The sequence below is a fragment of the Phragmites australis genome, chromosome 7 (genome assembly GCF_958298935.1).
Source record: "Phragmites australis chromosome 7, lpPhrAust1.1, whole genome shotgun sequence".
Lineage (NCBI taxonomy): Eukaryota > Viridiplantae > Streptophyta > Magnoliopsida > Poales > Poaceae > Phragmites > Phragmites australis.
In genome coordinates this window covers 14,865,252-14,937,340 of record NC_084927.1, presented here as the reverse complement: position 1 = coordinate 14,937,340, position 72,089 = coordinate 14,865,252, and the positions used below count along the sequence as shown (strand labels likewise).

Below are 72,089 nucleotides of genomic sequence, written 5' to 3'. Positions count from 1 at the left end.
GCCAGAGCACAGAGGCTCAACTTATGTGAATCGATCACTCTCTCTTGCTCTCTCTCACACTCACTCCCTCACACTCCACCTTAGAGAGAGAATGAGAGCTCCACCTCGACATCCACAATGACAGGATCGATGATGGGAAGCTCCCCAAATTTCTGAAGGACTTCCCTAAGCTCCTCCCCTCTTCTCCCTCTCCGGAGGCACGCTCATCCAACCTTAAGCCTGCACGCCACCCTGGAGCCTGATCTCCAAACCGGAGCTTCTCCAGAGTGGAGTGATCCGCTAGGAAGTTGCCGTACACTAAGGTGAGGCATCCCCTGTCGTTTCCCCGTTGTTTCGGAGCCCGATTCAACCCTCATGTCGTTTAGAACCAAGTTCAACATACCTAGATCCAATCCATGGGGTAGTTTGAGTTTATCTCAGTGAATGTTATCCAAATCACTTTAGAAGCACTCCACTAGTCCCATAGAGCATTCTGGTACCCTTCGTCATCGAAAGTTTCATCGAAGTCCTCGCTAGCGACCCTCCAAAGATGTTGCCGACAAGGTCTAGCGACTTGATCACCGATAGGGCCGATCTAACCACCAGTTAGGGCCGAAGAATCCGAGTTGAAAACCCTATACAGGAGTAGGACCGCCACTAGGACCGGTCTGACCGACAACATGCCTACATGTAGCATCTAGACCCCTAGGTAAGTGGTAACTATTTCGGTGATTAATGACAACCATATCATTGTGACTAATGCGTATGTTTTGAAGGAAATCAAATTCTATAATTCACAATGTTTGAATGGTTTTTCTTGGTCTCTCATGTAATTCTATTGGTCTATCAAAGGATTTTTTAATCAAGATTAAGGATCTTTTAGTTCTAAATGTCACAAGGTGATGAAGAACACTTAGAGTAGTTATAGGTCTCCTTTTTATCTTTTGACCGTACTAAGGGAGGCTAAGTGTTATAGTTTGACCTAGTTGAGTCTAGACAGATTGGATGCACACTTGCGAAAATCTAGCACTAGATAGCTCAAAGAAATCTATGGGTGAGAAGTTAGAACTCAAAGTCGATTGAATTGGACGAGTTCTAGGAAGATTTTTCTCATCGGATTGTCCGGTGTGAGAAGGATTATGCTCACCAGACCATTTTTCTTCTCTGTGAAGATTCAAAATGAACTCATCGGATTATTCGGTGATGAAAGGAATTTTGCACCGGAGCATTTAACAGAAGAGTCATTTTTCAGAGAAATTTGAAGTTATATGCACTGGATTGACCGGTGATCTGAAGGGCTCATACACTGAACTATTTAACAAAAGGATCGTTTTTCTGTAGAAAATCAGAGTTGAAGTGACCGGATTGTTCGGTGACTTAAAGGAGTCATCACCGGACTATTTAACAGAAGCTTGGTATTTTCGGAGGAAATTGAGTATAACTCACTAGACTATCTGGTGATGCTATATGGAAGAACACCGAAGCATTTTGCAACGGCTACTGACAACTATCAAATCTGCATGTGAAAAAAGTTAACAGAGGCGTGTGCACCGGATCATCCGGTGTTCATAGAAAAAGTGAGTGGTTGGACAACGACTAGATTTGGACCTCTAGCCTATATATACCTCCTCACTTGGTTTCATTCGTCGCTCTTGCAACCTAGAAGCATTCATACATATTGCGTATCATCTAGAGGCAAGCGAGATCACTTGATGTGATTTGCAAGTTCTTAATTGATGATTAAGGACTCCATTAGTGCTTTAAGAGTAGTGAGTGTGCATCTAGCTGTTGTTTTATGCTTGATTGGGATCAAGTGAACCAGTTAGCTTATTACTCTTGGTGGTTGGCAACACCTAGCCATCGTGGAGATTAGAGGTGTTCTCGGTGAGCTCTTGGAGGTCTTGTGGGAGCCTCGGTAAGCTCGGGTACTTGGTTTGATGCCCACCAATCCGGAGATGGAGAAGTGACAATCACTAGTGAGCACTTGAGTATTGGTGACTCAAGGGGGAGTGACATCCTTGTGTAGATGCTCTAACGAGAATTAATGGAGAGTGCCAACTCTTCGATACCTCGGGAAAAACTCGGCATCCTCTTTCCCTACTCTTGTTACATTCCGTATTTTGCTTCTAGCATTCCCTTCATGCAAGTTTCAATTCCGCACTTTACTTATGTTCTATATGCTTGCATGTTTGTGCTTATCTTTCTAGCTTGCTAGGTCTTCTAGTTGCTTTTATACATTCTAGGCTAAGGTTGCTCCTTGTTCTAGAAATTGGTAGTTAGTTTAGTTTTTTTATTAATGCCCTATTCACCCCTTCTCTAGGGTCATTAGATCCTTTCAATTGGTATTAGAGAGCTTCGTGCTCTTGATAGGCTTTAAATCCTAGAGTAATGGCCCCGGGGAATGGAAGTAGCGTGCCAAGGTTCGATGGAAAGAACTTCGCCTATTGAAAAGTTTGCATGGTGAGCTATCTTGAGGTATTTCTCCCAAAGTTTGGTTAGCCGCTTCCATTGGGTTTGATCACCCTTTCACCGACCAATAAGTTAGATGGAATGCTAAGGCTAAGAATGCTATATTTGAGGGAATTAATAAAGAGGTTTTCTCTAGAATTCGTAGCAAGGAATATGCTAATGAGATTTGGACCACTCTTTGTGAAATTCATGAGGGTTCTAGAAAAATTCGTGAGGAAAGATATCATGTGCTTATGAATGCTCTCAATCAATTCAATATGCTTCCAAATGAATTATGCAATGATATGTATTCTCGCATGAATGTGCTTGTAGAAGAAATTAACTCTCTTGAACTAACTCAATTGTCTCAAGGAAACGTTATTCGCAGGATCTTCATGGTGCTTCCAAAGCCGCAATACAATATTGTCATCTCTCTTCTTCATGAAAGGGACATCAATGACATGACCATCACCGACGCTGTTGGGAAAATATATGCTCATGAAATGTTCTTATTTGGAATCATGAGTCTTCATCCAAGCAAAATCTTGCTCTCAAGGCAAAGATGATTGATAAGAAGAAGAAGAAGATAAAGCTTCCATCATCAAGTGAAAACGATGAAGACGATAGTGATGATGATGATGACTCCGACACCGAACTTGCTCTTTTCATGAGAAGAACTACAAGGATGATATCAAAATTTCAAAATAAGGGCTACAACTATGATCCCAAGAAGAACAAATTTTGCTCAAAGAAATTTAATAAGTTCGGTGGAGAAGACAAGAAGAGATGTTACAATTGTGGTGAACTTGGCCACATGTCGCATGATTGCCCTCAACCCAACAAGAAGAACATGAACAAGGTAAGAAGATTGAAGCAAATGAAGATGAGGACAAGCACAAGAAGAAGAGCCAAGATAAGTATTCAAGGAAGAAGTTCTCCAACAAGAAGGGTGGAGGACGCAAGGCCTATATTGTTGGTGAATGGGTCTCCGGTGAAAGCTCAAGTGATGACTCAAGCGATGATGAAGGAAACAACCTCGTGAGCCTTGCTATCACTAATGATGATGATGCACCCCTACCTCCACCGCCTATGTGACTCATGACAAAAGGTAACAACAAGGTGAGTAGTGATGAAGATGATAGTAGTGATGATGGTGATGATCTTTCTCCTAGTGATCTATCTAAGCTCATGAATGAGTATGCTACTATCATTAAGAAACAAAAAGCTAAAATCAAGTCTCTTAAAAATGCTAATTCTATACTTAGTTCTAGTCATAATGAGTTGTTTGCTAAATATAATTATGTGCTTAAAAAAAATGATGAATTAGTTGCATCTAGCAAGTCTCTTGAGGCTAGTAACAAAAAGCTAAAACTTGAGCATATTGACTTGAAATACAAATATCACGAACTTGAACTTGCATATGATGCCATTGATTCTTCTCTAAATGAATTGTCTACTGTTAAAGTAATTAAGATCAATGCATCTACATCTTGTGATGATCGCCTTGAAATACATTGCTCATCTTCATGTGATGATGTATCATCTCTAAAGACTAACTATGTAAGGGAAAAAGAGTTTAGGGATGAGATTGCAAGCTTAAATTCATGTGTGACCCGATTGACTAAAGGGGAGTACAAGCATAAAGAAATCCTCATGAAGAATGCTATGTACTACAACAAGAGAGGCATTGATTGCTTTCCAAACCCCGTGGAAAAGATCATCAAGTCACCGGAGATAAACAAATGCTTCATCAAAGAAATTGGCTCCTATTGTCTACATTATCAAGTCATTGGTCACCACACAAGGGAGTGTCCCATTCCTTCCAAACCTTTTTCCCATTTTGCCATCAAAATACAAGTTTACATTTAATGGTCATCATTTTCCATTGCATAAGTTTAAGAGTGGTAAAGTTATGGCTAAGTTCATTGGAACTCAAGCAAAGGGCAAGCTTCCAAGAAAAATTTGGGTGCCTAAGAATCTTGTGTCTCACATGAAAGGTACCAAACTTGGTTGGGTACTTAAACAAAAAGCTTGATCTTATATGTATAGGTGAACTACAAAGTCGGCAAAAAGTATTAGATGCTTGATAGTGGTTGTACACAACAGATGTCCACCTCTCTAGAAGATGAAGTGGACAAACATGATAAAGTCACCTTTGGTTACAACTCAAAAGCAAATGTGGTACATTTGGGTAAGGTGGCAATCTCTAATGATCCCTCTATCTGTGATTTAGGCTTTACATGCTTATTTAGTGATGTTGATGTTATCATTACTAGCAAGAAGTATAATGATATAACCTTTAAAGGCTTTAGACATGAACATATATATCTTATGAATTTTTTATCTAATGAAGCTAGCTTGACAACGTGCCTCTTCACCAAGACATCTTTGGGTTGGCTTTGGCATCGATGACTTGCTCATATTAGAATGAGCCAACTCAAGAAGGCATTCAAGAACGAAATGGTGGTCAGTTTGAAGGACGTAATCTTCGAGAACGACAAATTATGTAGTGCTTACCAAGCGGGAAAGCAAGTTGCAAGCTCACATCCTTACAAGGCTATAATGTCTACATAAAGACCCTTGGAGCTGCTACATATGGACCTCTTCAGGCTAATCACCTACAAAAGTATTGGTAGTAATCTCTATTGCTTGTCATTGTTGATTATTATACAAGATACACTTAACTTTCTTTCTAGATGACAAGAACAAGACCGTTGGGATCTTCAAAAAAATCACAAAGAATGCTCAAAATGAGTTTGAAGCAACATTAGTGAAAATTCAAAGCAACAACGAGACAGAGTTCAAGAATACTCAAGTTGAAGAGTATTGTGAAGAAAGAGGCATCAAACATGAGTTTTCATCTACCTACACTCCTCAACAAAATGATGTGGTGGAGAGGAAGAACAAGACATTAATTACACTTGTAAGAGCTATGTTACATGAGTATGGTACGCCGGAGAAGTTTTGGACGGAAGTAATCAAAACAGCATGCCATACGTCAAATAGAGTGTATCTCCACCGACTATTGAAGAAGACGCCATACAAGCTTCTTATTGGGAGGAAATCCAATATCTCCTACTTTCGGGTGTTTGGTTATAAGTGTTTCATCTTCAAAAAGAGAGAATGGCTAGGGAAGTTTAAGCGTCATTATGATATTGGATTTCTTGTTGGTTATGCATCTAACTCCAAAGCATATAGAATATTCAACAATACCACTGGTTTTGTTGAAGAAACGTGTGATGTGGAGTTTGATGAATCTAATAGCTCCCAAGTAGAAGGTATTTCTTGTGATGATGTAGGTGATGAACCTTTGAGAGAAGTGATGAAGAAGATGGCCATTGGGGATGTCAAGCCTAAGGAGGATGACGAAGACATGCCTACTACTTCCACTCCATATACCTCCTTAGCACCCAAGTGGATCAAGATGAAGGAAAGGATGAACAACATTTTCCAATACATGATACACACATCTCTCAAGAGGAAGCTCAAGCTCAAGTTCAAGCTCAAGACGTTGGATCACCGCAAGATACACCACAAGAGCCACAAGTGAAACAAACTCATATCTCAAAGGATCACCCAATTGATTTGATCATTGAGAGTCCATCAAAGGGAGTAAGAACTCGCTCTCAATACGCTTCATTTTGTGAGCATTACTCGTTTGTTTCTTGTATAGAACTCACTCATATAGAAGAAGCCCTCAAGGATCCGGATTGAGTGATGGCAATGCAAAATGAACTTAACAACTTCACTTGCAATGAAGTTTGGATACTTGAAGAGAGGCCTCAAGACAAGAATATCATTGGTACAAAATAGGTCTTCCACAATAAACAAGACGAAAATGGTGTGGTGGTTCGAAACAAGGCAAGATTAGTCGCTTAAGGTTTCGCATAAGTGGAAGGCTTGGATTTCGGCGAAACGTTCGCTCCCATGGCAAGACTAGAAGCTATATGTATCCTTCTTGCATTTGCTTCACATCATAACATTAAGCTCTATCAAATATATGTGAAGAGTGCATTCTTAAATGACTTCATTAATGAACTTGTATATGTTGAACAATCTCCCGGTTTTGAGGACCATACATATCCTAATCATGTCTACAGGTTGTACAATGCACTCTACGGACTCAAGCAAGCCCCAAGACTTCCTAATCAATCAAGAATTCAAGATCGGAAGGGTGGACACCACATTGTTCACAAAGATTATCGACAATGAGCTTTTCCTTTGTCAAATTTATGTTGATGATATAATCTTTGGTTCAACTAACAAGAAATTTTGCAATGAATTCAGGGACTTGATGTCAAAAGAGTTTGAGATGTCAATGATTGGCGAGCTTAACTACTTCCTTGGGTTTCAAATCAAGCATTTGAAGGAAGAGAATTTCATCCATCAAGAGAAGTACACAAAGGATATTCTCAAGAAATTCAAGATAGATGATTGCAAGCCAATCAAGACTCCAATGCCTACCGATGAACATCTCGACTTGGATGAATCGGGTAAATCGATTGACTGAAAGCTTTACCGTTCTATAATTGAGTCTCTCCTTTACCTTACCGCATCTAGACCCAATATTATGTTTAGTGTATGCATGTGCGCTCGCTTTCAAGCTAATCCTAAAGAATCTCATCTTAGCGTTGTAAAAAGAATCTTGAGATATCTTAAGTATACACCTAACATAGGCTTGTGGTATCCCAAAGGTGCTAGTTTCCTACTCTTAGGTTACTCGGATTCGGACTTTCCCGGGTGCCATGTGGATCGTAAGAATACTTCGGGTGGATGCCACTTGCTAGGGCAGTCCCTTGTTTCTTGGTCTTCTAAGAAGCAAAATTTCGTAGCTTTGTCTACTGCAAAAGCCGAATATATAGCCGCCAGAGCATGTTGTGCTCAATTCTTTTATATGAAACAAACCTTGTTAGACTTTGGTGTTAATCTAGAGAAAGTTCCACTCCTTTGTGACAAGAGAGTGCCATAAAAATTACAAATAATCCGGTTCAACACTCTAGTACAAAGCTCATTGATATTCACCATCACTTTCTTAAAGATCATATGGCTAAAAATGATATATCTCTTAGTGGTGTAAGGTCGGAAGATCAATTGGCGGATATCTTCACAAAACCTCTAGATGAAGCCACATTTAGTACGTTGCGAAGTGAGCTAAACGTTATAGATGATTCAAATGTCATGTGATGCTTTTTTCATATAGATGCATTCATGATAGACGTTTGTCTAACATTCTCAAGATAGTGGTGAACATGGATTTTGCTTGAGACGGTGGTTCCTTAGTTTCTCTCAAGGCATGTTGTTGGGTTCACCATGAAGAAGCTTGAGATGGGAAGTAATATGATAAGATAGTTTAATTTATACCATGCACTCACATGTCATATAATTTGCACTCATGTTTAAATTCATGCACTTATTATGCATTATATGTGCATTGGCGGTAGAGATCACAAAGGAGAATATCACTCTTTGAGAATATTGTTCGCTTTCCATGTGAACATACACCTCTATAAGTATTATTAGAAAGATATAAGTGTTTAATACATATTGAGTCATATCCTAGTGAATTTAAAGTCTTAATCTTTGAATTCATAGGCAATATGGCTCAAATATTTCCTTAGAGTTTTCCTCCTCTTTCTTTGATTTTTATTGCCTATTTCGAAATTATTATAAGGTAGCCTTTTGGGAAATATTTAAAAATGAGTATTTGAGATGGTGAGATTTTACTCAAACTGGTTCAAACATGTGTTTTCGTTGTGTGGTTGTTTGAAGTTTGGACTCAGCACAAGATTTTAGTCCAGCAGAAATCTTTCCTTCTCATCGGATGATCTGGTGCTCTCTTGGTTAATCTCAATGGATCATTCGATGTTTGGTTGTCGGCTTATGCTAAGATTTCTGGAAATCTATCCGGTGCTCTTCAAATTGGCTTCACCGGACCTTCCAATGTTCTTTTTAGAGGCAGAGAATTCTCAGTGGAAAGAAATAGTCTGACAAGTTCAAAGTTCACTTTACCAGACTATCCGGTGTGCTTATTGGAATTTTTAAGACAGAATGATCCGATGAGCATATGGTCAGACGTCGGACTATCCGGTGTTCAGTTTTCAGCGAAGATGCAAAATTTCAAAGGTTCTGTTAAATGGAGCGGTGCTTTGTCCTGTGCTCATTCTTGTCATCACTGGATAATCTGGTATTCACAATATCGGCGAGACCCACCTATCATATCTCTCTCGTCCGCTCAGCCTCCTCTCTTCCAGACTACTCCACCGTCGTTTCGCCGCCATAGTGTCGCCCAGCTCCGCGTCTCTTGCTCTGCCTCCAGAGCCTTGCCGCCGGCCATCTGCTCAATGTAGCCGCCGCTCGCCCTCCCGTAGATTCACCGCCGCGTAGCTGCTGCTGTCCCAAAAAAACTAGCACCACCGCCGCTAAAATTTGTCTCACTGCCGCCACTATAGCTCGCCGCCGGCAAAAGGAGCTCCCCTCAAGTCTTCATATCTTCTCTCTCTCGTGGTGAGCTCAATTTCTGTGAGTTTTTCCAAATTCCCTAAACCCTAGTTCAAATTTCCTCAAATTCACTCAAAATTCATGCAAAATTTGAGCAAAATTGAGTCGAATTGCTTCAATTAAGGTCATATCTTACGCAATTAGATCTCAGTTAGTGTCGTAATCTTGAATCCCTAGCATGTTCATCTAAATTCTCCTCAAATTAGGGCTTAGGATTCAATTTCGTGAAAATTTCATTCAAATTTCAAACACCTGAAACTCTCGCTCATCCATATTGCATCTTTTGATCTTCTAGATGGGTCGTGAGCACCACGACAAGGGCAAGGCCGTTGAGCAGCCTAAGAAGAAGAAAACAAAAGAGCAGAAAGAGTGGGATCGAGCGATTGCAGTCGCCGATGCTCCAGTTTCTCAGCGTGGGCTGCAGATCAGAGGCACAGATATAACTCCGCCGCGTCGGTCCACTCGCACTCGTCAGACTGCTGGGTTGGGATCGATTCCATCTGGCTAGGAGAGCCGAAAGAGGGCTCGTCAGGAGCCTCAGGGAGAGTCTGAGTCAAAGTAGATAGAGGAGTCACAGCCTTAGGGGGAGATCAGATTATTGGACTTGACCTCTTACAAGTCCCCCAGGATAAAGAAGCTCAGATTTGTGCCGATCGACGAGTGGTTTACCCCACAGAGGGATGAGGGGGTCAACCCCAGGTTCTGGACTATTCTCCAGGAGAGCTTTCATGCTTCGTATCTCAGGAGGAGAGTCAGTCTGAGCATGCATAAGAAGATTAATTGGCATTATCTTGAGTTGGCAGCTGGTGGAGTTGAAATAAGAGCTCACTTTGAGTCTATTCCTGGACTAGCTAAGTTGGTGTCTGGAAAAGACCAGTATGTTGAGGATTGGGTGAGAGTGTTCTATGCCATGGTCTGGATAGCACCCGAGGGGAACTTCATTCAGTTTATGTTTCAGGGTGAGAGCTTCAGACTCTACCAGAACAACATTTTAGAGGTGTTGGGTCTTCAGGCGAGCTCCTGATGGTTACATGATATTGTTCATCCTCATGCTCAGCCATCCCACCGTCCTCTCGTTGGTGGAGTCTTCCCGACAGATGACGAGATCCGACCGATCTTCAGATCACCTTTTGCTTCAGGATTACCGAGAGTGCCAGATATGTTGATTCCTGAGGTAAAAGCTTTAAATATGGCATTGAGATGCAGCCTTCTTCCGAGGATTGGATATGGAGAGGCGATCACCAGTCTGCAAGAGTGGCTGATACTCTCCATTCTCACTCACCAGAGATTTGATGTGGTTGACTTGATTTGTGAGATTGAGGATGTGATTGTTGAGAGGATGACCATGGCTAGATAGCAGCCTTATGCACGTTTCATATCCCACATGATTGCTCATTCGGTCAGATTTCCCCAGTTCGTCCAGGCCTACGAGCAGTCGCCTACACACTATAATGTGTATGCTCCCACATCACCTACAGACAGGCAACGAAGCCAACGTGAGATGTTTCATGCTCAGGAGCGGATGACAACTGATGTTAGAGGGAGAGCAGCAGCAGAGGATCAGGCCCTTGGCAGCGGTCAAGGCAGCTCTCCCACACGTATTCTACTTGAGTGACAGCGACTTGGATTCTTCAGATCTTGAGTTCTTCCCACCAGTCGCTAGGTCACATGATGCTGAGGCTGGAGGGTCTTCTCAGGCTATTCCCACTTCTACAGTTCCTTCAGTACCTGAGACAGCGACCTTCGTGCCCCCCTGCTGCACCACCATCAGAGTTCATTCTTATTCTTCAACAGATGCAGCAGCAGCAGGCAACCCAGGCAGACATGCTTCGGTAGCAGGAGCAGTAGCTCATGATGATGCAGTCACTCTAGTAGTAGCAGCAGGCTACCTTAGTAGCTCTTCAGGTTGATCGAGAGAACAATAATCGCATGTTCACATTTATCTCTGGATGTCTTGGGTCTCTCTTTTAGGCATCAGGTCTTCAGCTGCCAGTTGCTCCTCAGGCACCAGCCCCACACCTAGTCCTCTCCCGAGCAGTGTCAGTGGTCTCTTGGGAACACCAGTGTCAGCATTCCCTTTGTCGCCCCTCTTTAGCACTGGTGTCTTTTGTCAGCCTGTCGGGACTACGACGAGGCTAGTTCTACCTTCATTGTCTACTCCTATGACTGGTGCTCTTTTCTTTGAGGACTCTCCGCAGCCGACAGTGCCTTCTCAGCAGCCATCCGTTCAGACTCCTCTTGTCGTTCAGTCTACCTTTGAGGAGCTCGATGCAGCACTTCAGGAGATGGCTACTCAGGGCACTACCACTACTACTAGCTCAGCCCCAACTACAGTCTTAGAGGCACCGTCAGTGTCAGCTTAGCCTCCTCAGCCAGTTGTTGGCCCTGCAACTATTGAGCTAACGGATTCAGATACAAACTCAGGCTCACAGTTCGAGGTGCGACCGTCTCCAGCAGCGTAGACTTCATCCTCTCCTCTGGATGCTTAGGAGTGTGCTCTTTTTGGTGCTTAGATGCCAAAGGGGGAGAGAGTCTATGTGATAGGGGGAGTCTTTTGGAGAGAGGTAGATGAGTGACTAGTGAGCTTTTTAGTTCATAGACTTAGGGTGAGCTTAGGTAGTATAGGGTCAGAGTGTTGGATTTTTATAGATTTTGATGTAATGACAAGCTATTTATCTCTTAATCGATTGCTGAGGGGCGGATGATGCCACCTCAGGGGTCCTCAAGCGTCTCTACTGATCGATGACCTCGCACAAGTCATTGATCAGATGACCTTTGACTGGCGAGGTCCTACGGCAGTTAGCTGCCTGGTTGTCATCCTAGAATGCTTTGTTTCGAGGATTATGCCTCTCCAAGTCTGATACTTCTCTCCAGAGGTGTTGCGTAACTTCCCCTGATTAGAGGTGTTCCCGGCTAGGGCCAGATGGAATTCTCGGCCTATATGAGAACTTCTTTCATCATGTGATCGCCGAGTTCATCCAACATTTACCGGGTTGTCAGATATGTAGTCGAAGGACGCATGAGGGTCTCCTATAGAAGGAGGAGTCTATGACCTGTCGCAGACCTAAAGCGTTAAGCCCCCTGCTAATGATCAGAAGATGGTAAACCCTACACTTCGTTAGGGTTTAGGATTTGGGGCGGGGTGCATAGCTGTTGCTGGCCATCGCCTGGACCCGGAGCAGGGTCGTCATCACGATTGTCCAAACCATCATCCCCCATCTCCGATGACGAATACTTCTCGGGGGTAACCTCCGCCAGAGGAGGTGTCCAAATCCATTATGGATTTGTCATCGAATTGGTCTGGATAGGTGTCTCAATGGTTCATGTTGTCGAAAGTTATGGGTAAAGATCCCAACTTATGGTGAATAGGGTATTCATAGTTGTCTTAGTAGCCGAGTGACTCAAACTCGATGTCATAATCCTTGGCGTATTGATCCATAAAGCGACTTACCTCATAGCTAGAAAAGTTCTTTGTCGATGTTTACTCGATCGATTGTCAGTTCATCGGTGGGAGAGGTCAAGTTGTCATAAAACCCCTCGTCTGAGAAACCGCTCCTCTTGGGCGAAGTCGATGACATGTTCTATGCAGAATCTTCAACGCCTATTGTCATGATCCCATGGATGACGCCAGCTATTGACGATTGATGAACCAACGATCTTATGAATTTGTAGAATAGATGAAGGATGTTTCAAGTAGACGAATCAAAGGAGAGTACAGAATTATTTTTAGATTGGTTTAGACCTCCCTTAATATAATAGCTCTATATCATATTTATCTTATATTGATCTAAGTATGTTATAAGGGGACAAATGGCTATCCTAGATAGATATATCCTAGTCGACGACTTTCTTGCTCGGCTTGTGATGTCTTTTGACTTATGCGACTTTTTCAACTTGTCCTCCGCAGAATCTATAAGCTCTGTATATATAAGGGGCAACATACGTACTCTGAATTCTTTCTTTCCATTCTTATAAATAAATTTTTTTGTTTACGAGATACCCTTAGTAGCTGAGAGTAGTTTCTATTTATTGAAGGATTTCCTTCAGAAAGATAGAGACATAACCTAATAATTACATGAAACTCTAAGGTGTCCGGATACGGTAGTTACCTATTAGTCATCATCAGAAAGTTAACAAACCAAAAATTGAAGCATATTATTGTCTCATAATCCAATAGGCGCACAAGGAAACACATTGATTGATAATACAAAATCACAACATAATTTCTACTTGGAATTTTTTAGCTATGTGAATGAATAATTTGTTAGGTGCCAAATTTAGAATAGGAAATTAATTGTGCATATGATCTTACAATTTACTTAAGCATTCACTACAAGTTGCAATAAATAAAACGTATTTATATGAAAATTTAGTTCTGAATTTTAATAAATAAGATGTATTTATATGGACATGTATTTCGTAGTAGGCAATTCCATCTTTTATTAATGATACGAAAATTCCATCTATTTCACTCGTCAAGACAGTTCTCTTTCTTGTTTTATTAATTCCACTTTATTTACGAATGGAAGCGGGAAACATGGTGAAAATAAGACATCCTGCATAGAATATTATGTACTCAAACATGACATGCTGAAAAGGATCTTCTGAAATCCTTGACAGAACCAGTACAATCTTAAAAGAGAAAAGAAGAGATAAACCCATTCACATGTCTGAAACATGGTGTACAGTCATGTACAGTCATATTCACTGATTGCCCAATGTATACTACCCAAAGTTGACATTTGAATTTTGAGATTAAAGGTATATACTCCATCCGGTCATAAATAAGTGACGTTTTAAACTTCTACACGATACTAAAACACAATTTTAACTACTACTTTTTGTTGTAATATATTTATAAAACATAACAAAAATATACTATTATAAAAATATTTTTCAAGACAAATTTGCCTTTATCATTTTCAAATATTCAAACTAAATATATAAAAAGTAATTTGTAACCAAAATTTGAAATAGTTAACTGTATGTAACCTAAAACGACACTTATTTATGATAAAACGACACTTATTTATGATAGGATGGAGTAGTATGTACAACACCTGCACCAAATTAAAGAATTAAAGGACATTCTCATTAGAAATTTTGGCCATGAACCAACAAAGAGAAAACTTAGCAAACAGATCCATCCACATAATCATGCCCGAACGTCATTGCAGGATTCCCATAGCATTGCAAATGTACAATCAAAATAACAGAATTGATTCAAATAATGTTGCAGATCTATTTTTTAGCAACCAGATCAGTTAGTTGGCGGTCAGTTGCAGTTCTATTTTTAGCAACCGGATCAGTTAGTTGGCTGTCATCATGCTAAACTGGTGCCGCCGTGTATGTTACAAGCTAGAATCATCAGAAGACCACAATATGATGGTGCACCAAAAAGTTGGATGCTCATAATAGTAATTGTTACATGCAGGCTTCATGATAAACAATTCCCTTATTGGTGCATGCTAAGCAAAAAGTTTGCATATACATAAGCTGAAAAGTTCTTTTCGGAGATGCAATTTAATGGGTAGACATTGCAAGTAACAAAACAATACCCTTCAGTGCCTCAAAGCTTCAAAGTAAGTTCATCATCTTGGAGATAGTCTTTCGGCAGCACAGCAAGCATCCATATTCAACCTGCTTCCATATTGTAGCTTAGGTTTACAAACCAAGCTATGCAACCAAAGATTCCAGGCAATGCATATAACACTCTCTATAATCCTACAATCAGGGCAGAACGTTTCTCATGCAAATAAAAAAGGGCGCTGCTAGCGTCCAGACATCCGATCCCAGCGCTAGTGTCGGAAGCCTCCACGTTGTACGATTATAGGTGCTTGACACCCCTGTCTTCTGATTTAAATAGAAAAAATCCCCACTACAACATGGCACCCATGTTTCACGCAACATCCTTGGATGAAACCCTAGTTCTCAGTTCTTCGTCATGTGATCGCTAGCACTCAAGTTCACGTAAGAGACTGTTGAGAACTAGACTTCCGAAGCAACGGCATTGCAAAAATCACAACATGAATCCCATTCTAACATCGACGACCAAGGCCTCGCTCACAAACTTGACCCTCTTGGCACCCAGAACAGCAAAAATAAAAATCTAGTTTCATCAAAAAAATTGAGTGCCCGGCCTCAAATATTTCCCCAAAATCATAAGATTTGGCACATTAACAAGATATATGCTGCAAAATTTAAGCTCAGAATTTGCAACAAACAAAATTAACATCTACAACACCCAATTTATGTGAGTGCAATATTCAAAAACCCTATATACATCATTTTTTTAGCTATGAATGCAAATAAATAATCCTGGTATGTGAGAAAAATTTATGACTACAGCATTCAGTAAGTAAAATCATAACATCATAACGGGAAGCATACAACATCACAGTGAAATTAATGTTGTAGTAAACCAAAAATGAAAAGATCCAACATCTCAAATCAACTATTGCAACATCACAAGTCAACTATCGCAACGTCATAAATTGTCTGTTGCAACATCCATAAAAAAGTCAGATCTACTGCAATACCAAAAATAATATAATCCTAACCTAAAAAATCATCTGCTGCAACATAAAAAGAGATGTGGAGAGGGAGTCAGGCGTCCTCATCGGAAGCTACTATATCAAGCTACTCTATGCACAAATCGAAGATTGAGCAAGCTGCTTGATCTGCCCTCGGCTTCTCTTTTCTACCGGATTGAGCTGCTCCCTATGCAACCATACACATTTGGATGTTCAGCAGCAAGCACCAAGCAAGACTATGGAGCTATGATCGCAAGATGGATCTGGGAGAGAGAAGAGGAGAGGACGGAGCAGCGAGTCACACCGGTGGGATCTGCACAGTACAAAGGGAGTGAATGAAATGAATTCAAGAGAGACTATGAGTGGGATAAGAATGAAGGGAATAGAGACGGATGTGAAAGCGCAAAACTGAGGTGCATACAATATTCAGATCTGTTCCTTTCCTCTCCTTGTTGTGGGCCCAACGGAGCGTCCCATGTGTGTTTGTCATCGGACGCTCAACTCTAAGCATTTCCAAATAAATAAATAAAAGCAATCGAGCATGCAAAGCTAGAATCAAATTGACAGAACATACTCTCTTACCTAGTAATAGAGCACAAATGGGATTAGTAGGCCCAAGACAACAACCAGGTTATTTACTGATACTTCCTCTGGTGTATGTAAATTGCTGAGAAGAGCGCATTTGAGAAATTCTGGGTCCTCACTAGCATGCTGCTCGCTGATACAGCTCACCAGACATCCTGCTCGCTGCCACTATCAATCAGACCTTCAGCCACAGCTTTTTTCACCCAAAACTCTTCCATCACCTCCGATTCAGCATCATACTCGTCACCCCCCTCGCTTCCGCCTCCATCACCCACCTCCTCCCAGTCTTTCCCAATGGCATCATCCTCAAACAAGTCCCCAAATTCCTCATCATCCTCTAAGAAGTTATCCTCTTCTGCCTTGTCATCATCTTCATCATCATCACTGTCACCGCCAAGCGCAAGAACACCTCTCTTTCGGGCACGCCTCATCTGCTTTCCCTCCCGGACAAGCTCCTCCAGCCTATCCCTCCCAACTAGCATCTCATCCTCCACTAAAATCCTCCCATCATCATCGAACACCTCCACAAGGAACACTGAGTGGCGCACCCCCTTTACGCTCACATAGAACATCTCTGGGTGCCGCAACAGCATCGCGCGTAGCCGGTTCGGCAACCCAAAGTCCCGCCTGAAGTGCGTGAGGTGGTCCACCAGCGTCCGCTTCTCCACCGTCATCGCCAGCACCTCCCGCACCACAGCGCACGCCCGCCGCTCCAACATCTCCAAGCCGGCGCTCTCATCCAGCTGCTCGAACGGGGACACCTCGGGAAGACTATGGAACCGCAGGAGGTAATCCCGGTGCGCACGGCGGAGGTTGAGCCCGCGGCGGAGCGGGAGGTGGGGGAATCTCCGCGGCCGGTCCATGAGGCGGTCGGGCGGCGAGGCGGGGCGGAGAGGAGGGAGCGGCGGAGGGAGTGGCGACGGGGGATCAGCGAGCTGGAGGGCGTGGCCGCGGGAGGTATGCACGAGGGCGAAGAGGTCGGGGTGGCGGGGGCAGAGCGTGGCGCGGAAGTCCATGGCGAGGCCGAGGTCGGGGGCGAGGTGGGCGAGTTTGTTCACCAGGAGGCTTCGGCGCGGGGTCATGAGGAGGAGGCGGTGGATCTTGCCCGCGAGGCGGGGCGCGACCGCGGGGCCGCCGCGGAGCGCGGCGAGGTCAGCGGCGAGGGCCTCAGAGGCGGGGGTGAGCGCGACAGCGAGCGTGGAGAGGGACGGCGAGAGCGGGCGGGAGGTGGGGGCCTGGAAGAGGCGGAAGAGCGTCGGGTACCGGAGCACGAAAGGAATTAGCGGGCGGCGGCGCGGGAGGCCAAGGAAGCGGCGGCAGCGGCGGAGCACGCGGAGCGGGAGGAAGTGGCGCGGCTTCGAGAGAAGGAGGGTGAGGAGCTTGCGCGCGAAGCGGAGGCGGCTTGCGCGCGCCGCCTGGCGGTCTAGCGCAGGGCAGCGGACCAGCTTTGGCGGCGGGAGGGGACGGGGCGGGGGCCCCGACGCGTCGGCTGTGGTGGCGGCGTCGCAGCGGATGGCGAGCGCGGGGAAGAGGGATTTGGTGGTAGGTTTCTGGGGGTGGAGACGGCGAGGGTTGGTGGGGAAGAGCGGGGCTGCGCGGAGCAAGGAGGAGAGGGAGGAGGCCGCCGCCATGGCGAGGGAGTGGCACCGGGGAAGTTTGGGATGACCGGATAAAGAAACGGGAGCAGGAGTTTTTTTTTTAATTCCTTGAAAATTATATTTTTCCCCTGGTGTCGAAAAAGTTGGCTTCACTTCCGAGGCAAGTGTTCAAATTTTCGTTCTCTTGCATGCCACTTCAGTAAAACCGAGATCCTCTGCAGTGTAGAAGCAAATGCAGAGGTGGAATAGTGAAGTGTATTAGGATTTATGTTCAATCAGATCATGTGCTACAGTACTCAATAAATAGTAAAGGTTGATGGCAAAGTAAATCAAAATACTGTAGTCTTTAATCTTGTCTGATTTTTATTGTAATGGCCATTTTGCCCTCTGTTTGATTAACGATGTAGACCCTCGTCCAAATCATCCATTACTGTTTCGCAAGACCGCACCGCAACTAAATCAATCCCTTAACTTGATCGTCAAAATTATCCCCATCCAGGAACGAACTAGAGAGAGGGGTAGGGACGTCACTAGGAAAGGGACACATGATGGCAGCAGGGGGTATGGTATCTTGGAGAAGAGGTTGGTATGGGCAACATAGAGTGGAGGTCGGTGCAGACCGCACCTGCTCATGGATCTTTTCGATCTCCATGGGCACCTAGGTAGCATCTGGACGAGCGAACCTGCTTGCCCTTGAGTCTCAAGTTGGCAACGGGTCGGATAAGGCCAGGTAAAGCAAGAATACGTCTGACCCGAAATCCGAGACTAGAGATCTCAAACCCGATCCGGTCCTAAATTTGTTACCAGTGCAAAATGACCCATAGCCCCAGCCCTAGTGGCTACTCAAAAACCACCACAGATCTAGATCTGTCATGCCATCTTCCCTGATCACGCGGCGACGGCGTGCAGCAGCTCATCTTCCTCGATTGTGTGGTGACGGCGCAACGACAGCATGCGGCAGCCCGCGTTCCTGACCGCTTGACGACAGCATGTGACTTCGGCCACCATGGATTCAATCTGCTCGGCTACTCCCCTTACTTTGCCAATCCGCAAAGATGCATAAGCTCGGCTACGGGGAGGTCGTGCTACAACTCCCATGCCTGCGTGGCCACCTCGTCGGACTTAGATTGTAGCAGCAGCCGCATGCGGGATGTGTGCCGCACAGTCGGCCACGAGCGGCTGGCTCGCCTGGCCACGGTTCCAAAGACCGTCTATAGGAACCATGTGGGCGCCTTGGCAGCGAATAGGTCTCGCGCGGGGCGGCTTGTGCCTCGGCAACGGACAAGCAGCGGGCACCTTAGTATCATTGTTGCTGGATTGTGGACTCCAATCCAAATATCCAATGCGTATGTGAATGTGATGCGAGCACATGACCAGCGAGCCTATTTTGCTTCTCTTCAAAAGGTAGTGAACGGGGTCGTGGGCCAAACGGTTAATAGGCCTCAGGATTTAGGGCCCGTGGAGCACCTGCGGGTGCAAAGTATGACCCAAACCTAAACCCTACTTGGGTCAGGGCCCCAATCTGATGGCCCTGCGGGGCGAATTTGACACCCGAACCTGCGTCCCGTTGGGTCTAAAACATGCGGGGGCCTGATCCAACCCGACCTGTTGCCACCCTACTCTCATGGAAGGGAACACAAATTGAACTATTGCCAGGGAAGGAAAGTGAATTTTTTTTATAACGCATAACTGAAATATATAATTTTTAGTGGCATATAGGGAATTTTCTCAAGTTTTTCTGGGACAGAAGCACAAGGAAAAATATCTATGTGGCACCGAAAAGGTGCAAATACTATAGAGCACTATTAGCGCCTGAACGTCCGATCCATCGGACGCTCCAACAGGCAGTTGCAACATTGAAAAAATAACATATGCAACATCGGAATGATTGTTTACAACAACAAAAAACATGCATCAAAATAGCACATCGCATACATCCGATCCAGGAGAAAAATTCACACCGTAACATTACGACTTGTTTCATGAAAATACCGCAACATTATGACTTTCATGGAATATTTTCATGCAAAACCTATGTAGTCACTTGACCTTGAGCTCGTCGCATGAGATCTTGAATGAGTTTCACTCTTTGACCACTCCTACTATAAAAATGGCATAGAAAAGGTCATGGATCCTATAAAATTGAGTTTCCTAACTCTAAATCACAACATCGGCCACAGAAACAATTACAACATCCAACAATTGCTATTGCAATATCTCAAAACACATATTGCAACATCCTAAAAACTAGCAACATTTAAAACTAGCTATGGAAACATTCAATCAAACAATTTTACAACAACCATAAGCCTGCAACGTTCAAAAAGCGTAACTGCAATATTCTTAAAGTATGAATGCAATATCTAAAACTAGAATAGGAAAGTGCAAAAGGCTGCAACAACCCGATAACAAGCTTGCAACAAATGAAGAGAGCAATTGCAACAAATGGAGAGACCAGTTACAACACCACCTTGTTGGGTCTCCATCTAGTAAAATCTGGCCTAGACTAAAGCGCAAGAGCAAGCTGCACTCGACTGGAAATGATGGCCACGATACTGCCTTATCGAGGTCTCGACCTCGCTAAATCCAGCGAGCTCTAGCCACGATGACACCAAATCAAGGGAGCTCTGGCCTCTTCACCGCAAGGTCTTGTAGCCCACAACCTTCCTCGAGCGCATGCAGGGGAGAGGGGCTGGAGAGAGAGAGAGAGAGAGAGAGAGAGAGAGAGAGAGAGAGAGAGAGAGAGAGAGAGAGAGAGGAGGTGGAAGCCAAGGGCCATAGCATGTTGTGGTTTGGTGCTCTTGATGGAGAATTGGAGACATGGAGTTGAGAGCAGGGTGAGAGATAATTGATGAGGATGAGAACTACTAGTTGATGTCTGGACGGATGTGAGTTGTTTATTGTTTTTGGTTGCTAGACACTTCGGATCCGTTCTTACCAAAGCATGGGGAACACGTGTGCACCGGGTCTAAAAACGAAGATTGCTGGTGCACGGGGCCGTCTGTTTCATCAAATTATAGTAGATGGCAGATGATGCGTCCAGGAGCGAATAGCTCGTATCGGACGTAAGAGTCTGAGCATTTCCAAATACTATATGCTGCATGCACGAACCTCTGGTTCATTTTGTCCACTATCAGTCCACAAGTAGAGACCACGCAATGATCTATTTGTAAAAATCCACGTCTTTGCTAGACACATTATAGGATCAATGAGACAAAATCACGAGAAACTAACACTGATATTATTGAAGCAAGAAGTATCAAAGCAAACAGAGACCGCACTACAGACCAGCTGGTTAAGTAACTAACATACTAAATTATTGAATCTCTTTTGGGGCGAGACTAACAAAAGAAGCTACAGATTAATCATTCCACTCTGGGGATAGGTCTGACCCTTTGCAATATCTTCGGTTTGTTTCGAGAGTTGGCTAATGTACTATGCAGAGAGAGCAGTAACATATGCTACTTGGAAATGATCCCTTGCACCTGTGTTCCTTGACATGGCCGCCATGGAGTTTTTTGTCAAGCCAGCGCAATGACTTGCACATAAAACCTAAACAAATTGGACACTTGTGGGTCACTCCCATGCACACTTCCCTGGAAAAAATTAACGGAGATATATAGTGAACCATTGCAAATCCACCGTGGACCAATTTGCCATCAAATATATCTGAACACAACGAAAGAGATAGGGTAATCGGAGAAACACGAACCTGCAAATACAGGATCTACAAATAACACAAGTACTAAGAAAAAGCACAGAGAAGCATGCCTCGCATCCATAGCTGATAGCTGCGAACAAAGCTGCAAATATATAGCTATTTTTTGCTACTCCCAAAGTGGATACACTGTGTGATGATTTATATATAGGAGCCTTTCGGTATCGGTTGCAACCAACGTGTAGAGAGAAAATGGGATCGCGCGGCAGATCTCTTCTTTCTCCAGGTCCAGGCCGGTTGGTGCGCTCATCGGAGAACGCCCGCCAGACTGCATGCATGCAGGGTCAATCGATCCATCTGTTTCGTTCTATTTATGCTTTGCGGCGGCATCTGGTTTGCTTGCGGCTAACAATCCACAGCTACTTGCGACGGGAATAAAAAAGAAAAATGTTTCTACCGCCTCGACCGCACTCTCGCCTAAAAGTATTGTACCGCGCGCGTGCTCAAGAAACGTTTAGTGACTTCCTGCTGGGAACACTGCTTTTTTCTTTTCTTTTTGCGGGGAGGGAGCACTGCTTTTTTACTTACAGTAGAATCACCAGTGCACCGACACTTCAAGAATTCGAGCGGGCCGCGAGCGCGCGTCCTCTTCTTCTTTTTTTTGGCCTGAGCTCAGCAGCTCGTTCATTCAACTTCCAAAGAAGAGACACAATCTTGCCTTATAACATCGGCAAGGAAAACAGGAGTGGACTCAAGCTCGGTATTAACAAACTTCAAAGCTTCCTTCGCGCATACGTGTTCACCTTAATTCGCCAGACGTCTCACATGCCATATGTCAAAGCCTTGAAAAAAAAATACTCTCCTTCATAATATGGACCGTCGACGATTTCTTTGAAGACGAGTTCTTCCAATGGTTAGTCAAATTCAGACAATCCATCTCCACAACTACATACTGCCGCCCCTTGTTAGCTGCCAGACGCACTCCATCCCGACAAACCAGAACTTCAATAGTGAATGGATCATTGTATACTGATATTTTTTCAATTGAGCTGCTATTAAGTCCCCTCTTTCATTTCAAATAACAATATCCGAGCCCGAATGCCTGCCATTCATGTGAACAGATCCATCAATATTCACCTTGTACCAATATGCATCAGGCCACCTCTATTTTTGCAAACCTGTCAGAAAAATGTGATTTCCATAGACCAGATCAAGATTGGTCGGCATCTCCTCGATCCATTCAGTCATTCGTTGAGGTGTGTATTGATTCTCTCTATGATCTAGATTATATCGCGAATTCCAGATCGTCCACATCACCATAACCACAGCAATAACCTCCTGGTCTGATAAGAAGTTAAGAACTTACAATGATCTGGATGACCAGGAATCTGGATGAAGCCGAGGCAGCTTGATGGCATATTGATTTTTGAGTGACAACTAAAAAGCTTAGCGAGCTCACACTCCACAAGAGCATGGAATAAGTTTTCATTGTTTGCGAGCGCGCGTCTTCAAATTCCCTCCAGATCACCGCACAAACTGAATTCCAGCTCCAAAAAAAAGGAAAGAAATTCCTTGCCATTGCTACGCATGCTTTACTCCTAGTTCCATTCATTTTTTATTATCGTACGTACGTACATTAACTCAAAGTCGTTGCTTCTTCCCCAGAAATCCAGATCCCTCCCTATACTCGAATTTTTTTAATAATATTATTTTTTATGAAAATTCCAGAAATATTGCACAAATTCGAGAAATTATAGAAATAACCCACCGTCGCTCATCCAAAGAGCAAAATCTATTTTTCGCTTTTTCAAAGAGAGAAAATTATATTTTCGTTCATTCGCTCATTAATTTTCGCTCTTACAAAGTGCGAAAATATTTTCTATTATCGAAAAAGTGAAAGTTCTGGTTTTTGCTTTTTGGATGAGCGAAAACTCGAGATTTTGCTCTACCAGTGAGCGAAAATATTTTCTTTCCTTCTGACTATTTTGCGGTGGACCGTTGGGAGAGTGAAAACTGCCCACTATTGGCCTGCGTGTGCGCTCCTCGCCTTTAATCTGGCCATCGGTCATGCCTGTCCGCCACCAGTATGTATTCGGCCGACTTGAGAGAGCAGGGGAAGAAAAGGAAAGAAGAGGGAAGAAGAGATGGAAGAAGAATAGAAGGAAGAAGAAGGAGGAGAGAAAAGAGAAGGAAGGAGGGAAAAGGGAGAAAGAGAGGAAGGAGAAGGAAGGAGGAAGGTTCCCAGTTCACCCAGCGCCAGGAGTTCCTAGTCCCGCTGGGAGACCGTGTTTCTGCTTTCGTGCACTCGTGAGTTACAATGTCAGCTACCTTGTTGTATTACGTGTTTTCCATTTATCTAATTCAAACTCCTTTTTAGGTTGTCAAAGGGGCCACCAAAGAGCCTAGTTGACCTGACTAGATGCAGCCCTAGGTGCAACAGTGGGGCCAGGCTCAGATGGACATGATCGAGTTTGCTATACCTTACGATGAGCACAGTTACCAGTAGTACCTATAGTGGTACACTGCGCAGAATCACACACATCTCCTACCTTTCGATGACCCACCACGTCAGCACTCAACTAGCATTGCCACCCTTTACCCATGACACGTAGGAGTGTCATTGCACCTTGCGGTATGTGGAATGTTCAAATTTTAATCGATTCTTACATTCACATACATACTAGCGCTAACAATTTGTCGTTATGGAAGTCTGACTTGGGGAGCGAGATTCATGAGGAGGCAGTGAGTACGGCTATTAGGCTATGTGAGCATGGCACCTGTGGTATGGCGATGGACAACATCATCGGAGTGTTCTCTCGTTTGGCTACCAAGGGTCGACGTATCCTGGAGTGCATAGCGTGTTGGTAGCCTGACGCCGTTGTACGTGACCCGTTGGTATCCCGTACCATGCAGAGGCCCTCAAGATGTAGCTACACCTCAGTCCTAGAGCCATTCTACTCTACTCCTTAACTTCAGTGCTATGACCAGGAAGGAGGCTCTGATTGAGCCGCACCTATGTACGCTAGTTCTTAGCCTTCATGCCTTGACTAGGCAGGAGGCTCTGGTTAGGCCACGTCTGTGTACGCTAGGTCTCAGCCTCCACACCTTGACCAGGCAGGAGGCTCTGGTTGGGCCGCACCAGTGTACGTAAGTTCTCTGCCTCCGTGCCCTGACCAGGCAAGAGGCTTTGGTTGGGCAGCGCCTATGTATGCTAATTCTCTGCCTCCACACCCTGACAAGGCAGTCGGGTTGGGCTAGGCTATGTTCATTCCTATGCCAGGTATGTCATTACTCTTTATTGTATAGTCTCTGACTTAGTACATATTATACGTCAATACTCACTTATTTGTGTACGATGTGATGCAGGTATGGTCTGCATTGAGACTATCACATAGGTTTCTAGGAGTTCACCACACTCCAGCGGGAACCTGTGGCTTGACTATGAAGGGGCCTCCGAAGTGATGGGCTCGTCCCAGTTATACATTACACCTCCGCCCACTTAGCAGGAGATGGAAGACATCTCTACAGTTTCCAGTTGCCGAGACACGAGCGTCATGAGCCTGATTGGTATACATCGTTCGCATATGATGATCCTCGAGAGGAGGAGGAGGAGGTAGCCGTCCCAGCGTCAGCACGTAGGCCAAAGCGACCAAAGCCAGGGCCTAGGATAGTGTTCATGTAGGGGTCAAGCGTAGTCTATTTTACTTGTATGCTTAGGCAATGTATTTTGTTCAAACCATTACAGGACTATTTATTTTGTTTAGCTTTCTATTTCATTAGTTTAGTTCGATAGTTATATGGTTAGTATCTTATATTAATGTACTATGTTATGAACTAGTTGTGAACTTTATATGTAATCAATGCGATGGTTAGTGTCTTATATTAAAGTACTATGTTGGTTTTGTTTCCTAGTGCATGATAAAAAAATAGGCACAATTATTTCCAACATGTGAAAAGCATTACTCCTACGATACATATGGGAAGCGTTAGGTGATAGGCAAATCCCAGCTACTGCTGGGTGCATATTGAGATTCACACATTTAGGGAATGATAACACAGTGCAAGTCAAATATGAAATCAAATCCTCGGTTGACCGCTAGAACACATCCATATTACTCCCAGTTGTTCCTCTGACCTGCCATGTGAGGCTGGACATAACGTCTTCTGATATTGCTGTCTCTCTCTTGATGAAATTGTTCCTGTAGTTTCTCGATAATGACATGCATGTGACGGATATATCTCTAAATGTGTGGTTCTATCCACGGGTCAATATAGTACTAGAAACTACAATCATCTATCTATAAAAAGTGATATATAAGATAAGTAAATGGTGTTTAGAAAATCGGAAAGAAAGCATGTAAACCTGAAGAATCGACAGCCTATGTCACCAAAATGCTCATAAACTAGGACTACAACGTCATCTCCATGTTGACATGACGGCCAAAACAAGCAAGGAAGAGCATTGTGGTTTTCGTAGAAATCTTTACCATAGACATCTAAATGGGGGTGCGGAGGCGGTGGATCGATGGAGCCATCGAGAGGATGAGGATACGCTATTGCCTCGATTCAATTCAAGGTCAGGAGATATGTGAGTAGAGAATCGATTGTGTATTGTTTATATAGAAGAAGTCCTGGCGGTAGTGGATAGATGTTGCAGCATTGAAAAACCTATTAGCTAGAATGCACTGACCTATTTAGGGTAGCATTGAAAAGTCTATTTGCTAGACTGCATCGGCCTATTAGGGGTAGCACTAAAAAGTGTATTCACTAAACGTCATACGCAAAGACCAATCACTTGGTCAATGCACCATCACTCAGAAACTTCGCGCCCATTGCTCAATCCAACACATGGCTGGATTTTCTGAGATCTCTAACACATTCCGCCACCACCTACTCCATATAAGGGTAACCCCAAGGATGAATACAATTCACTGCATATAGACTGACTCTTTATCTCCACCACAATCCCATCCATGGCTTCCGAGTTCAGGTTGGGATCCAACAAGGGTAAGGGAAAGATGGGCTTTTATGAGCTATAGCATGACATCCTTGATAGACTCAAGTGTGAGGATGAAGATCGAAAGAGAAATGAAGACCCAAAGTAGAAGAAGAGGGAGATGGAGCTGTAGATAAAAGTGCATGAGACACGCATGCCACGATGTGACTGCGGTAAAATACCACGCTAGAAATTGTTCCTGCTTGCCATGATTGCTTGCTACTGATATGGGGTAAGTGTACATGACATCCTATCATGCTAAGAATTTCATCTAATTTACCTACTTTCATCTAACAATACGATAAGCCTAGATGCAAGTACGAATGGTACGTGAACAAATAAGAGTACGCGAACATAAACTACGGCTACGAGGAGGCTGAGGCAATGAGATGCGCAGATGTTGAACGACCAAATATGAGGCTATAGGAGCTCAATGAAGAATGGTGTGATAAGTACCTCACTACATACGGTAACATGCAGGTTCCTCCACAATACGTGTGTGGCCTACCGGTTGTGCTGGGGCCTATGGCATGTGGACTAGTACAAGGGTACGTGTGCAACAAACCCTACCCTCATAGATGCAACTTTCAAGAGATCCGTTGGGAATATCTGGATGAGAAGCCTCCATCTTTTCCACTAACCCCTTAGAAGTTTTCTTGCACCCGGCAATTTGTCTTTTCCCTAAGGCATAATTTATTTAGAGATAGGGTACTACATGCCATTGCAACTTGTCATAGATTATCTAGAGATAGGGTACGAGTCGGTGCATGCTGCCTTATGTACTGTAGCCACATAGAGGCAACAAATGCTTATGATGAACCTTATATATGATGTACTTTACTTTCATTAATGAAATGGCCGAGATTTATCATTATGCCAATACGTCTTTTCTACACCCAATGCTTTCATAGGATTCCCTTTCTTCCATGCAGAGAAAATAATAACTCCTTGCTGAACTTTTGAAGAATGACATAATAACACCAAGCAACAACTTTCATAGCGAATCTCTACCAAGAATCAATGGAACAACTTTTCCAGCTTTCACAGAGAATCCTAGGTCATTTGTCTTTGTGCACAATACTCCCATGCTCCAGCCCCCAGCCATGGCCATGCACTTAGTCCATGCACTGATACCCAACCACCATAAATAACCCCTGCCTAAAACACGGGTACATCACTCCTTCTCACCTCTCTCAACTGCAATGTCTTCCTCAACTCCATCATGCCCACCCAAGAAACATTGGATGACTTGGATCCCCGTAGGAGTCGAATCGTCGATGTGCTTCTGTGACGACCTGTGTAGGATTCGCGAGTCCTAAGACATCTCCTACACCTATGGTAGACACTTCTTCATGTGTGTCAACTACTAGTATGACCCGCCTCGACATGGACCGTATGACTATCCACCAGTATAGCGATATAGATCACTCATGTGACAGTTTTCATACGATTTCATGCACTGTCTTACTAATCTTCCCTCTTGTTTCATTTCTCCAGTCTTCTCCACCTATTTGTGACTTCATTGGATAACTGGACATGGAGCAAAATGAGGACCAGAAGCGGTGGGTTGACATGAGTATGTGGTGGAGAAGGCAAGCTTACGAACACCGAGAGTACGAGCAATAACAGGAGGAACTATGACTGAAGCGTCAGAAGGAGGCACACATGAGGAAGGCAGTGCAGGAGCGCGCCGCGGCTGAAGCACTCAAAGCTAAGAGGGAAATGAAGTGGGAGAGGGCCTGTCACACTAAGACGGCATGTCCCAATGCCCTCATGAAGAGCAAATATCCTTGGTGCACTCAGTAGAGTATCTATTGTAACCCGACCTATATTTATTCCCTAAGATATGTTAGGTTTAGCAGCGGTACACTATTAGGTCGGTCTTTAGACGTATCATACATGCCAATGTTTATTCTCATCATCTCTTTATTGTTAGAGTCCATTTGTGTAGCGACAAAAAATCCTAGGTCCCATGTAATGTATATTAGCGTATGTAACCTCTGTGCCGGGTTCTATGATAATTGTGCTTCACAACTATTATTTAACAAATTAGATTTTGTATCCTCTCAATGTTACTTCACTAAAAAGAAGTACTCACATAATGTTATATCAAATTTAAAGGAAACGTTGACAAAATTACATTTTCGCACTTTGAAAGAGCGAAAATTACATTTTCACACTTTTAATAATAGAAAATATTTTTGCACTTTGAAAGAGAAAAATTTCAAATTTTTGCTCTTTGGATGAGTGAAAAAAAATATAATTTTCGCCCTTTAAAAGAGCAAAAAATAGATTTCTATTAGGGGTCGTTGTTAAGGACACCCGACGGCCCCTTGGCTCAGCTAGCCTATGCATATGGACCTAAGCCTCCGAAGGCTGCTTTCGGGCCTCCGGTCTTCGAGGAAGCCTCAGCGTTCTGGAGCCATGCCTCTCGGAGCCCCAACCTTCAGAGCTTGGGCAGGCTTCCCGAAGGCTACAGGGTGAGTCATCAGGTCTCAAGAAAGATCTTCCAGAGGGGGAACGCCAGTCATCCTTCCCCTGCAAGGATGTGATCGGCATTCCGTACCAAGGCTAATGGATGCCATCCAGACATGATGGCACAAGTGGAGGATGTCTGACACACAGGATAGCGCGGTGCATGGCCGCATTTGGCGACCAGTCCTGCACTGACCCCAAGGTTGCTTCAGCGCCTGTATTTACTGTGGTAGATATTATCTCCTGAGTAAGATAAAAAGTAGTTTTACCTGGACATGCGCCATGTAGTTCGGCCTGTCCTAGATCTTTGTTAGTGGCGATAACCTGTACGCTACGCTAGGGGCAGCCCTATAAATATAGGGCCATGGCCATCAGACAAAGGACCAATCTTTTCTACTATCAATACATTTTCGATGTCCCTTCCTCTCAAACTTTATCTCCAAGTTTGAGTCTTCTCCTTAGAAGAAACTCTCGTTGTACTTTTTAGTGTAAGACGATCTCTTGCTCCAACAACGTGCCATCTGTGGGGACTTGAACACAAAACTGCTAAGAGAGGTAGGATGCCACCAAAGTAGAAGACTACCGCGGCCACAACGATGGCAGCTGACCCCCCCCCCCCGTCACGCCTGTGCGAAAGTCTGGGTGACTAAGCACAGGCCATGCTGACAACGACCCCCCAACCAGGAGGAACGAGGGATTTATAGCCACCACTAACCTGACCACGACCATAGCCATGGCCGGCGCCGAAGGGCTCCCTTCCTGGAAGACCCAGCAGCAACAGTAGCAGCATAGCGAGGCCCCCGCTACGCCCGTAGGGGTTGTGGCTGGTGCCACGCTGAAAACACCATTCCACCTGAGCGTCAATCATGCTTGGCAGCACTCCTGGCCCATATGGAGGAGCTACAAACGGCTCTGCGGGTCGAGCAGCAAGCTACCCACATGACACACCGCTGCCCATGTGACGACCAGCGCTGCTCCGGCCTGGGCCCTAAGGGCTGATGATCTCTTCGACACTAGGACCCGTCCATGTTTAGCTTCCAGAGCCTTGGAGCCAGCGTCGCGAGGATTCTCTACAAGACTACGACTCTCTCCTACAGGCCGACCTACACACTACGCCCCGGAGGGCTTTCGGTCCCCGAAACTACATAAGTTCAAGGGTGATTTAGACCCTGATGAGTTCGTTCGTTCCTACGCCCTCGCCATAGAGGCCAGCAGAGGTGGACCGGCCACTATGGCTAAATGCTTCCCTCTCACCCTGGAAGGGGTAGCCATACACTGGTTCTGGGCACTGGACCCTAGTGCCATTCACGCCTGGTTCCAACTCTGAGACCTCTTTTGTAGTAACTCCAAGGGCACCTTTATCGATCCGGTGACCTCCAGAAGCCTTTCACTATCAGGCAGGAGCCAGACAAAACCTTTCGGGATTACTTCCGAAGGTTTTCCCAAACCAAGGCCCAGATTAGGGGCATATCGGACTCTTCTGTCATCGATGCCACAACCCAGGGTCTGGCAAAATGACACCAGTACGATCGGCTGAATCGGTGTCCCATACGCACAGTGGAAGTCCTTGTAAGCAAGTTAGAGGAATATGCATGCACAGAGGAGGAAAAACTCCGCCGGAGGCTCTCGTGAGCTATGAGACTTCCCGCGTTGACCATGAGAAGTCACATTCGTAGGCGGGATCATCACACGTACCCCCTCCCCCAGCGAAGAGGGGCTTCTAGGAGGCTCATACCTCCGGGTCCCAAAGGGGGTGGCAGCAACAGCATCGAAACATCAATAACATCAACCAAGGTCGTGGGGCTCTGAACCAAAACCGTCCTAGAGGGCGTGGCCGAGGACACTTCAGAGCCTTCCTAGAGCAAAACTGCTCCCCGAGCTGGTATACCACCTCCACATCCTGCGGGGCTGTCTCTCACCCATCCATAGACCCCTCTAGGGGTTCAAAGGGCCCCCCTTGACGCTGTTGGCCGGATAGAACTCCCAACCATCTTCGGTGAGGGCTTCGTAGCATGGACCAAAGTAATCACCTTCGACGTTGTGGACGTACCTTACGCCTACAATGTTATTCTGGGATGGAAACTCTGAATAGATTCAGAGCTATACCCCATCACAATTACCTCTGCTTGAAGATGCTCGGACCCCAGGGGCTGATAACCATCCACGGTGACCTGGCTAGGCGCATCGAGTATGGGCACCTTGCTCCACTCCCTAGCCATCACATCCATGCCATAACCCAAGAGGGCTCCGAGGACCCTCCTTCGACGCATTCTGGGCACCATGGCCCTTCAAGGCCACAACTAAAGGGGGACATAAAGCGTGTCACCATACATCCAAACCAACCCATCCGGACCTTCCAAATAGGGGCGGACCTTACCTCCGAGCGGGAAGCCCAGCTTCTGGCCACCTACAAGGTAACCTCGACACCTTCGCATGGTCCCCGTAGGACCTCCTAAGAGTCGACCGCTGCATCATCGAACACTCTCTTCAAGTCAATCCGAAGGCCAAGCCTATATGCTAGGGGCTTCGCAAGCTCTCCCTAGAGTGGGCAGAGGCTGCAAAGGAGGAGGTCTAGAAGCTACTAAAGGCCAGTGTTATCCGAGAGGTCATTCACTCCGATTGGCTCTCCAACACCGTTCTGGTCAAGAAACACAGCGGGAAGTGGCGTATGTGCATCGATTTCACATAACTAAACAAAGTATGCCCTTGGGATCTGTACCCCCTTCATCGCATCAACCAGCTTCCTGGATGCCTACTCCGGGTACCACCAAGTGTGGATGGCAATAGAGGATGAGAGCAAGACCAGCTTCATTACCCCCTTCAGAGTATACTGCTACGTCCGGATGCCCTTCGGTCTTCGGAACGCTGGGGCCACCTTCTCTTACCTGGTACACAAGGTACTAGAGCAGCAATTGAGCCACAATGTCGAAGCCTACATGGACAATATTGTAGTAAAAAGCTGATTTAAAACCAACCACATTGCTGACCTACAAGAAACATTTGATAGTCTTCGGGCTGCAGGAGTACGTCTCAACCCAGAGAAGTGCGTATTCGGTGCTAAGGCTGGAAAGAAGCTGGGATATCTCGTCTCCCTAAGAGGCATTGAGGCCACCCCGGAAAGATTCGTGCCATCACAGAGATGTCACCTCCCACCAATCCAAAGGAAGTACAGTGCTTGGCTGGCCACCTCGCAGCCCTCAATCGCTTTCTCGCCAAATCAGCTAAGCATAACCTTCCCTTCTTCAGAACACTGAGGGGCTGGACTCTGGAGTGCCAGGTAGCATTCAAGGCCCTCAAGGCCCACCTTTCCCACCTTGAGAAACTCACGATGCCGCTCCCCGGCGAAGGGCTGCTCTTATTCTTGTGCGTCTCTGTCTCTGCTGTCAGCGCTGCCCTGGTATGGGAGGAGAAAAGTGACATCCACTCTTCTCAAAGGGCCATATACTATATATCAGAGGCCTTAGCCGGGGCCAAGATGCGCTACATAGAGCTCGAAAAGATAGCATATGCCCTCCTAATGGCCTCGCGCAAACTTCGCCACTACTTCCTTGCCCACGACATCACTGTCCCAACCTCTTACCCGCTTGGCGACATATTTCTCAACAGGGAGGCGATGGGACACATCAGCAAATGGAAAGTAGAGCTAGCCTCCTTCGTGGTAAAGTTTGTGGCTAGCACCGTCATCAAATCCCAAATCTTAGCAGACTTCATCCCCGAATGGACTCTGGCACTCGCTGAATCCGCCACTGTCCCTCCCCAAGATATCTGGACTATCTACCCCAAGATATCTGGACTATCTACACCGACGGAGCATATAGCTCCATGGGCACTAGAGCTAGAGAGCCAGTGCGGTCCTCATCTCCCCCACAGGCCAACGAGTCCAATTCGCTGCCACTTAGATTTCAAGACGAACAACAACATAGCCGAATATGAAGCCGTCCTCTTAGACCTCCGGAAGGCTCGATCCTTAGGAGCAGCCAGAGTCATCATCCGAACCAACTCTCAAATCGTCACCGGCCATGTTGATAAGAGCTACCAAGTTCGACATCCGGACATGGCAAGACACCTCGAAGCCATCCGCAAGGCCAAAGCATATTTCTGCGGCATATCAATCTGGAGCATACCATGAACGGACAACTGCTAGGCAGATGCCCTGGAAAAGCCTGCTACCACGGGCAATGACCTACCATTGGGCGTCTTCCTTGAGACCCTAAACCGGCCAATTGCTAAAGCTCTTGACGAGACGGTCGCCGCATTCTCCCCACCGAAGCCATGGACTGGAGAGCTCCCCTATTATCCTTTGGCGCCTTGCACCCTAGCCGGCAAGGCACTTCACCAGGGGCTCCACTGGCCTACAATCATGTCAAATGTGGAAGACCTCGTCCGCACCTACCAAGGATGGAAATGCATAGGACGCCAAAGCCCCCGGCCCCCGGCCCCCTACAACCAATCGCTCCCATCTAGCCCCTGGCTCGTTGGGGCATGGACCTCATCGGACCATTCCCCCGTGCCAAAAGCAACATTCTATACGCGGTGGTAGCATTGGAATACTTCTCCAAATTGGTCGAGGCCGAGCCCCTCACAGCGATCACATCAAAGAATGTCTAGAAATTCTTCTGAAAGAACATAATCTGCCACTTCGACTTCGGGCCTTTTAGATGATTCTGCGACAACCTCGGCATCGAATTATGCTTCTCTACCATTCGCCATCCTCAGTCCAATAGGGCCATCGAACAGGCCAACAACAACATTCTCTCTGGTTTAAATCACCAACTCATCAGCCTAGCTCGAGGCCTATGGGTCGAAGAGCTTCCCAAGGTTTTGTGGTCCCTCCGTACCAAGGCCACGTGAGCCACTGGGTTCACCCCCTTCCGCCTCCTATATGGCGACGAAGCTATGACCCCCTACCGAGGTCAAAGGATTCTTGCTCAGGGTGCAATTGCAGCAAACTACAGGAGAGAGAGAGAGAGAGAGAGAGAGAGAGAGAGAGAGAGAGAGAGAGCTCCTTCGATCTCACCGAAGGCACGTGACTCCATGCCGTCCAAAATCTTGATCGCTACATCACGAAAACCAAGGCCTGATACAATCCTAAAGTTCCGCCACAAAGCTTCGAACCCAGGGACCTGGTACTTTAACGTGCCCTGGCTCCGAGAAAACTGTGCAACAAATAGGAAGGCCCATACCTGGTCCTCGATTCTAACATGCCCGGCTCCTACTGTTCGGCTGATACAAAAGGGAACCCCCTCGAACACAGTTGGAATGTAAGACCCCAGGGTCCCACAGACGCCTGGAATGATACTTAACTACGCTTCAAGCATGCCAAACTATACATACATACATACATACATACATACATACATACATACATACATACATACATACATACATATATATATATATATATATATATATATATATATATATATATATATATATATATTTCGGCAGCATCTCTCTTGAAACGAGAGGCAACGCGGAAGCAACAACAGATAGAGGTATATATTATGAAATAACATCACACTAACATTTAACAATATCCTAGTAAAAGAGAAGAACAATAACTTGACCACTCTAGGGCATATTTAAGATAGTCAAGCAACGACACTAGCATCTATTACATTATTACTGTAACATTACTTTGAATAGTGTAAGTGATGTCATTAATGTGTAAGACGTGCTGCTAAGCTCTTCCCTCCAAACTAGCCTCAAGAAGACAACCTAGGGAGGGAAAATTCAAGGGTGAGATTGGGTAATCTCAGCAAGCAAACTACTTTAACAAGCTATTTAAACCATAATATTTAAAGCATCAATTTAAAACTTACATAGGTAGTAAAGACATTACATTATTCATCATGTTTATTTTTTAAGAGGGTTAAACTGTTACTTCTAATAGTAGATCAATAAAAACATGTTCATAGAAAACATAAATATAATATAAGCCAGATAAAAAAAATATCTATCACATATGATATGATATCAACATCTATAATTGACTTCAACTTCTAAGAGTTAAATAGGACTTTTAAAAAAATATCATCATCCAAAACATCACGAAGAGTTCAATTCATAATAATAATAAATTATAGCATTAAGAATAACCCACTCGTAACCACATAACTTCTACAATTGGTAAGATTACTCAAACATTTGCATGCAATTCATCCCAACCAAATGGTATATGGAAGATTACTGCAACGCAATATGACGCATATGGATACTATGCAATGCAAATTCACGTAGAACTTCAATACCTTCATGAATCCACAAGTCATACCACAATGAACATATCCACGGAGAAGCGACGCTTCTCATAATGATCTCCAATGGAACCTCAACATATCCAGCAATCAATTCCATACAGCAATACATATGAATGCAATGATATGTCTTCTTTTACATCGCCCCCTCCTCGGGCAACGTACAATGTGTACCAGTACAGTCATGATCTTTACAACATATATGCATATGAAATGCTGCATTCATATTAAAGTATAACACTAATAATACTTCAAATACCAAAAGGTACAATACATATAACATGATCTTCAACATGCACCTTTGGTACAAAGATATAAATAATGCATTCTTTGCAAGCATCCATCAAGACACAAATAAAGGCTTTATAGTCAAACCCCTAAATATGGATTTAACTATAGACTTCTTTCATATGTAACCGCTATGAATATCATATTCTATGCTGAGTACCAATAAAACAACCAATCCACCTATGTTAACTCATAGTTAACCTATTTCATTTGAAACATGTATATGACAGCAAGAACTTCATGATTATAATTGAGTTAGTTCAAAGCATAGATAACCTACACAAGCATACCTCATATGTTCAATATACGATCATCCACACACTGAATTTCTGGAACTATCCTCAAGTATTTGCATTTACCCATTCATCCATATTTAAGCATAAAGCAAAAATATCAACATCAGAGCCACAATACTATCAACGTAATGACACATTCCCACTAAGTTAGGGCAGCAGTTTTAATCCTCCAAATTATTAAATATAACTATGTGTGCTGCATTATTAAGAATGGAGGTAGTAAAAATAACAAGTTAAAGTTGTAGCAATGCAACAGCTACATTCACTTGCCTTTACCGACGATGAAGATAAGACGTACACACCTCGTTGAAACACCACCTACTCATGCACTCACATATCAACACCGCAACACAACAAATAACATACAAATAGAATGGAACATGGTCCTACACCTCGCAACCCGGTAAACCTACAAACCGACATCTTCACATGCAATTGACTGCAGCAGTGCTGCTTCACTTTTTCGTATCTATTCTTCTACCATATATATGATAACAAATAAATACATATTTGGAAACTACAGAAGGATATCTACAACTTTCATAGAGAAAAAGTAATTTTACCATGCCACTAAAGTTGCCTAAACGGACTCTCAACACAACACTGGTTAATTGTCACTGATTTCAAACAACAGTCATCTAAAACTGAATATCTCCAAAACTACTCAACTAAAAAATTCTAAAATTGGGTGAACATGGATATAAAAACAATAACTACAACATTGGTATAAAATTGATCTACATAAAAGGTCATTAACTAGAACTAAACATGCTCTGAACAATGACTGAATTTTCTGACAGCCAAAACAAGACAGTCTACGTTGATGGAGCATAACTGGAGTTTTACTTAACCAAAAATTACATTCAGCAATATGAAAAGCATATGAAAACCTCTACAACTTTTCTTCACATTGGAAAAACTGGTTTGGCCTCTAAGACAATTGAAAACTGAATAGATCTATGATTGTCCCGCACCACATCAGAACCTGACAGCCAACTTCAAATTTCATAAATCCTAAACCACTTGGGATAACATAGTGAAATTTTACGAGCACAAAGATATCTGAATCCCCTACAACTTTTGCTAATATAGGTTTGGTAGATTCGGCCTAGAACATAGATAAAAACTGAGCCCTAGGTGAATGCACAATCTGACAGAAAACAACAACCTGAATTCGAGGTTAAATTCTAATATCCTCTAGTTCCCATGACTAAAAAAAACTTCTCCAACAACCAATTGCAGAGAAAAGGATGATTTTGCACCTCACCTAGGGTTCCCCACAAAATCTTTGCAACAACACCTCTCCTCCTCCAACCTTTCCCTTCTCTTCTCCTCCTTCCTGCAGCCCTTCTCCTCCTCCACTTCCACCTCCTTCTCCTTCCTCTTGGGCGCCCAGATCAGCAACAGCGGGGAGAGAGAGAGATGCACCAGTAGCCAGGGGAGTGGCAGCTCTGTTAGTCGAGCAACTTTTGGATGGATCGGTGTGCATCCGACCCTCTTATCTCTTCTTTTTTTAACTTCTCCTCTTCCATCCAACGGCCGAAATTAATTGGGTTCGCCATGGATTCGCCAGTGTCCTAATGGGATGTTTAAATAGTAAAATGGAATCACCCCGACGAGATCTGCACATCTGCGATCTCTTATCGTCCATCTGAACAACGGATCTAAAAAGTCAAATTTCGCACTTCTGGAAGACTCGTGGTCAACCGCTTTATTTTATTTCGTAAACACTTGGGGTATTACATGGAATGTGGAGATCCTCCGCAAATACTATGTGTAGGGGACCCCAGACTCAGTCCTCTCCATAGGTCCAAGACAATAAAAGCCATAGGTTTACATACACAGGAAATAGCCACCTAACCTAGAGGTGTTACCTACCAAAAAAAATCCATACCTCACAACAACCTCACACAAAACCTACATAAACCCTCTAGTATCTTGAATGCAGTGCCTCTGTGTCGGAGAAGTAAATCCCTCCGGCATCTTGAAGGCAGTGCCACCGTGCCCGAGAAGTAAAACCCTCCGACATCTTGAAGGCAGTGCCTCCATGCCGGAGAAGTATATCCCTCTGCCATCTTTAAGGCCTGACTGACCTACGTTGCGGAGAGGCAAAGACCACTACATCATCTTGAAGGCATTTCCTCCGTGCTAGACAGGCATATCCCTCCGCCATCTTTAAGGTCTAGCTAACCCACGTGGCAGAGAGGCAAAGACCGCTTCGACATCTTGAAGGCATCTCCGTGCCGGACAGACATAGACCCTCCATCATCTTTAAGTCCTGGCTGACCTACGTGGTAGAGGGACAACCTCCACAACATCTTGAAGGCCTAGTATCCTAGCAAAAAAGGATTCATAACAAAGTCATAATCCGCCTGCATCTTGAAGACTAAAAGTCTCTGTGCCAAAATCATCTGACCCCTGTGGTATCTTGAAGGCATAGCCTCCGACTACAGAGGTGTCACACATCAAAACGTTAGTAAATGAGTTGCTTTACTCTGCTCGCACCTAACGCAACTCAGTACCCCTCGTATCTCGCACCCCGTGGCTGCTAACAGCTGTAGAATGCGAAGGGGCTGGGATAGGGGGCACATGTGAGGCGTTGATGCGATAAAATTATAACGCCAGAGAACAAAGTTAACACAACACAAGCTTATTCATACATAACATACAAAAGTTTGTATTCAGCTATTCACTGTACATTGAATCTATGCCTAGCAAACTTGCTAGTCTGTTGCGCCTCCTTGAAGTACTACGGGATGTGGAGGGTGCTTGGCCACCATGCCTCCCAAAAGTACCACGGGATTAGGACGGGAAGTTACTGAGAAACCAAGTTGAAATGAGCCTTGGTTTTTATGTGATGGGTGATTGACATGGTTGTTGGTTTGGTTTGATGATTTTTGGTATTGCATAAGTTAGGTTGTGCTTGTCTATGTTTAAGACTAACCAAAGTTTGAGAGAAAAATGAAATTGGAGTTTTGTCTCTATGCCAGAAAAATGCACTCACCGGATGGTTCGATGTGAGGAAAGTTGACCTCACTGAATGGTCTGTTTTTCAGATGGAGTTCACACTGAAACATTTCAATTCAAAGGAAAAAATTGATGTATTCACCAGATGGTTTGGTGCTTAAGTGACTGTACACCAGACTATTTTCTAGGAGAAGTGCAATCTTTAGAAAAAATGAGTTTAAACTCGTCATATGGTTCGATGATGAACACTGGAGGGATCACCAAACTGTTATCTAGAAAGTTTTCAGAAGGTTGGAGATGTATGCACCCCGGATGGTCCGGTGCTTGAGGATGTGCACACCGGAGGCATCGGCGGAGCGTTTTCCAAGAGAGGTTGCAAAATGGCTTGTCTGGTGTAGTTGTACACAATGTATGGTCCGATGTTCAGAGGTGTACACATCGGATCATCCGGTATTTACATTTTCTGTGTGCTGAGATTTTCAATAGAGATTTGTGAGTTTGACTAATTGGAGATGGAATTGGAGAAACCTATGTGCTTGTCATATTATGTGTAAGTTATGGATGCAACTTGGCGATTGACGGTAGGATGATCGGAGCTAAGTGGGATGCTTGGTGTCGGATGATCAAGGAGGTCAGGCGGAGTCAAGGGTGATCCTAGCTGTGCACATCGAGATCAAGCAAATCATGAAAATGTGGATGCAGATTGCGTGTCGATAAAATCAAGTGAAAGGGATGTTGGTGCAAGTGATAAGATGGCTTGAAGGATCGGGAGCGGGAGAGACTTGCCGGCGGTTGAGATCGCAAGATAGAGTATATGTGTGGATATCGTGAGACTTGCTTAAGGGGTAAGAAAGTGGTGGTGAGTCACGCTTTAAGCAGCGTGCGAGGTAGTTTCATGGTTTGTCCTCAAAACCATGGGAAGGGGGAGTGCACGTGGCATCATCATGAAGCTTGCATCAAGACGAAGCTAAATCATAAAGGAGTCACGACCTTTTCGATGGACAAGGAAAGAGTTGGACGAAAATACCCTCGGTGGTAGGTAGGAGTATATTGAACGGGGGGGGGGGGGGCAAGAAAGGAACAAGAAAACTTAGGGGGCTAAGGAAGCTCCCAAGGTCTATAAATAGAGGGAGAGGGTTGTGCTAGCCTCTTGAGCCAACCATTTCAGAGTGTGTGCTAGGATTTTAGAAGTGAGAGAGAGAGAGAGAGGAGTGATTACCTTATATATTAGGTGAGAGCTTTGTGAGAAAAATACCTTATAATCAGCTAAAATTAGGGCATTCTTCTGCAAGTAATGAAGAATTTGTTTACTCTTATGCTTGTATTCATCTTCTTCTAGTTTTCCTCTCTTGGTTCCCTTGCAAGTCTGCAATTTTTCGGTTTTTGTGATGATTTTCATTTTTGTTGAATAGTTGCAATTTTCCATCGTGTTGGAGTTATTTTTCTTGTTGCTAGAGGGATAAGATTCATATATGTTTTGGTCTTGAACCATCCCCCCACCTCTAGATCCATCAACTTGAAGAGTTTCTTCTCCTGGTGCCTAGATCTTTAGATCTAATTGTTTCTTCCTCAAGTTGCAAGCTTTTGTGAGCGATGACATACTTGGATTGGCTTTCAATGGAACCTAGTATTTAGATTCATCAAGTGGAGCTATAGTTTTCATAAAGATGTTTGTCGTTAACTATGTCTCTCGGTCTTTAGCTTCCACGGTTTTGTTTTGAGGTGCGTTGGATGAAAGGTTGGGATAGGCCATCCAAGAAATTGGTGAGGCTCCTATTCACTCCCCCTCTAATCGCCTTCTTCGTCATATAATTACAAAGCATGGATGAATATGTGCATACTGTTACAAGCCTTCAACATCATTGTACAATAGAGATAGGGCTAGCGTTGATTCAGAGCACAACACAAAACATGAACAAAGCGATGAAGGATTTTCGACTGGGCATTTGATTCTGAAGAATTTTTAAGGCTCAGCATAATTCAACAAGAATAGCTCCTGGCATGGATGCTTCTAGTACCTGAAGTAAACAAACATCACCTGATGTTGCTACAGTAGTTCATAAATCATCTCACACTTACCGACAATGAGAAAGTAGAGAAATTGAAAAGGCACAATCACACAACCGCAGATAAGCTAATGTACAGTAGAAATTGTTGCTATTGGTCATATCATATTACAAATCAGAATATACATGAAACTTAAAACAATTTCGATATATTACCAACAAGGTACAATATGGCATAGTGTGCATTTTGAATTAAATGCTTAAGCATGGCTCTAGCAGATTTCATATTTAATACCACAATCAGCAATGTAATATTTCAATGCCAATAAGCAATTGGCCACAACTTAATATTTCATTAAGAACTTGACAACTAGTATAATGAGAAAAAAGATTGCATCGGATCCTCTAATAGTTGATCAGCATGAAAGCCAATCTGGTAATAAAGAACAAATACCGAAATAACATGAAAATATAAGTAATGCATGTTCAAGACACAAAAATAGGCTGACAAACCACTGTTCAAAATTCCTTACACCGTAAGAGAGTGATACATAACATGGGGGGCTAAAATAGAAATATTTTTTTAATATTTCTTTTTTATACGACAATTTCAAAATATTGCAAAAATTCAAAAAATTACAAAAATATCCCACTATCGCACATTCATTCGGCGAAATCTAGTTTTCACACAATGAATGTGCGAAAACTTGATTTTCACTCTTCCGATGCATGAAATATAGAAAATATTTTCTATTATTTAAAGTGCAAAAATTAAATTTTTTGGAGTTCAATATGCAAAAATTCTATTTTTTTAGATTGGTTGTGCAAAAATATTTTTGCACAACAGAAAAAGTTAATTTTTTGCTGATAGGTGAGGCAAAAATATGTTTGTTTCGGTGATTTTTGTCTTAGTACAAAAAATACAAAAATTAGTTCGGGAAAAATGTTTGTTGTGCAAATAGTTATCCTAATGGCATCACATAGTGGTTTATTTTTTTCTTAATTTTTGGTTCGATTTAATTTTGTTGATATTTCTTTATTTAGTTGATGTGAAATTGTGTGAGTAATTTTTTGAGTGAAGTACGTTGGGAGGATACATAATTAAATTTTTTTAAACAATAGTAGTTATGAAGCATAATTATCATAGAATCCAGCTTCGAGTATACATACGCTAATGAACATTACATGGGACCTGGGGTCTTTCGTCATTGCGCAAATGGATCCTAACCGTAAAGAGATGATGACAACAAATATTGGCATGTACAACAAATGGACCCTAACCTAAACACTAACCTAATAGCGTGTCGCTGCTAAACTTAACATGCCTTATTGGGAATGAAAATAGATCAGATTACAATAAATGCTCTATTGAGTGCACCTAGGATATTTGCCCTTCATGAGGGCATCGAGGCTTGCTACATTAGTGCGATGGGACATCTCTAGCTTCATTTCCTTATCAGCTTTGTGTGCTTCAGCCGCGGCGTGCTCCTTTGCTGCCTTCCTCTTGTGTTCCTCCTCCTAATGCTTCAACCGTAGTTCCTTCTGCTGTTTCTCGTACTCTCGACGTTCGTAAGCTTGCCTCCCCCACCACATGGTCATGTCGACCCATCGCTTCTGGTCCTCATTTTGCTCCATCTCCAGCCATCCTATGAAGTCACAGATAGGTGGAGCAGGCTCGTCAAATGAAATAAGAGGGAAGATTAGTATGATGGTGGATGAAATTGTATGAAAACTACCACATGAGTGATCTATGTCGCTATATCGGTGGGTAGTAATACGTTCTATGTTGAGGCAGGTCATACTTGTAGTTAGCACATATAAAGAAGCATCTACCATAGGTGTAGGTGATGTCCTGTAACTTGTGAAGCCTACAAGGGTCGCTAAAGAAGCACATTGTTGGTTTGACCCCCTGGGGGATGGAAGTCGCGCAATATTTTTTTGGGTGGGATTGGTGGAGTTGAGGAAGACATTGTAGTTGGGAGAGGTGAGGAATGAGTGATGTACCCATGGTTCAGACATGGGTTATTTATGGTGGCTAGGGGCTGGTGCATGGGTATGGCTAGGGGCTGGAGCATGAGAGTATTGTGCATAAGGACAAATGACTAGGGATTCCCTAGGACGACCATTCTATCTAGGCTTGTGATCCTACAGTCAGTATAGTTCTGATACCACCTCTGTCACACCCAGTTTTAACGGACAAAACCAAGTGTGGCTTATGTGTGCCCAGGAAGTTAACACACATAAGGACGTTATAGGTGAAGTAACAAAAGCAATACTTTAACTTATAAGCATTCACTTCTTACAGAATAAAGACTTCACCTAAACAACTTCAAAATTAAACTAAACGACAGCATCTAAACGACGACAGCGGGACGAAAGCATCGGCGACCAAGCACTCCACAGGCACCGACTGGAAGACACGCTCCTAGAACACCAGGTCGTCGTCTTGGAAATTTTCAAAATCTTTCACTGAGCAGCATACGTTTTGTAGGAGAAAGCAAGGGTGAGCACATAGAGTACTCAGCAAGTGTGGGAAAGTAATGATATGTAGGCTTATATCAAAAATAGTCTAACACATGGAATATTTGCGTAAATGCGAGTAATGAAAATATATTTGGACTCAAAAGCATTAAGCAATTATTAAATGAATGTAACCCATACAGTTCAACATCCAGCATACAAGACTCCCCACTTTGCACACCATAACCGTCCATTACTCCATGTACTATAACCAAAACCACAACCATCTAGTGCTCCCTATACCAGAACCATAACCACCACCCACTAATCATGTGAGGATCCAAGTCTCTCATATCCGTGAGCACGGCTGTTATAACAGTTTTATACTCTGCAGAGGTTGTCCAGCTTTCCCCACAAGTGAGTGAATTCTATGTTGTCGTGTTTGCAAGATACTTAACACACGACAGTAGTGTGCTGTCAAGAATCATTGTATGACACTTTCCACTAACCAGAGACTAACCCAGTATGTGTCTGCCCACTAGGTTTCACCACCAAGCTTTACACGAGTTCAACTCCTACCTAGAAGCACCCTTTTACGCTGACACAACACACACTGGATTAACTCTAATCAGTATGTCACGCCTTACCCATATCAGCCTCGTGGTTTGTACGTTACTTCTTGGGTTGTCACTCCACAAACCAGTCCTTACTTAGGTTACTTGAGCAAACACTAACCTAACATCATAACCATGATAACCATCAAAACCACTTTGCTCAAGGCCTAAGGTTCCATGTTGCTAGACCATTAACACATTAGCAACCATTGTTGCATATGTTCATTAGTCAAGATTATGACATTTCTCAACATCCCCAAAGAATGGCTAAGCAATCTACCCATAAAAGACACCTAACCATAAAACATCTAGGTTCCAAGGGATGATAAGGGAAAATCTAGGAAAAACCCTAATATCGGTGACTACCCATCATATTGATACTGCATGCAATTTTGTGAAACAAAACATTTAAAAACATATGATCAAGATGATCAAGGACACTTACCTTCTCCTTGCTGCTGCTCAGTGTATTCTTGCTCCTGGCCTTGGTATTCCTCAAATTGATCCGGGGTGTTGTCGACTAATTGCACAATAATCGACAAACACACAAACAAGATACACTAAGAACAGAGCACAAAACTAAAGAACAATGAGATAACATCTATCTAGAAAGAAAGAGCACTGAAAAACGAATCTATCGGCGTAAGAATCGCTTAAAACGGAGCTGCGACGAAAAATGATATGCTAAAAACAAATTTAGGGTTTATTTTAATTAAGAAAAGGACTTAATTGTAATTAACAGAAATCTTTAGGGACCTTTTTGTAAAAATAGAAGGACCTATAAGCAATTTTTAAAAAGTTCAAGGACCTAAGTGTAAAAAGATTTGGCTCCTTTGCAATTATAAAAAGATTAGGGGCTGGACTGCAAAGTTACCAATTAAAGGGGTTATCTAAAATTATTATTTTTAGATTGAAAAAACCTCTTTTATTACGTGGCTGCTAACTAGCTTGACACATAGGCAAGAGGATTGAGATGGTAGCTAAGGTGGCAAGGTGACGTGGCAAAACGGCTGACTGGGTTCAAGCATAAACACGTGGCGCTATGCTATTGGGTGCTGAAGGGGTACGATAGGATCTAATCTTGGCCGTGCAAAACAGATCCAGCGACACATAGAAGCTCGTGCTATCAGGGTAGAGGTCACGGCGGCGCCGAGGGGTTGCGGCGGCGCATGGCCGGAAAACTCGCCGAAATCGATTCCGGCTCATGGCCGGAAAACGAGCGGTGGATTTCGAAGAGGGGAGCACGGCGGGTCGGTTTTAGGGCTTACCTTGGGCAGGGCGGCACTGGATGGGCTCGGCGACGGAAGGAGCGGCAGAGGACCTCGAGATCTTGTCGGGAAGGGGTCTCCGACGGTGCAGGAACCAAGCCGACGGCAGGGAGAGCTTTGGTGGATGGCCGCGGTTCTGTTAGGCTGCTCGGGTGAAGCTCAATGGCGCTTGGGCAGCTCGACGGCGTGCTCAACCGAGGGGCAGCGACAATGGCGGTGGTGGGGCTCGAAATCGGCGAGATTGGCTCGGGACTTGGCGGGTTTGGGACGAGATGAGATCGGGGGGAGGGGTCCTGGTTATATAGGCGAGGTCTCGCGCGGAAAAAGGGGAAAGGCGGCAGCTCGTACTCCACTCGGACTCGGACGACGGCGCGATGGGGCGGACTCCAGGTCGGAGATGATGGCGACCGCGTAGGCGGTTTCTGCGCGGGCGTCTTCGGAGCGACAGGCTGGTGGGCGCGCGGCGCTGGGCCGGACCGAGGCCCAGGCGGAAGGAGAGTGGGAGAATAGGGCTGGCTGGCTGGGCTGAGGCCGAAAAAGAGAGAGAGGGTGAGGGATTTGGGCCGGAGGGGAAAAAGGCAGCCCGAGAAGGTTTTGTTTTTTTTATTCTTTTCTTTTTTTCTAATTTCTAATTCAAAGCAAATCCACTTCAAACAAAATCTATCAAAAACCAAATAAAAACCCTACTTGCCTAATTCAGCATGAATGCATAATAATCAATTATATCCTATGTCAAATGGGTTTTTCTTTTATATAAAATAGGGTTTTACCTTTTAAATTATTTAAACTCATATTAAATTCTAGCAAATTTTAAGAAATTTTCAAAGGTGAAAAAATTAGGTGTTACAGGGGTACAAGACAATCAAATAAATGCCATCCAGAAGTCCTTATATAGTTATATTATGTTAGGATTTCATCCACTATGCAAGAAGTTGTGTGTGAAGGGATGTGAACTACTTTTTCTTCATGTTTTTGTTTTTCCATATCATTTATTTGATTGCGTGCCAGTGCTAAATTGAGATGGATTTGCTGGGAGCTGGAATGGCATCGTGAAGAAGTTCTCTTATGTACAATGTAATCTCTGTGTTGTATTATCATCTATATCTATATCCTATATAATTCACCAGTTGTGATAAATCCGGACGATCTCCACCATCCAACCGAGTTGATCAAATAGTCACGTGCAAAGTTGGACCATGTTTTTCTTCCAAAAATTATTATCAATCATCTATTATTTTTCTTCTATACCTAGACATCCAATATTTATCTTTTATATATTTAAAAAAATATATTTAATTTTCTATTATTTACCTTCTATAATTCTTCGGATTACTATATACTAGATTGATTCACGTATATAAAACACGTGTGTAATTGCTAGTGAACCGTAGTGCTATACCACTTGTTGGTTGAGACAGATTTCCTTCGTTTAAATATTCACCATCATCGACATCTTAAGGCTGTTTATGAGTGGATTACATTTGAATGCATGATTGTTCCTTTAAGGTACTTTAAGGGTACCTTTACCTATGGAAACTTTGCCTAGATTTTTTACTTTGGAAATATTGTCATATTATTCCCCCCAAACATGAATTCCACAATGCATATATAGGTTGTTTTATTACCGACTCCATGCATCATTGTAAGTAGTTAACACACCAGAGCATAATACTGGGTATCGTGCCTTCTATAGTATTTAGAACCGTCTAAACATCCAGCGGTTTTGGAGGTGGTTTTGCCACAGTGGCGAACTGTTTAGAATTTGAATGCTTCTGCTTAAAAATTATTTTAAGTACTGGGCCCACTCGTCGAAGAGTTTAAGATTTCAGTCCAGTGATAATGGAAGTAAAAACGATTTAACAAATACTACTTATATAGTCAGACTGAATAAGCAGTAGACGTTTCTAGCTTACAGGAAGCACTAGAAGATCCATATCGTTGATCTGTAGCTTATCTTTTCAGCAATTGCTCAAAGATTGATCAGATTACAAGCATTACCCATGATAACAAGTAGCTACTTGTAAGTTCCAACAATTGTTGTGCTGTGGGAATTATACATAATAATCCAAACATAACATTACAGCAATCAAGAGCAGTTTCACATAATACCATAGAACAGCCCTCACTGAAAAGAGCTCTAGCACCAGGTCAAACCATATGTGGGAATTATACATAATAATGGTATATACAGACAAGAGGACTAGTAGGATCCTATTCCTTCTTAGAGGTGTGGATGGCAGTCACTGTGGAGACCATCGAATCGACACCACACTTGTTTTGTACATGTGGACCCCTGCAGATCTTGTAGTACCCGTTCTCGCCCCAGTTTTCACCCCACGAGTTCTTTATGATCCAGTAGGGCTTTTCCTTGAAGCGGATTGGTGCGTAACCAGCCGATCCAAAACCAACCAGGAGCACACCATGATCAAGATGCCTACCACAAATGTATGGGCATGAGACACCGCCGATGTATGTCTGCATGAAGACTGCATTGATACCAACTGCAGGAAAGAAAGTACGCATCAGTAACTGATTTTTGCATGATATTCATAGGCTAATCGTGGCAGCAGCAATGATAACATGCTTTCAGTCCTTACTTGCTAGTGGGCCATGTTTCACCAAGTTAGCAGCAATTTGTTCTTCATCAACAGAGACAACACTGAAATTGTTCACCTGAGCAACAATTTTGGACTTGTCAAATTTGCAGGTGCTGTCCCTCCCGGTGTAAGGGTAATCCTTCTCACGCTCTAGGCCACCAGCTTTCTGGAGATAGCTGAAAGCCGTAGTCATCAAGCCACCATTGCATCCTGCGTCGCAGGAGCGTGGTTCTGATGGATCACACTGCAAATTCATAACAAGAACATAACACAGAAATCAGATGTTTGATCCAATGGGTGCCTTGGACTTTAGCAGCCAAGGAGAACTTTGCTGGGTCCAAATACATGTTAGTTGACTTGGCTCAAACTTAAAGTGGATAAGATCCAACCTAATTCGGTAGATCAATATTGTGCAAAAACAAATCAAGAAGAATGGAAAATGAACTCAAATCTTCAGCTATCTTCAGTCCTTTTATTTTTATTTTTATTTTATGAGAACTTAATCCTCAATTTTAACAAAGTCCTTCTTAATCAAATTATTATCCTTATACTTTCTACTTTCTGACCACCACCAACCAGAACAGAGGAAACCCAGAAAAGGACACAGCAGCAGATGGCAACAAGGCCACCCAGAGGAGAATATCCTTGCATCATCCTTTTAGCAGTTAGCCCAACAAAACAATGAACGAACAATTCACAGCAAAAACTTACTACTTGATTAACGAGAGCAAATTGAAGAAGTGGTGGATACCTCGTGGTCGCAGTCGACCATCTGCTGCTCGCTGAGCACCTCGAGCTTGCCGGTGGCGAGGTAGTGCGCCCCCTCCAGCGCCCCCGACGTGCTGAACGACCAGCACGACCCGCACGAACCCTGCAGCGAAATCAAATCGAGTCGGATGAAATCCACCAATCCAGCGATGAACTATGTCCATCGATCGAATCCACGAGGAGGAGACGCAATACTTGGCTGAATCCTAGGGAACAAGAAAGAGCCGGACCTGGTTCTTGACGGGGCCGACGGCGCCGTGGTCCCGCCAATCGAAGTCTGTGGGGAGTCCGTCCGTTGGGAGGATGGGCGCCTCGTGCACTGAGCCCTTGAGGAGGCCAGACGGACGGGAGCGGCGGAGGCCGAGGAACTGACGCCGGAACTCGGCGGGGGTGAGGTCGGAGAACTTGGTCACCCCGTGGACTGCCGTGGGGTCGAGCCGCTGGTGGCGCCGCGCGCGGCGGAGGTTGGCCTTGAACACAGACATCCGGTGCGCGCGCTCGGCGTCGTCGCGGTAGGACTTGCCGAACTGGCGGACGAAGGTCGCGAAGTGCGCCTCCGCGTTCAGCTCCAGCTCATCTTCACCTTGGACCACCTGCTCGATGAGTGGATCCTCGACGTCGGGCTCCGCCGAGCAGAGGGCCACGGCGGAGAGGAGGAGGAGGAGGCCAGCGGCGAGGAGGCGGCGGCGGAGAGCCATGACAGGTTGGGCTGGATTTTTTTCCGCGGTTTAGTGGCTACCTGCTCCGGTTATTTATGTTAGCTTGCGTTGTTGCGTCCGTCGTAGGATGCGGTTGCGTGGAGACGATTCCGATCAAGGAATGATCAATTTAGTATCAATTATCAAACTATCAAAGATGTTGATGGATTCAATCAGCAAGGTGATATTTTTCTACTTATTGTCAATTTGTCATTGTATACGTGAGAGGAAATGAATCAGCTGTGGTTTTTTTGCTGATTTAAGATGTTTTATGGTATTTGCTGTGATTCACAATGGTCGGAGGGTGGATACGTTAATAGACTTGCAAAACCTTACCACCAGTGACTACAAGGCGTTCTTTTTATGATAACGGAAAAACCGTTCCGTCCTTGCTTCATGCGAATTATCCAACCTTATCTCTTATTACACCATTTCAGCTCAAGGGTAAACTCTAAAAGCAATACTATAATAAGCCATATGATGTTTAGCATCTCAAGCAACACATATGTGAGAGCTCCGTCTTCAAAATTTGCTTACAGTCCAACCCACTTATAGAGCAAACCCGCATACATATGTCATATCTCTTATTTTTTATTATCGCTTCATGTAATGTTACTCAGTCTTATTGTCATCAGAAAACCATTACTCTTCGGTATGTGTCACCAAGTTGCAAGTTGCAGACTTATTATCTAAACTACTGAGGTGGGACTAGTTTCATCAAACTGGAAAACTTGAGCCACACAGGCTGAAACCAGAATACTAATGGGCTAGGGTATTACACTCTCCCTCCTTCAAGGCTGATGCCCTCCGCAGCTTACCACGTAAGCGGCAGACAAATACATAAGATCTCTCCTCGGTGCCACGATCATGCCATGTCCACTCCATGGGCGGACACACATGCACTCGTTCAGTGAGAGTTAGCTCTGAATACCATATGTAACACCCCACCTCCAAAATTCGTATATAACTCTGCCCACATGTGGGACAGACCCTAATACACTTGACATCTCTTTTACACTTTCGTCCCCACTTCGTATAAAAGGGCTAACCTGGAGGTGGTATATTTGAAATGCAAAGGCTTATAAGCTGGCACCAACATATCTAAACTATCAAGATAGGACTAACTCTAGCAAATGAAAACACTTGGGTCACACGGGCTAAAACTCGAACACTAATAAGCCAGGGTATTACAACATAGCCTATCACTAAATCATCACACATGCTTGGTGAAGAATTCCATCGTAACCACCTCCAAAACTCGGTAGGACCTATATGTATACTCCCTTTCTTCCTCCCTTTTGTAGTAACACGCAATGTCTTAGCCAATAAGCTTCTTTAAAGATAACTTGCATGAAAGTAACGTTGTTTCGGCATAGCTATATAGCTTAGCATAGAGCGGCCACCCCAACTACAATCTTTATTTGTTTACCTCCCACACCTAGAAGCCAATCCCCCATCATACGCAAAAACTCCTAGGTGGATTAATGCCTACATCAATTCAAACTATACGCCAAACTGGTCTGGCAAAGTGGCAATTAAAGAAAACGTGCTAAATTAATTTTCAAGGGAAGTTTCAACTGCCATAGAAATTTACTTGAAAAATACCTCTTTCTTGACATAAACTTATGTTGGCTAACTTAGCCATGAGATCTTGCTATGCAACTAGTTTATCTCCTCTAATAGCTTTACGGAAGGATATATTGAGTGGTATAAGGAGAATCTACTCTTGGTGGCACCAAACCTAATGCACCTTCCTCTCAATTTACCCAGGTGTAATGCGTCCTGATATGGTTCTTAATGGTAGCCATCAAATCAACTTTAAAACATCATTAGTGAAAACCTACATAAGATAAAAGCTACATAATATACGAAATCATCATTGACAAACTACATTCTAGCCATCAATATCGTCACTTCCCAAGAAAATTAGTGCACTAAAATATAGTGCTATATTAGGAATCGGTTTCTTGTACGACTATATTGTGACAAGGAATGACAACAAAAGTTATTCATTTGTGCCCTAGTTGTGTGTCCAAAATTTGAATGTTATTTTTTTTAATCAAGGAAGTACAAGTCTCTACTCCAGTGACCATTTACAACAATATACATCCAAGTTTTTAGACTAGTGGGAGGACTAGGTAAGTTGGGGATTACCTTAGGGCGATGGTGACGTGGAGGGAGCAGAGGTGTCTGTGTGGAGGAGACCGACATCGAAGGTAGATGAGGACTCAGCATTGGCTTTAAGATGTGGAGGAGGTCATGCGGTGGAGGAGGTTGGGGAGGGCATAGTGTCGGCTTTGAGATGTGGAGAAGGTAACATAGTTGAGGCAACGGCGTTGATGCGGTGGCTCTAGATTTGCTAAGTGTTGAAGAAGGACAGATAAAGGCAATTATATAGAGCGGCGATACTACCATTGCCAGATCAAGTAACGAACCAGCAATAATAGACTTGATCCAATAGTGTATACAGTTTGAATGCATGGGGTGCGGGGATCGAGGCGTCGGTGATAGTCTGTAATTATCAGTGCACAACTAGCACCAGCGGTAATAGTATGAATTTGTTGGGTGTGGGAACTGAGGCTTCACTGATAGGCCATCACTGTTAGTTGGTAACTAGAACCGATAGTCACTCGTATGTTCCAAACCACTACAAGCCCAACAAAATCCTTCGGTTCTACAAGTCAGAGCTGAGGTTTATAAAGTGTGCATGTTGTTCCTCAATAGATAGTGTGGTACTAAAGGATAGTAAAGATATAATAGGTTGCGATGAGCAGGGATGCAAAGGGGTCGGTGAAATAAAGTGAATATTGGCCCACAATGATACCGTTCACTTGGCCCAAATGAGGCTAGACAACACAAGAGTGATAGGTTAGAAGCACAGGTTATGTGAACCGAGGTGTCAATGATGATCACTATGGTTAGTAACAAGAACCGGCAGTTACACTATAGACATAAATATAACTAAAATTTGCAAGTAACCAATAGTCAAACTTAGAATTAAATAGAAACGACATATTAACATAATACATGAAAAGGTTCATTACACAAAGTTTTATAATACATATATAAAAATACATTACAATAGTTTCAACAGCACTTAAGATTCTCTACCTCGTTGTAGATTCTGATGTGACACACAATGATGAAGTAGACATTGTCTTCATCAATAGTGTATAGATGACGATGCATATACTCTATGTCTTAGTGTTCTAGGTAGATATCATAGAAATTGTTGTTGCGATGATCAATGGCATACAGAAGGCGTTGCATCCCAATACGTTCCGGAGAGCAGCAGCTACATTCACCCATCGGCTTCAGGTTGGATGAATCTAGTGTCTAGAGATGATGATTAATCATTACTGAAGGCCTGCAACAAGACCTAGGTTACGAGCCACCATCTGGCTCACCTTAACCCTCCTTCCAGGTGGGGCGGCCATTGAAATGACACAAAAGGGTATATCTGCAAAAAAATAAAACAAACATAAAATAGAGAAATGATTTAAGATAAAAAGAACAAAGATCTAAGTAAGGAAGAACAAAGCATTACATGATGATGAAAGAAAACTGTGTTTCTTTACAAACCATTCGTAATCAAAGTAAGGAAAAACAAAAACTCTACTCGCACTAGTGTAGAGTGAATTCTCACTTGTGACGCATAGAAAATGATAGAGGAGGATTAAATAGAGATCATAATTGTACCAATTGAAATTATCAACTGGCAGAGTGATAGATCGATGTGTTGATTCACATGCCCCCTGTCACTGCCAATTGTATTTAATAATAGACAATGATATCCCATCACTACCAGTTGGTAATTGTGCCAACACTGATATCTTAATTGCCACTTGAAACTCCTATGCGCCCCTTCATTCTTTCGCACCATTAAAATATGCATGCACGATGACCCTTCATCATCCTCGAATGGTGATTATAATCCTCGCCCTCCCTAGCCCTCATCATTCCATCCGTGACGTTGCTCCTCCTCCTCTGATCCATCGTGCCCAAATTAGTCCGATCATCCTCTCAGTCCAGTCATGGGCGCCAGATCTCCTCTAGAGCTACCACATCCTGCCTTTCCTCCTTCCCATCCACTATACTCATCAGAGGAGGAGGAGGATGCAATACTGGCCTCCCCATATGACTATGAATGGGAGAACTTCTTGTGTGAGAGCCCTCCGTTGAAGAATCACAGCGCGCCGATGAGCTTGGAGGACTCCTCCAAGGATGAGGATTATGTGTCCTCTGAGGAGAAGGACGAGGAGGAGGATGCCAACATTGAGAAACCCGACGATGACAAGGAGGAGGAGGTTGATGCTACCGTTTTCACCAATGATGATAATGGCAGAAGCATTGACCGGGACAAGCTCGATAAGATGAGCTCCGAGGAGGAGGAGACCGTTGTCACCTCTAGAGATCATGAGGACCCCATCATCATCAACAGTGATTATGACAGTGGAAAGGAGTTGTCATCGTCATCAGAGGATGGCATACGACCCGACATAAAAAAGAAGTGAAAGCTAGCATAAGCGTAGGGTTTATAGGTTTATTAATTAGTCTTTCAGTGCAATCCGGATGTTGGTTTTGTCAGTAATCCAGAACTTCTTTTGTAATCTACCTTATATATAAATACAAGATCGTGCACTTCCAAGCTTAATTAGTCTAAATTTTGTACTTCCAAGTTTCACCAACATGACCTTGTTGAAGGCATGTCTCATGTCATTGATTCATGTATTCAACTGACAATGATGAAGGATATAATTGTCGGTCAATAACATGAATCAGCATTGATACATCATTGTCGGTCAGTGGTAGCAACTGGCAGTGATATGCCATGAGCTGGTACTGATGTAGCATTTCCAGTTGGTGGTATAAACCGACAGTGATAAGCGATATTATTATCTGTTCCAACAGACTCATCAATTTTTTGGTTGTTGAAGATTGGTGAATCACCGATCTTACAAATTTATAGAACAGATTGGGAATGCTTCAAGTAAATGAATCACAGGGAAACACAGAGGGGTTTTTATATAGGTTCAGGCCTCCCTTAGGATAACAACACTACATTTTTTTTGTCTTGTATTGAATAGAGCCTATTACAAGAGGAGAGTGGCTAGCCTAGATGGATCTAAATCTAGTTGGCGACTTTCTTGCTTGGCTTGTTCTGGTTCTAATTGCCTCTTGACTTGTCCTTCGCAAGGACCCCAGGCTCCGTATATATATTGGGGTGTGTACGTCCTCTGGAGTCTTCCTTCCATTCTTGGAGATAAACTTCTCTATTTACAAGATACCTTGGGCTCTACGGGCAGTTTCCTTTCATCCAGTGATCCTCTTTCCAGAGATAGAGATATTCCCTAAGAATTGTGAGAAACCCTGGGGTAGCCAAATATGGTAGTTACCCAATAGTATCATCAAGCCCCCCATCAGTACATGAAATAAGGCTTTGACGGATCATGTACATGGCCAGCAAGGATAAGCTTTTTTTCTGATCATGTTATCGAGTAAGACTTGAGTTCTCGATTAGGTTGACGCATCTAACCGGATTTTCTGGGTCCTTAGATCATCTATTCGGGATTCTGACCACCTTCGAGTCCTCAAGAGAATTCTCGAGAAGGTGTTCCATCCGAGTAGGTTTTCTTATTGTTTCGTTCCTACGAGGTCAGGAGGAAAAATTTATCACTGGTTGAGTTCGAAAGTTGGACCATCGCAGTGGAGATTTTGGGTAGTTGTGAGGATCTTTCTCATGCCAAAGTATCATGATTACGGTAGCGGCGTGAGGAGCTGAGCTGCTCAGGTTATTGCACCAATTGCCCCGCATGCGCCGGTCATTAAATGCGACATGACAATAAATCTAGAGATCGTGGCCTCGAGTCATGCACGACATTATTTGAAGCACTATTTCCGGGAGTCTTTGCCCTGTATAAAGGCGGAGGTAAACCCACTTTAATGTTCACCCTACCATCATCGTTTGCTTTCCATCACCATCTTCGTTCTCCTTGCGCCCCTGCCTCCAACCCCCCCCCCCCAAGAACCCTCCTCCACCGATTTCTCCACCGCCATGGGCAAGAAAAAGATCGAGAAAGAAAGCTCCTCTGTCGATGAGATGACATGTGCGATCCTGGAGTGGCAAGAGTTTGACGTTATGAAGGAGGTCCTGGAGAAGGCAAAGATCGGTGAGGTGATCCCTCCTTGGGCTTTGATCCCCTGCACGCTGGTGTCAGGGCAGACGATTCTGAGCCTGCACACCCATGGTACAGTGATCTTTCTTGTGTTCTTCCACTGGGCTTCTGCTCCCCCCCCCCCCCTTCAAATTTTCTTCTCGAGGTGCTTGATTTCTATGGCCTACAACTCATTCACCTCAACCCCCATTCCATCATCATGTGGAGAGTCTTCATATATATGTGAGAGGCCTTCATTGGTTTCCGCTCGTCCCTCAACCTCTTCAGATACTTTAACCTTTTGAAGAGGCTCAAGAACAAGGTCGTTGGCGGTGCTGGATTTCAGCTTCGGGAGGGCAAGTCGGTGGAGTACATTGACTTCCCCACCAAGTCCTCCTAGTCAGGATGGCACAAGAAGTAGTTTTACTGCTTACAAGGACTCTCTTACCAGGGCTTACCACCGCTAGCGAGGCCTGCCTGGACAGAAGAGCCGTTGATGACCACCCTTTATCGGAAACTCATCGGAGAGATCTGGCATTTGAAGGAGAGGAATTTGACGGCTTATGACATTGCCAGGGACTTCATCAGGCACCACCTGAGTCCTATGAAATCAAGGATTACTAGCGCCTAGCAATTTCTAGCCGAATTGGATCCGCTTGAGAAGGTGAGATAGGTACTTTCCGATCCCAAGTAGTCGTTATCAAAGGAACTTCAAGATTGATCTTCATAGTCAATTGCTTTTTCTCGTAGTGCTTTCTCTGGAGATTGCCAACAAGAGGACCAAGATTCTTTTCGAGGCGATATCTTCCTCCGGATACTCGCGTGTTCAAACTCCCATCATGGAGATGTACCTGGATGCTCAAGGGAAGATCATGTGAATAAGTCTCTCTATCCTTTTGGATTCTATTTTCTTTTCCAAATGGCATTACAAGGAAAATGAGATTTTTCCACGAAACATTGGCAACAATATATGAATTGTGGCAATACATAGCTGATATTGCCATGATTAGAGACTCGTAGCAATAAATTGACTAAATTGCCATGATTTTCTAGTGTTGCCATATTTCCAACTTTCGTTGCAAGAGGTTGCTATGTATTGCAACCGAAAAATATATTGTTGCATTAAGTTGATTATTTTGCCACAATTTGAAATTGTTATGATAGTTTTGTTTTTGTGGCAATATATCATTTTTATTGCCACACTTTGTTTTGTCGTGGTAATATGAACTTTTATATTGCAATGATATATTATTGTGGCAATATTCCATGAATTAGTTGTAATAAATATATGTTATTGCCATGAGTCAAGAATCGTTGCAATATAAAGGTACTATTGCCATGATTTTTAACTATTTCCACACTTTATATGCATGCCCACTTTTAATAGAGAGGTCAAAATGATATTATCTACATTCTATACATAAATAATAGCTTTGGCGTGGTGGTAAAGCATTCCGTGTACAACTACAAGGTTTCAGGTTGGACTCCTGATCGTAGTAGTGAAACCAACCATAAAATTATCATAATTTTCATTTACAATGATTTTATTGCCACAAACTAATATCGTTGCAATAGTGACTTTATTGCCACAATTTTATTTCTATTGCCACAATAATAGGCATTGTACATGGAGCCTATTGTCATGCTGATTTTGTGGTAACATAAGAAATTATCACAACAAAATAAAAAAATATTGCAAAAACTTTAGAGCATGCCACTACTTGCAACGGCTGGCAATGATTTTGAAGTTTTTGCGATATGCACATATTGCAAACTATTTTGACTCTATTGCAATGATTTTTCACCATGGAAAAAGCTCAATTTCCTTTTAGTGTGGTTATGGTCATGACGATGATCATCGTGGACTCATACAGCTTCACAAGTGTGGACGGCCTTAACCGAAAGCCAAGAACGTGGGTGTAAGACCCCCAATCTCGTTTCCCCTATGCCTCATGTATCAGTCCCTAAATCAAGTAGCTGATATGCATATAATTCAATATAATGATATTAAATACATACTTTGAATAAAATAATTACCTGAACAGAGCGAACGATGATCTCGTGGACTAGGATCCACGGCATACCAGCCAGGCATAAGAGCCTACAACAGAATAAAGTGGCACAGAGTGAAATAATCCAATGCCATAGGCAACTTGGATGTGGACGCGACCTTAAACTTCTTCTTTTTAACTTTATCTACGTCGAGATTGATCCTCATCTCAACAATTTGAAAGCAGAAAGACTAGGTATGGAAGGTACTCAACAAGTCCTAACACTACTTCAAGAGGTTGAGCAGATGCATAAGGGAGGTAACCAAGGATAAAGCCTTATGGCTATAGTTTGGGTTCAAAGCCAGTTTTACATGCAGTGTGAATTCAGGTGTAACACTTGGTTTAAATCAGTTAAACAAAAGTGAGGTTTGATTGATAAAGGTTGCTGGCCCTGAGGAAAAGCTATTTGTTCCCCTACAGTTCCCATCTTTTAGCTGGTTGATGTCTAGTCCAACCAGTTTCAATGGCATATAGCCGACGTTCTCCAAAACACGGGCACACTGCCCACTCACACATCAAGGGGTGTGGTGGTTGAGCTTGACTAAAGATGCTGGCGACTGAGCGTTGTGGTGAGAGGCCGGAGAGGAGAGGGGTGATCTATGCTGAGCGCAAGGGAGAGGGGAGAAGGGAGCAGAGGGGCTCATCGAGGATGGACAATGCACGGCCGAGTTGTTGCTGGTGCTAGTGGCGGTTGTATGATGCAGTGGTGTGCTGGTATGGGTGTATGCTCGGTGCTCAGTGTTTGGTGGAGCTCTATGTTTGTGTAGGTGAAGGGAGAGGAGCATAATGGGATGGGCTCAGTAGTGGCAGGATGATTGTGATGTTGCTCTATTATGCTCGAGTTGGGAAAAAGGAGGAAACGGCATGGGAAAGGAGAGCAGAGGGGGAGGGGAAGTTTAGTTTTACTGCTCCTGTGCACAAGGTCGGAGGCAGGGGTGGTGTGAATGCAACCTGTGGTGGTGACTTTTGGTCGGTGAACAGTGGCAAGTGGCAGGAGGTGGTCGGTTGGGAAGAAAAGATCAGGAGGAGAGGACATCCTGATAGTGGGGTTCACATAGCAGTGAGGAGGTTGGCTACTTCTTTTTTGTGTGTGAGCGAGAGAGAGCACAGTGAGAGATTGAGAGAGAACAAACAATGAGAGAGAGGGAATTTGGAATGACAATTCAAATTGATGTATTTGAATATGTAACTAGATGTATGATGCTTCAAAATAAATAACTTGAATTTAAATTGAGTTGGGGTAATTCAAATTGAATTTGAATTAGAATTGACATGACTTTGAACAGGATTTGAAATATGAGATTTGAACTTGAACCAAGATTTAAAACAAATTGAGTTGAATATACGAATTGATTATACTGGAATGAATTGGATTAAATCTCGAATGATTTGAATTTGCAATCGAATACGAAATCGATGACGATTTGGATTGGGTCTAGATTTGAGATAGATTGAATTGGGATTAGAACCAAGATTTGAGTTGGATTTGGGTTCAGCTGAAATCAAACCAATATTGAGATTCAAATTTGAGAGACATTCAAATTCGAGTCGATCAAAGTCAATTTAGGGATAATTCAATTTCACCTTGAATTATGGATTTGAGCTGAATTGGGAGATCAATTTTCAAGGATTGAATTGGATTTGGATTCAGTCAAAAAGAACTAAAACATGATTCAAATTTGCAAAAAATTCAAATTTGAATCTCCACACGACGAAACAAAGACTCCGAGAAACCAAAATGATGCAATTGATCGAGTTGATGGAGGTTTCGAATTTAGAAATTGACTCCGGTGAATTTTGAATACATAGTCCAAATAATAATATATGTGTATTTGCACATATGAATATATATACACACACACATATATATTTCCTGGATTTTAGGTTGCCTTAATTATTTTTTAAGAAAATAAACAACAGTGGGTTTTGGCTATTTTTTAAATGCTAAAACATAGGGTGTTACAGTGGGGGCCCTACTGCAGACTTGGATAGAGTCATCATCACAGAGAGCACAGGTCCGAGTAGGAGTGATGGCAGTACTCTGCATGTTGCACCCTTTGGAAGTGGCATGGTGTTGGACAGTGATTGCTTCATGGAGGTCGATTCACCGACAGACTACTCTACGCCACCAACTCCAGCTGCTCTAGCTTCATGTGCCTCCACCGACTCTGGTAAGTTGAGCTTTTATCCAGAACTTTTGTTGTCGTGCTTGTTCTTAATTTTTGGACATGTTTAGCCTTTGGCCCAGGACCATACAAAGGCGATCATTCTCGTGAGCTCATCTGGCAACGCTCCTCTAGTTCCAATGACGTCAGGGAGTAAAGGAGGTGCCCTCGAGAGAACGCTCAAGAGGTCGGCACCCCTCCTAGTTTCAGTTGAGACTTCCCAATCAGAGAAGTGGATTAGGTATGCCATATATTTCTTCTCATGCTGTTTGGAATGTGTTGTTCAAGCTTGTCTTTCCGCAGGCTACCCGTAGTGATGTCGACAGCCCCTAGGTCTGAGCCTTCCCAAGCCCTAGTCATGACCTCCTTCAAGGGAGATGTGGGGGGGGGGGCCCAGCAAGCCCTTGGCATTGGTTGTTAGCATACATGAAGATGATCATTCGGCTCCCCGAGCTATCCCCCCGATCCTGGTGCACGGGCTGCTCGGGGATTTGACTTGGCGGCAAATTATTGAAGGTCCTCTAGGTCGCGATCTGGATAGCGTCTTCTTTCCCTTCTACATGGTGATAGTTTCCCTGCAAAACAATTACTTAGTTGCTATAATGACAAGTACAGACCTAAGATTTTGCAGGTGTTTGTGGTGCGGCTAAAGAGAGTCTGCGAGAAGACCCAACAAGCGACCATCTAAGTAGCCATGCTTGAAGAAGAGGCCACAGTGTTGCACCAGCAACTCTCCCAGGTGACCGACGAGAAGAAAAAGGCGATCGCCAAGGTGGAGAACCAGGATAAGGGTATGTCTGGGGTATTCCTAACTTGTTGTTCATCCACTTCGTATTCTTAGCATGTCATCATGTAGAACACTCCATGGCCCGAGAAGCTGTCACCAGGAGCGACCCCAGATATCAATTGTCTGCCAACAATTCTTTGCGGCTCTTGATGTCTTCCAGGAGGTGCTTGTCGGGGTCAGGATCCAAGTAGAGACTCCTGGTGGTGAACACCACCGGGCTTGCTACTAGAGCCACCAAACTTACTGATGTGTTCGGGGGACTTCAAGGGAAGGTCACTGAACACCTTTCGAACCAATCTCAGCGGAGCATGGAAGTGGTGCTTGCCTTCATGCTAACCATTTTGAAGACCCACTGATCTGACATCAACACCTATGTCCTCCTAGAATGCTGCCTCATCAGCGCAAAAGGTTGAGGAGGCGACTGGGATAGCCAAAGCCTTCATGGATGAGATGGACTTCGCGCCCTCATCATAGTTTTTTCTTTTTTCTTTACCCTACGGTTTGTAATAAACACTTGGTAGATTTTGTTTATTTAGTAGAAACTTAAATGCTCTTCATATTTGATTGGATTACTTTGTGTTGGATGCTTTTAGCAGCATGTCATGGTCTTATTGCTGACTTTTTCCTTCGATTAGTTTGCAACCCGTTAATCGCTAGTCAGAGCACATACTATGATCAGGCTAGGTCTGCTTGAGTGGGAGGCATCATAGCCTCCAGTTACTCATGGAATGCGATAAGGAGCTATCGGTGGGTGAACACCGCAAACGGGGATCCTGAGGGACCCCCTTTGAGATTCGACCGGGGGGCTGATTCTGGATCTACCTTGTTTGTGGATTTAATGCGAATATGTGAGATCTAAGCGGGACGGATGATCGTCGGCTAGTGAGAGTACATGCTCAAGGGATTTTAGATAGGTTCGGGCCGCACGGAGCGTAATACCCTACTCATGTGTGTATGATATGCTATTAATGCTCTTGGAATGTCTTTCTCTGGATCTCTGGTGTTACAAGGTTTTTTGTCTAAGTCTAGAGCTTCAGTCTTCAAGTGCTAATCTCTCTGAGCTTCTACTCGGCTTGGATTTCTCCGACCTTCAACTGTGTGCTAGAGCTAGGTGAACTTCTGCACAGTCTCCCCTTCTCCGGAGTGCACCCCCCCCTTATCCTGTCGGGGGAAGCTTCGCGTGCCCAGAACGGGGGCACGAGTTCCCATGAGCCATAAATGGAAAGTAACCATCATGGGGCTGTAGTTTGATGTTACAGGGGGTTGAAAATGCGCCTTCGGCCGGTCCTGTCGCCCGTCTTTAGCAGATGCAGGGGGGCTCACCGAACAGCCGCCGAACTACCCCGCATGCCCTCTCAGTCAGAGCAGATCTGACACAACAGGGGGGGCAGGCGATACGCCTCAAGCCCAACGATGATATCTCCAAGCCGTTTCCCTTATGGGCCCTGCAGGGTGACGTGTGATGGGACCCGTCGCATTAAATGTCCCCACGCCTTCCTGCCAGGAGGTGGCAGGGACTGACGTACTCAATACGACAGGCGTAGGGGGGGAGTGGTTGGAAGTGACAGGCCACGCTCCCTCTTAAATGCAGCATCGAGCCTCTCACCAATTGACACCTCACCGTTGAGCCTTTGTGGGGTCCATCGGCAAGGGGCTTCTCAGGTCCTCGGGGAACTCCGGGTACTCGGGGACCACAGTTCATGGCCCCGAGCACCCCTCCCGGAACTGGCTCTTCTCGGGTCCTCGGGGAACTCCGGGTACTCGGGGACCACTGTTCATGGCCCCGAGCGCCCTCTCCCGGATATGTCTCTTCTTGGGTCATCGGGGAACTCTGGGTACTCGGGGACCACTATTCATGGGCCCGAGCACCCCTCCCGAAACTGGCTCTTCTCGGGTCCTCGGGGAACTACGGGTATTCGGGGACCACTGTTCATGGCCCCAAGCACCCCTCCCGGAACTGGCTCTTCTCGGTCCTCGGGGAGATGGTCTCTAAGGGATGGCGCCATGTGGCATTCTGCGGTCCTAGCCTCGGGACTCGGGGACCCCTGGTTCTCATATCACCGACAGGAGCCTTCTCGCAACTCCAAGTTCGCCATGTAACAATCCTTCTCTTCTTATTGGAATCTGCTTTTGGAAGGTACACAATATGTTGTTTTCGGTTGCTAGTAACAAGTAGTTGTTAAGTCCCTGACTGTTTGCCTGGAAAGGTCCTTTCCGGGTAGGTAGTCTAACCAAGAAAGGTAATTCAAGAAAGAAGAACTCATATTGCATTTGGGTCAAGAAATACTTTCTACCGCTCCAGGCATACGTTGGGAATGGGGAACCCGAGAAGCGGCTTATCCCATTATCGGGCATGAGGATGCGCTAATAGACAAGTAGATCAAGAAAAGAATCCGATCGACTTCCTAGGCAATATGATCTTTATTATTACTAAAAATACTCTTAACACTTACACTTGGGACTTACAGAGCTTATTGATGACCCACGAGCTATTATAGACCTAATGTCCCAAACCTAAAAGACACATACTAGATTAATCTGATAAGCAATGACCCTTACTACTTCAGGGGTAGCGTAGGCACTATCTCAGGGGTTTCGAACTAATTGTGGAACTGAGCCCCTAGTTTTATGGGTATGCTTCTCGAGGCATTGTGGTTAAGGCCATGACTAGGGCTTCTTGTCCACCTTGATCCTTAAGCTCTTAGGTTCCTTGATTGGTTGGTGTTAAGCTACCATGTCTAGGCTCCTCTTGTCGTAATATAATCTTGCCTTCAGGGATCCCCATATAGCGATGACCCCTTCGGGTCCTGGGATCTTTACGCACTAATAAGTATAATGCATGGCAGTAATGAACTTGGCCAAGGTTGGTCGACCCAGGATATCTTTGTACACCGTCTCGAAGTCAACCACATCGAAGAGAATCCTCTCTGTTCAAAAATTGCCGTGCTTTCTAAAGGTTACAGGGAGTGATATCTGGCCAATGGGGGTAGCCGAAGATCCAGGTACTATACTGTGAAAGGCTTGAGTAACCAGCTTAATTGTATATCAAGAGATTTGCATCCCTTCGTGTGCATTAGAAAAGAGGATTCAGGGAACTCCCTCCATCGATAAGGACTCGGGTGATCCTACAGTTGTTGATCATAGGCTCGACCACTATCGAGAAGCGGCTTGACTGTATGAAGTTCTCAGGGCAATCATCTTGGCCAAAGGAGATGTTAACTTTTGACCACTTAACAATATGTCATCCCTTGGGGATGGCAGCTAATGTTTCTCGGGCCATTGTCTTGTACTATCTTTTGGAATCATAGGAAGAAGATCCACCAAACATGTGGTCGATTGCCCTCTAGTACGACTGAAAAGACATTGGATTTGTGTCATCCTCACCGCCCCTGGAGCTGGAATCCCTACTTTGGGCTATGACCTGGGTCTTCTTTTCTGTGGCTGCTTTTTGACCTCCACCTTGACCATTTTCCTCCAGAGGCAGCACTCTTGGAGCCTATAGTTGTTGGTCTGGTGGAGGTCACACCAAGGCTTACCGTCGTGTTTGCCAAAGCCTAGCATGAAGTTCTTGCCACGGGAGGAACTGGGATGCTTGTCAGGATGAGTGTCAGGCAAATCTACAAAAACTTCCTCGGAGTTATTTTTCTTACCCTTACCTCCCTTAATGTTCTTCTTGCGCTTGATCTTGGCATTATCTCCTTCGAGCTCAGTTTGAGGGCACTTTGATGCCCTGAGTTTTCTCCTTGACAAAGAGGACCACATCTTCAATCTTGGCGAACTCATCAACAATTTTCATGAGCTCTTCAACCATCTCGGCTCCTGGATGGCATATCCTTGACACACCTCTAGATCTTGACCCCTTGGGTAAATGCATGTATGACACCGTAGTCACTGACCTTGGGGATGTTGTTCCAGATGTCTACTCGCAACGGTAGAGGTTGTTTTTTGTGCTGGGGCAAACTTATGTACCCTAGAAGGTAGCTCAGAATACGTCACAAAGCTACTCCCACGAGTAGATAGTGTCTATGAATAAGTTGGTTAGCCACGTAAGGTTACCCCTTCAAGGGTGGTAGGGACGTAATTGGCTATTACCTTTTTATCCCCACCAGCCGGTTGGATGGTCGTGGTATAGATCTGGAGAAATTTTATGAGATACTTCCATAGATTTGGAGAGAAGGCCAGGCATCCATTGATGGCACCCTACTTGGTTCCAACGGCCCTGGGTATTCTACCTATGGGAGTCAGGGGATCGGTCCTGATTGAATCAATGACGGGATGCTCCCCAATTGGATTGCTGAGGAGTGGACGAAGCCCCCTTGAAGGCTCTTGGCTATCTCCAATGATCGTCGATGACTTCACGTAAATCATTGATTGGATAATCTTTGATTGGCGTTGTTTAACGACGATTCTTTGGCCAGTTGTTGTCCCAGGAAGCCTTGTTTTGGGGGTTACACCTCTCCAAGTCTGATGTGTCTCGTGATGAGGGATGATGTGACCTGCCTCGGTTAGCACTATCTCTGACTAGGGATAGGTGAGAATTCTCAAACTGGATGATGACCTCTTTCGTTCAGTCAATCATCAAGTTCATCTAATCCTTACCGATTTGAGTTACCAAATATATAGTCGATGGACGCATGAGGTCCTCTTGTAGGAGAAGGATTCGCTTAGCAGTCGTAGATATGAAATGTTTAGCCCCTTGTTGGTGATTGGGAGATGATATAACTGATGCTTTGTTAATGTTTAGGGGAGGTGTGCTCATCTGGCTCTGACCATCACCCATACCCAGAGCCAGAAGACCATGTATGTTTGTTGGATTGTCATCATAGTTACCCAGACCGTCACCCCTGTCTCCCATGGTGAAGACTTCTCTCAGGTAACCTCCACTAGAGGAAGTGTCTAGATCCATCATGGATTTTTCATCATATTGCTCCAGATTGGTGTCTTGAAAATCCATGTTGTTAGAGACTGCAAGGGAGAGTCCCGGCTTGTGGTGAATAGGGCATTCACCATTGTTCTGGCAGCCAAGTAGTTCGAACTCACTATCGTAATCCTTGGCGCATTGATCCATAAATTGACTTACCTCATCGCTGGAGTCATCGTCAGAGAGTTCCTCACCGAAGTCCACCTGATCAATCACTGGCTCATCAGTAGAAGCGGTAAAGTTGTCATAGAACCCCTCACCCGAAAAGCCCGTCTTCGGTGCCAGTGCTGCATATGGCATGTTCTGTGCAAAATCTTCAATGCCTATTTTTATGATCCCCACAGACGGCACCAGCTATCAACGATTGGTAAACTACCAAAATTACAAATTTGTAGAATAGATTGGGGATTCTTCAAGTAGAGGAATCATAGGAAAACACAGAGGGGTTCATGTTCGGGCCTCCCTTAGGATAATAACACTACATCATGTTTGTCATGTATTGAATAGAGCCTATTACAAGGGCAGCGTGTGGCTAGCCTAGATGGATCTAAACTTATTCGGTGACTTCCTTGCTTGACTTGTTCTAGTTCTAATTGCTTCTTGACTTGTCCTCCGCGGGGCCCCCAGGCTCTGTATATATATGGGGGTGTCATATGTCATCTGGAGTCTTCCTTCCATTCCTGGAGATAAACTTTCCTGTTTACGTGATACCCTTGGCTTTACGGGCGGTTTTCTTTCATCTAAGGATCCCCTTCCTGGAGATAGAGATATGTCCCAAGAATTGCGAGAAATTTTAGGGTACCCGGATATGGTAATTACCCAATAGTCATCGTCATTAGGCATCGGTGGTTATGAATCGACACTAATAGGTGATCAACGATTGGGGTTTATGTGGTAGTGGCAATGCATAGAGCGGCGAAGACAGATGTGCCAGGGCAACCCACAGTTGTCAAGAGTAGATGAAGTGTAGTTAGAGAAGAGACTGTGACTCTGGTGCAACCCACAGTTGTCAACCCTTAAGATCTTCATGCTCCTTGTTTAGAAAATTGAATTTACACAATAATTATTCATAATTAGAAACAAAGGTAGCATGAATGTAATTAAGTGCATTAAATTTCTTAAGCTCTTTAGATTATTTCTTAAGGGCCCTTTGTTGCTCATTGATCAAATGAAGGAGTTCATCATAGGAGGGAGAATCCTCATCGGATTCATCATCACGTACATCACTATCCATACATTTGGCATAAGACACTTGTGAGATGGCTTGTGAGATGACTTGTGTGATGATGACCTTGAGGACGAGCTTCTCTTGGAGAAGTGGATGGTGAAGCTTTCATCGCTTGAGCTTGAATCTTCATCATCACTCAGCCATCTCCCTATGCTTGCGAGTGCTTTGGCTCTTCCCCTTGTTTACTTCTTGTTCTTGGTTTTCTTCTTCTCCTTCTTGATATGATCAATTGTTTTGACCAAGTCCTTCATGGAGATTGGGTGATCAATCTTGTGAGATTTTCTTAATTTTCTTCTCCACTTGTGAGATGAGCTTGGCGACTTCAGGATCCATCTCTTCATCGCTTGAGGTGCTTTGCTCATCTTCTTCACAGCTCTCTTCATCTTCATCTTCATCATCTTCACTTGAGCTTGACTCTTGATCTTGTCTCCTCATCCTTGCCTTCATGTGTTGATATTGAGTTTGCTTGCTTGTGAGAGCAAGGTTCATGGCATCGGATGAGGAAGAAGCTTCCGCCCCCATGTTCATTGTCGTCTCACGGGCAGTGATCTTGCTGAGCACTTGATTTAGAGTCATCTTCTTGATGTCATTGTTGTCATAGATGATGGAGACGATCAACTTGTACTTCGGAAGAAGAGATTGAAGTATTCTTCTCACCACTTGATCATCTTCAATTGGCATCAAACCAAACCCATTCATCTCATTAACAAGAATATTCAAACAAGAATACATATCATTAGCACTTCCATGGGGTAGTTGCTTGATACCATTAAGCTTAGTAACAAGCACATGATATTTCTCATTGCGCACATCCTTTGTGCTTTCGCGTATTTCAATGAGACTAGTCCAAATAATATGTGCATTAGTGAGAGAATAAACACGATTAAATGCATCAACACATATAGATGATAAAAGGATACTCTTTGCCAATACATCTAATTGCCTCTCCTTGTTGGTGATGTGAGGTTTCATCCCTTCCTCGATGACTCTCCAAACATCTAAGCCTCTAGCTTGCAAATAACAAGACATTAGAATTTTCCAACACGGAAAATTTGTGCCATTGAAAAGTGGAACACTATTGAAATCCATCTCAACCCCAGATGTCACAACTCTAGGATGTTAAACCCATCAAGAGCGTGAGGCTCCGATACCACTTGTAGAGATCGATAACGTCCTAAGAGGGGGTGAATTACGACACTTAGAACTATTTTAGCTCTAAAAATAACACAAGATAAACCTATATCAATTTTTATCTAAATATGGTCTAGATTTATCTAGTATGTCTACTCTACCGATCAAACCACTTGCAACCTATCTAAGAAGGTAAACTTCAAGTAAGTAAATGCGGAAACGTAAATAAGGTAGAGAGAGGAAACTCGGCACAAGGATTTTTCCCGTGGTATCGATGGCATGAATGACACCCCTAGTCCATGTTGGAGCTCCACAAAGGATATGCTCCTAGTCGGCACCCAGTCATGGCTCTTGAGTCACCAAGTTACAAAGATAAGGCCTCCACCTGGATGAGCCACCAAGGCAAGGTCTCACCACTAGCCTCTCTTCCGATTTCTCGCCGTCGTGATCACTTCGGAGCTTGAGCCACCAAGGAAAGGGTCTTCGCGTTCCCGTACGCGCTTCTCGTTGCCACTCCGCACCAAGTCAGAGGGTCAACAAGCTTGAGCAACTCCGGCTCAAGTTGTCGGTGAGTCACCAAGACTCCAAGGCACCGGCGTACCAAGAGATACAAGCTTGGATCACTCCTTGATCCACTCTCTAGGCAGCAATCACCTAGTAATACACTCTCTAGGCCTATAAGCACTAATCACTCTCTAATCTTGTACTTAATTACCTTAGATGATCACTTTAAGCACTATGGTGGCTTGGATGTCCTCTTAGGTATACATGATCTTCTCTAGACTCCAACTGCATGCCACACCTTCAAATAACTGAGTGGAGGGATATTTATAGCCTCAAACCCGTGCACTAGCCATTAACCCAACGGCTCTAAAAAGTTGTTAACACTGGATAATCTGGTGAGAATAGTAGTACTAACACCGGATTATCCGGTGAGTACACTCTCACAAACTAGCCGTTGGAACCCCACTCAAGCCACTGTGAACATCGGACACTCCGATGTATACTGCAACATCATCACCGAACATTCCGGTAAGTATACCTTAGCCATTCAAGCCAACATCTTCTCTATGAAAATTGCTCTGGTGCCTTCTCCAATGCTTATCAATCTATCACTGGACTATCAATGAGCAATCCTCAGCCATCCGAGCCAAATGCAACCCTCTCTGGAGTACACATGACTTCATCACCGGACCATCCGATAGCTTGAGCTTTGCCTGCCTTTTTGTATTGTTCATTGTCCAGTGTATTTGTCCGTTGGACTCTTACTTCATTACCAGACTATTTGATGCCTTCAAAATCTTCTGCTCAGAACCAAATGCTCCGGTGTGTATTACTTGTCGAACACCGGATCATCTGGTCAGTTGATCTTCAACTTCAACTCTTGAAACTACCTCTGCTAGAATTGCTCCGATACTTCTGTCCATTTGACACTGGACCATCTGGTGAAGCAAAATTGTCTCTATCTATATGCAATGTTCATTATCTGGTGTGTGCAATACATTCAACATGTCACGTCCCAAATTCTAAAATCACGTGATTAAGCTTAATCATGCATCATTAGCGTCATAATTATTTTTGAGGTAAATTATTTTGGCGTACTAGAGCACTTTGTTGAAATCAATTGGATGAGAGAAAGAAATTCGGGAGAGAAAAGAATTGAGTTTGCAGTTGAAACGGACCTCTTTCTCTAGCATGTGGGACCCACCAGCTAGCCGGCCCCACACCTCACCCACCCTCCAACCACTCAAGTGGCAGCCCCCGCCTGCCCACTCTCTCTCCTCCTCACTATCCCTCACGCCTCCCACCCGAGCTCCCTCTCCCTCTCACTCCCCTCTCAAGCCCTCTCTCCATTTCTTCCAAAATCTGAGCTCAAGAGAGGGATTGAAGGTATGCATGTGGTACCATTGCGATCACAAGCTCGCAAGCTATCCATCCCTCCAATTCATTTTTGTTTTCCCGAAGGATTTGAACCGATTTTGGTGTCTTTTGGTGTTCTAGGTCAAAACGTGAATAACACCGGAATTCATCGTCTCCCGAGCGTTTCCTCCATTTCCCGGTGGTCACCAACCTTCACAAGCTCCGTGGGTAAGTCCCTTAGGCTTCCCATGACAAGAATTCGTGGTTCGGTTGGTCGATTTTGAGTTTTAGCAAAGTTCATGAGTTCTTGATGTTTTGAACAAAACTGGGGATTTTGATGAAATTGAGTTAGGAATCGAGTTTCTAGGTTGTTAAATGAGTTCTAGAACCCTTGAACTAGCTCAAACATGTTCCCTTTTGGTTTGGAGAAGATCGCAATTCGTTCTGGGTATTTTTCCCCTCAAAACAGTCCAGTTCTGGAGCTTTCCCAGAGCATCCGGCCTTCCCCGGAGTCTCCGTGTGAGCCCCAGCCAAAAATAACCGAGAGGGTGCTGCCGGAGAGTCTCCCGGAGTCTCCGGTACCCCGGAGTATCCGGCCTTCACCGGAGTATCCGGGTGCACTGTTCATCAGCCTCTGCTGATAACTTGTAAAATGTTCTAGAACCCTTGAACTAGCTCAAACATGTTCCCTTTTGGTTTGGAGAAGATCGCAATTCGTTCCGGGTATTTTTCCCTTCAAAACAGTCCAGTTCTGGAGCTTTTCAGGAGCATCCGGCCTTCCCCGGAGTCTCCGTGTGAGCCCCGGCCAAAAATAACCGAGAGGGTGCTGCCGGAGAGTCTCCCGGAGTCTCCGGTACCCCGGAGTATCCGGCCTTCACCAGAGTATCCGGTGCACTGTTCATCAGCCTCTGCTGATAACTTGTAAAATTCATAATTAATTCATACGAACTCTAAAAATCATAAAACCAATTTTTTTTGGTTTCATAATAAACTACTCTATCTATTAAAAATATCTCCAGCCATTAAATGTCGAATCAAATTTTTGGGGCTAATTAATTAGGCTTAAGCTTCATTAATTCACCATTAATTCTTTACAAGTCCAAAATGGATGAAACCAATTTTGCTAGTCTTCTTATGACTTGTTTTAGCTAGGAAAAATGTTTTCCTACATTTTAAAGTATATTTTCATGGCATTTCATTATTTGCACCTTGTGGCTTACATTGTTGCATTTCATTTATGCTTATCATTGCACGCGTTATGTTTCTTCGAGCACGCCAATCCATCGATCCCGGAGACCGAGGTCGATCCCGAGACACCGCACCTTTGTGAACCAGTGCATCAAGGCAAACATCTATCATATTGAACCCTGTCAGTTGAATGGAACAAAGTCTAAACATTGATAAGTTATGCTTATGTATAGGTTTGCATGTATAGGAAGTCGATGTTGGGCTTTTATGGGTAGAACCTATGTTGATCGTATTGTCTCTACCTTGAATTATTATTGATCTATATCCTTGTAGCCTGGGTTTATTCATGATAAGGTCTAACTTAAAAGTGATGCGAGATGCTTAACAATGCATAGGTCCTCAGTAGAAGTCCAGCGGTGGAACGTCCCATCGTTCGTGAGCTATAAGTTAAATTACTTTCACAATGGTTACCATATTGGGTTGTTGGTGTTGGTTGTATGAGTGGTGAGTATGAGACGAGATGTGGGCAGTGCTAGGATGGTGTTTTGTCCTGCCCGGATGTGGAGTTCCCCTGGGTAGGTCGGTAGAGGAAGACCAAACGCCGTAGACCGCTTGCATCGTTTAAGGCCGATCATCGGGGTAGTTGGCTTTAGCACTTACCTTACTCACCACATGCCGATCTAATGGTAAGGCGAGCCGAATACCTTCGCAGTTGTGGCTTTGTAGGGCCTGAACAACGACGGTGTGAGCAGGTGGGCTTGTAAGGGATACTAGTTTACTCCGGGAGTAGTTCTGGTACCGCCACACCGAGCGTTGCATGTCGCACACGGTTGGGGCTGGTTGGAAAAGGTTGACACGGGTACCCCCTTGTGTGCACTTTAGCAAGTGGCACAAGCCGTATGGTCCCCGAGTCGTGTGGGTCCAGGAGTATCCCCTGCAGGGTGTATAAACAGTTCAAACTACCGCGCTCTCGGTCATGAGCATGCTATTGTTTCATTTGCACCCGGTCGTAGAGTTCTCGTGGTTGGTTCGGTTGTATGGTTCGGATATGTGGTTTGTGGTTCGGATATGTAGTTTATGGTTCGAATATGTGGGAGGTGGTCGAGATGGTACTTGTTATACATTGATACTAATGTGGTTTCAATTTCATATGATCAGTTGGTAGTTGCAGGGTAATTTCATATATGTTGGTTAAGTTAGTTGCTCACACATATATCTAGGTTGCTTACCGTATATGTTTTACTTAACCTTGTGGCCTACTCTTGCTAATAGCTCAATGCATAATCCTTGGAGTCGGGATATTAAATACCCATATTGTGTAAGACTTGCGAGTACCTTCGTACTCAGGGTGCTGCCCTTAAGTTGATGCAGGTTCACAGGTCGGCGAGGAGGGGGCGGTGTTTGGCTACTTTGTGCCTACCGATCAAGGTGGCGGGCAGGAGTAGCACATTCTACTCCGAACTCGGTGCTCTTGGTATGGAGCATAAGGACATGTGGCTCCATATCCTTTTGTTGTATAGTTTATTTTCTTTCGCTGCGAAAGATCTTTTGTTGGTTGGGAGTTGAGGGGTTTTGTTTCCTCCTAGCTCGCTTTTGTTGTAAATTGTTGAAATC

At 44.1% G+C, this 72,089-nt stretch overlaps 2 protein-coding genes across 4 annotated transcripts; both read right to left on the bottom strand.

Moving 5' to 3' along the window:
* Positions 1–14,361: 14,361 nt before the first annotated feature.
* Positions 14,362–17,734, bottom strand: LOC133924009 (protein WHAT'S THIS FACTOR 1, chloroplastic). Of its 3 annotated transcripts, XM_062369360.1 has the most exons (3): positions 16,041–17,734; positions 15,880–15,961; positions 15,309–15,771 (listed from the first exon to the last, which is right to left on the bottom strand). In XM_062369360.1, the coding sequence occupies exon 1, from the start codon at positions 17,672–17,674 to the stop codon at positions 16,187–16,189; it is 1,488 nt and encodes a 495-aa protein (XP_062225344.1). In that variant the 5' UTR covers positions 17,675–17,734; the 3' UTR covers positions 15,309–15,771; positions 15,880–15,961; positions 16,041–16,186. The 3 variants fall into 3 exon arrangements, with proteins under 3 accessions (XP_062225345.1, XP_062225344.1, XP_062225343.1); XM_062369361.1 differs by lacking the exons at positions 15,309–15,771; positions 15,880–15,961 and adding an exon at positions 14,362–14,565; XM_062369359.1 differs by lacking the exon at positions 15,880–15,961.
* Positions 17,735–46,924: 29,190 nt separating this feature from the next.
* Positions 46,925–49,057, bottom strand: LOC133924008 (cysteine proteinase 1-like). The gene is made up of 4 exons (XM_062369358.1): positions 48,522–49,057; positions 48,275–48,394; positions 47,524–47,767; positions 46,925–47,427 (listed from the first exon to the last, which is right to left on the bottom strand). Exons 1-4 carry the CDS (start codon positions 48,987–48,989, stop codon positions 47,138–47,140), a joined length of 1,122 nt encoding a protein of 373 aa, XP_062225342.1. The 5' UTR covers positions 48,990–49,057; the 3' UTR covers positions 46,925–47,137.
* Positions 49,058–72,089: the final 23,032 nt, after the last annotated feature.

Coding starts and splice junctions, on each gene's coding strand:
- LOC133924009 (XM_062369361.1), bottom strand. CDS start 17,674: ATGGCGGCGGCCTCCTCCCTCTCCTCCTTGCTCCGCGCAGCCCCGCTC.
- LOC133924008 (XM_062369358.1), bottom strand. CDS start 48,989: ATGGCTCTCCGCCGCCGCCTCCTCGCCGCTGGCCTCCTCCTCCTCCTC. Junction 48,395..48,521: donor TCGGCCCCGTCAAGAACCAG/GTCCGGCTCTTT, acceptor ATTTCGCTGCAG/GGTTCGTGCGGGTCGTGCTG. Junction 47,768..48,274: donor TGGTCGACTGCGACCACGAG/GTATCCACCACT, acceptor ATGAATTTGCAG/TGTGATCCATCAGAACCACG.